Source organism: Triticum dicoccoides, chromosome 4B (genome assembly GCF_002162155.2).
Source record: "Triticum dicoccoides isolate Atlit2015 ecotype Zavitan chromosome 4B, WEW_v2.0, whole genome shotgun sequence".
Taxonomy (NCBI): Eukaryota; Viridiplantae; Streptophyta; class Magnoliopsida; order Poales; family Poaceae; genus Triticum; species Triticum dicoccoides.
In genome coordinates this window covers 605,534,021-605,606,109 of record NC_041387.1, presented here as the reverse complement: position 1 = coordinate 605,606,109, position 72,089 = coordinate 605,534,021, and positions in this window count along the sequence as shown.

Below are 72,089 nucleotides of genomic sequence, written 5' to 3'. Positions count from 1 at the left end.
TATGAAACTAGAAGTACTTTGTAGGTGTTGTTTGATCGGTTTGCAAGATAATAAAGAAAACGTAAATATAAACTAGGGGCTGTTTAGATAAAGATGCAATAAAGTAAGTATAGAGAGTGTGGAAAAGTGGTGGTAGGAGTTGTGGAATTGTCCCTAAGCAATTGACTATGTTACTAGACCGGTAATCACTATTGCAATTCTATTTGAGGGAGAGGCATAAGCTAACATACTTTCTCTTCTTGGATCATATGCACTTATGATTGGAACTCTAGCAAGCATCCGCAACTACTAATGATCATTAAGGTAAAACCCAGCCATAGCATTAAAGTATCAAGTCCCCTTTATCCCATACACAAACAACCTACTTACTCGGGTCCATGCTTCTGTCACTCACGCCACCCACCATAAGCAAATCATGAACATATTGCAAACCCTACATCGGGAATCCCTCACGCTTGCGCGACACGGAGAGCAACATAGGACAACACCAATAATAAAACATGCAACTCAAACCAATCATAGCAATTCATCAATCACCGATAGGACAACGAAAATCTACTCAGACATCATTGGATAATAATATGAAGCATAAAGCACCATGTTCAAGTAGAGGGTACAGCGGGATGCGAGAGAGTGGACTGCTGAATATAGATGGGGGAAGGTGATGGAGATGTTGGTGAAGACGATGGAGGTGTTGGTGTAGATCGCGATGATGATGATGGCCCTCGGCAGTGTTCCGGCGCCACCGGAAGCAAGGGGGAGAGAGCCCCCCTTCTTCTTCTTCTTCCTTGACCTCCTCCCTAGATGGGAGAAGGGTTTCCCCTCTGGACCTTGGCTCCCATGGCGTGGGAGGGGAGAGAGCCCCTCTGAGATTGGATCTGTCTCTCTATCTCTCTTTGTTTCTGCGTTCTGGGATTCTGCCCTGGCACCGTTTCCTTTATATCTGGAGATCCGTAACTCTGATTGGATTGAAACCTTCGCCCAGATCATTTTCCAAAAATTAGCTTTCTTGTGGCCAAAGATGGGCATCAACCGCCTTACGAGGGGCCCAGGAGGGTGGGGGGCGCGCCACCCTGGAGTGGGCGTGGGCCCCTGTCTCGTGGCCACCTCGGGCACCGTCTCGCGTTGATTCTTCCTCCCAAAAATCACAAATATTCCAAAATAATTCTCCGTCCGTTTTTATCCCGTTTGGACTCCATTTTATATGGGGTTTCTGCGAAACAGAAAACATGCAACGGATAGGAACTGGCACTGGGCACTGGATCAATATGTTAGTCCCAAAAAATAGTATAAAAAGTTGCCAAAAGTATATGAAAGTTGAATAATATTAGCATGGAACAATAAAAAATTATAGATACAACGGAGACGTATCAGATGGCGAGGCTGGATCTGCTGAGGCTAGAGCAGGAGGCTGGGTGGGCGGTGGTGGTGGGGTGGGCGATGATGGCGAGGTGGGCGGCGGAGGCGTGATGGGAGGTGGCTCTGCGGGCAATGGTGGAAGCGATGGGGTGGCAGGCATGATGAGACTGGTCAAAGACCCAACTGGGTGACCTAGGAGCGAAACCGAGGCATCGGGCGAGGATATCTCGGCTGACCGGCCCGAAGAAGCAGGATTGACTCGCGGGACCCACTTGTAAGTCGGAGAAGGCGCAGAGTTGGAGCATACCTTGACCCTGTGGCCTAGGCGAAAGCATCTACGACAACAGACTTGTTTGTTGCACGAGATATTATAATAGAGCATAGATAAACAGTTCTGGCATTTCCAAACATTGAACACAATATCATAAATGAGATCATTAACCCTAGCAGAATCCACAAAAGAATCTGGTAGTTGGCCATCCATAACAGCCTGAGCCGATTTCCCAAATGAGGAGTCAGAATAATCCAAAAGGGCTAGAGGTGGTTGGAGTGTAGATTGGGCCGTAACAACACCACCTGAGGCCGGGGAGCCATGCTGGGCCGGCAAGCCATGTTGGGCTAGATAGACCGGTGCAACACAATCACGTGCCACGATATCATGTGACACCTGCAAATCTTTACCTAAGTGGTTAGGTGTAGATCCGTATATGACGGAAGTGTTCCTGGCAGGGACGTTGATCGTTCTGAAAGAGATGGGTGGCGTCGCCACCGTCCACTGGAGGTTGGTCACCGGCGGTGGAGGCATGATCACTTTCTCACGTGGATTCACGTCGTAGCCGGCATCATAAATCGCATCAACACAAGGTTGTGTAGCTGGGTATCTATAACCCTTGCAAGCAGGGTACTGTTGGAACGTGGCAAAAGAAAGATTCTTCCTCAAAGATGAACCCGATCTAATTCAAGATATAGCTAGGGGTTTATGCATAGCAAGCAATACCAAAGTGGCACGCTTTTTGGAGGGACTAACAAGAATCTACTCAGTGTCACACTCCTTTTCCCAGATCTTAAACTCACGATTCCAATTAGGACCACCATTCCCCCAAAGGTGAAAATAACATTTGAATTGTGGGCACGCAAACGATCTCAACTGAAGAATGTAGAGGCCAACTTGCTTGCAGGAGACAATGAAAGAGAATACTTTGTCTTTGATGAGTTGAACCGACAATTCAATGGTCGAACCCCCAATCGCTGATTCCAAAGCAGCCGCCACAGAATCGTCATTAAGATGAAAAATATGTATGCTGAAAGACACAACCATAATGAGATGGCTCGTGTCATCCATGGGATGGATAGATTGTAACGCCCCGAGACCGACGCTTCAGTTGCCCTTCCATTTATTTTAGTTGTTGCTGTGTGGGTTTTGTGTTTGTTGAATTATCATAATTGTTTTGCATATTTCATTCCTATATGTTTATGCCATGATCATGTTGAGTGCCTTGTCATATTTGCTTCTTGCTTCATGAACACCAATGTTTACATTGCATTGTGCCTTTTGTCATTTTGCATTTCATCATAATCATCATGTGCATCGCATTATTCATGATGTTGTCTTGCTCTATGCATGTTGCACGTGACCACACCCCTGGCTATGTCTCTCAAATCAACCCATGCATCAACACCTCCTTCTTCCTTCTTATTCCTTTCATTTTTGCTAGTGCCTTTTTCTGTCCTCCCTAAATGTTCATTCTTTTCCTATAAATCCTGCTACTTGCCTTATACCTCTCTGACAAATTTGATCTCAATTGTACTTGTTCTGGTTGGGTTCAAAAATGGAGCAAGTTTGAATTTAATTCAAACATGATTTATTTTTCTGCCTCTAAAAATGCCCAACTCAATTTTATCAAATTCCACATAACACCAGGGTCCTGAGGATATTTTCATATCTCACACGCCACTCTCCTATCCCTGTGCATTTTGTTTTCTCTGTTTTCTGTTTGAAGAAAAGAAAGAAAGAGAAGAATGCATACAAGAGAGGGGCTTTACCTGGACTCCAGCCTTCTAGCACCGGTTCCATGAGCGTCATCGTCCAGCCCACTAGTGCGCGTCCCCGGCCCGCTCACCACCTCGCAACCTCCCTCTGGTAAAATTCCCACGCTGGCACTGTTTTCACTTCGCCGGGCCCGCTTGCCAGCCTCACCAGTCCGCTCCTTTCTTCCACCTCGATTGTTCTCTTTCTCTCTCTCAGTAACTCGCACAGCCGAGCGAGGCACATGGCCATGGTGGCTGAGCCAGCCGCACCCGCACCCCTATTTAACCCCTCTTGGCGTCCGAGCCCTCCTAGGTTTTCCCTCTTCCCCTCTCGCCGCCGCCACCTCTTTCCCTTCCCTCTGCTTCTTCTTTCACAAATCAGAGGACCGAGAGCAGAGAGATAAACCATCAACGTCCGTCGTTGTTCTCGTGGCTGGAGGGCCTCAAGCTCGTCTTTGACATGTCCTCCTGCACCCCGTCTTCGTCCCCGACCAATTCCGATGGGTGGCTGAACTGGATCGCCTCCACGCCGTCGTCCACATCCATGTCTTCGTCTTCTTCCTCTGCCTCCTCTACGTCATGAACACGGGCGACCAACGCATCCTTCGACCGTCATCGACATCGTACGACTCCAGCAGCACCCCCACGGTGAAGCCCCGTTCCTCCCCATCTCTCTGTCCGGTTCAATTCTGTCATCGTAGTCGTCTTCCCGAGTCGCCGATTCCATATCCGCCATGGACGAGTTTCGGAAACTCACCTCGCATGCTCCTGCACACTCCCGCACGCGCTCGACCCTCTCTGTTCGCGCTCGCACTACACAAGACCGAGGCACCACCCGCGCAGCAGCCGCGGAACACCACCCGTGCGGCTTCGGTCCTCATCTTCTCCATGTCCGAGACAGGCTCTTGCTCGTGCCCGGGCACCCGCACGCACGGTTGCACCCTCTCAGGGCACACACCCACGCACGTGAGTGCACGCGCAAGGGCCTCGCCTTGCCCCGATTGCATCTACCAACTGCATCTTGTACGCCATGGACGAGGTGCTCAAGCTCCTCACACCCATGCGCCTTCTGCACATACGCGCACAACACACGCGCGTCCCGGCACCGCTTCCCTCGCCAGTTTCCGCACGCCCGCCGCAGGTTCATAACCCCAACGGTTGTCGCTTGCGCTTGCCCTCGCCGTCGGTTGTCGCCGTGCAGCCATGGCGAAGCTCGACCTGTCGTTAGATAGCCCAAGAGAGCGTGGGAGCAGTTTGTATCACATACACACAGCTAGCCCAGTGGCTAGTGCGACCACTATTCATTCGAGTGGTTTGGGGTTCGAGTCCCAGCGGCCCCAATTTTTTGCTATGTTTTCCTGTAATTTTGCACACTCTCACAGCCACATGGGCCGAATCCTCATCTGGGCCGCTGCATTGTGATGCTTCGGGCCCGTGCATATTTTTCCCCACTCTGTGTATTTTACCATTTTCCAGTGCATGCATATTTACCGAATTGCCACTGTTTTAAAATGCCTATAACTAAATATGTATGCATCCAAATTAATCAAACTTTATATGTAAAATGCTTAGAATTTTATCTAGTTTCATAATATGCCACTTTCATCCATGTTTAAAATGTTTAACTTGCTGTTTGACTTAATTTGCCTAAATGACATGTTAAAATGATTTATTTCATAACTAATTAACCGTAACTCGGTTTTTAATAAACTTCATATGCAAATGGGGTAGAAAAATGCATAGATTAACTTGCTGTACTTTATTTTGCTGTCTAACAAACTTAAAATATGGTTTAGGACAGACCAGTACCGAATTCATTTTATGCACATGGGGATTTTCCGGAATTGTTGTTTGTTATTTCCGGCCTCATTTAAACTTGCCTAAATAGTTAGTTTCCATATGCTTCACCTCTTGCCATGTTTAGCAACATTTAATATTGTTTGGTAGCTTAACCGAGATCAACTAAATAATTGCTTGTGGTGTTTCGTCAATATGTAACTCGTTGCATATTGAGCTCCACTTAATTTGTAGTGTTGTTTGTTGCACTTTGCCATGCCATACCTCTTTAAACCGGTCATGCATCATATTTGTTTGTGCATCATGCCATGTTTATGCTTGTGTGTTTACCATGTTGTTTGCTTCTTTTCGGGGTTGCTTCTTAGTTCCGGTAATGTCGCGATTGTGAGGATTCGTTCGACTACTCCCGTTCGTCTTCTTCATGGACTCGTTCTTCTTCCTAGCGGGATTTCAGGCAAGATGACCGCTACCCTGGATCTCACTACTATCATTGCTATGCTAGTTGCTTCGTTCTATCGCTATGCTGCGTGACCTATCTTTTGTTCCTCAAGCCTCCCAAATTGCCATGAACCTCTAACCTTTGACACCCTTCCAAGCAAACCGTTGTTTGGCTATGTTACCGCTTTGCTCAACCCTCTTATAGCGTTGCTAGTTGCAGGTGAAGTTGAAGATTGCTCCATGGTGGACAGGATTATGTTTGGGATATCACATTATCTCCTATATTATTAATGTATCTATATACTTGGTAAAGGGTGGAAGGCTCGGCCTTATGCCTGGTGTTTTGTTCCACTCTTGCCGCCCTAGTTTCCGTCATACCGGTGTTATGTTCCCGGATTTTGCGTTCCTTACGCGGTCGGGTGATTTATGGGACCCCCTTGACAGTTCGCTTTGAATAAAACTCCTCCAGCAAGGCCCAACCTTGGTTTTACCATTTGCCTCACCACCACCTATACCCTTCCCTTGGGTCGGCCAACCCGAGGGTCATCTTTATTTTAGCCCCCCCCGGGCGAGTGCTTGTCTAAGTGTTGGTCCGAACCGAGCAACCTGTGGGCCACCTTGGGGCAACTCGAGGGCTAGTTTTACTCGTAGCTTGACTTATCCGGTGTTGCCCTGAGAACGAGATATGTGCAGCTCCTATCGGGATTGTCGGCGCATCGGGTGGCTTTGCTGGTCTTGTTTTACCATTGTCGAAATGTCTTGTAAACCGGGATTCCGAATCTGATCGGGTCTTCCTGGGAGAAGGTATATCCTTCGTTGATCGCGAGAGCTTATCATGGGCTAAGTTGGGACACCCCTGCAGGGTATAATCTTTCGAAAGGCGTGCCTGCGGTTATAGGCAGATGGGAATTTGTTAATGTCCGGTTGTAGATAACTTGACACCAGATCCTATTTAAAACGCATCAACCGTGTGTGTAGCCGCGATGGTCCCTTCTCGGCAGAGTCCGGGAAGTGAACACGGTTTCTGGGTTATGTTTGACGTAAGTAGGAGTTCAGGATCACTTCTTGATCATTACTAGTTGACGACCGTTCCTTTTGCTCTCTTCTCGCTCTTATTTGCGTATGTTAGCCACCATATATGCTTAGTCGCTGCTGCAGCCTCACCACTTTACCCCTTCCTTTCCTTTTAAGCTTTGCTAGTCTTGATACCCATGGTAATGGGATTGCTGAGTCCTCGTGGCTCACAGATTACTACAACAACAGTTGCAGGTACAGGTTTTGCGATGATCATGACGCAAGAGCGATGTTTGCTTACTTTGGAGTTCGTCTTCTGCTTCTTCTTCGATCAGGGATAGGTTCCAGGTCGGTAGCCTGGGCTAGCAGGGTGGATGTCGTTTGAGTTTCTGTTTGTGTTTCTTCCGTAGTCGGATGTTGATCTTATGTATGATGTGTTGTTGTATTCGTGTGGCATTGTATGCCTCGTGTATGTATCCCCATTTATTATGTAATGTTGATGTAATGATATCCACCTTGCAAAAGCGTTTCAATATGCGGTTCTATCCTTGGTGGGACCTTCGAGTTTCCTTTTGGATAGGGTCGCATATTGGGCGTGACAAGTTGGTATCAGAGCCTCGACCGACCATAGGAGCCCCCTTGATTGTTGGCCGTTGTTGAGTCTAGAAGAAAAATAATTTGAGTCTTAGGATTATATATATCAAAGAGTAGGATTCTTTTTACTCCTCAGTCCCTTCGTCGCTCTGGTGAGGACTCCTGACGTAGATGTTTTGACTTTCCTCTCCTCAAATTTCACTAATTTTTTTTAGGATCACGCGGGTATCTTGGAATCGTTCCGATGGTTTTGTGACGAGAACATTGTTCTTGGTGCCTCCTGTCTATTATGTGGCATTGACCCGGGGAGTTGAGCTCTGAGGTGTTGTCGTCACAATTTTATCATTGCAGTTCTGAAATACCTGAGTTTTGCCGACATCGAAAATCTCTTTTATGCAGTTGTTGGTGAGATAACCTCGACGCCACCCAGTACTGGGGAGTTCGGGAGTATTGCCATAGCTTGTATAATGGATGCTTTTCGAAGGTTGAGGTACACGATTTCCGGAGTTTTCTTGGTTATGTGTTGACGGATGGATACAGCTGGATGTAGGGATTGTTAGTTTGGGTGAGATATATTGCTTCCCCTGTATCCCCAACACCAGATTGCATAACCAAAAAGTTTCGGGAGTTTATAGGTGGGAATTCCAGTAGCTCCTAGAATATCTTTCCGACAGATGCATGATATGGGATTGGGTAAATCTCTATCATATGTATTTGTGCCGGCTTATTCTGCAAGCCAAATCCTTTGTTTTGTTTTATTTGTGGTATTCGAGTTGCTTCGAAGTCAAGTGTTGATTCCATACCTTTCAAGCGGTGTTCTCATATTTCTATGGGAGTACTAATCCTTTTGATCATCGAGATTGTCATGTCAATTCTTTCCAACCGGTGTGCTTCTCTTCCGGTGGATCCGATCATTTCAACATTCACGAGATCAATTCTAAGTTTTCTCAACGGTATCGATTTCATCTGTCCCCAAGTGCCTTTGTTTTCCCGCCCTCCCACCCTTTTCTTCAAGGACTCATATATTTTAATCAAGTATCCATTTATTCATGTGAAGTCTCTTCATTTTTTTCAATCATTGTTCTGATACGGTGATCCCTCGTGAGGATACTAACGGAGCTTTGAGTTCATCATTCTTCGTTATTTTCTTCTCCGGTGGATTTAATTCAAGCTTTCAGTGTGGATCATATCCTTTCCTCGTTTCAAATGTTTTTCCATGTCGGCGCACCTCTTAATGGTTCACCTCTCTCTATTCTTATCCGGAGTGCTCAATATATCTCAGAAGAATCATGTTTCCATTCTTAATCCGTTCGAGTTACTTCAAGGTTTTCTCTCATTCAAGATATTTAATTCTACTGGTGCAATCTCTATTTCAAGCAATCCTTCAACGGTGTTTTCTTTTGAGTGGGCCCTAACCCACATGTTTTTTCCCAGGATCTTACCTGACTCTTCTAAGTTTCCCGGAGTTATTCTCAAATCCTTTTCAAAGTTGACGTAAGTATGAATTTCATCAGTCAGATGTTTTCCAAGATCGATTTCAAATTATTTTTCATTGTTGGCTCAACCTCTTTGTTTTTCATTCTCCCGGAGTATCTCAACAATTCATGGTGGTTCTCATCATCATTCTCAACATTTGAAGACCGAAGAAGTGTTTCCTCTAAATCTTGCTCCATTCTCTTCAAGATGCGCAGTTCAAGCTTATGTCATCCTCTCATAATTGTTTTCGATTGTGAGAATTCTTTTCAACCATCCGGAGCATTTCATGAATTGTTTCCATTTCTTTCCTCCGAAAGCCATCATGTCATAATTCTTCATTCTCAGCATGTAGCTATCGTTCTCCAAATCTTACCGGTGAATCGTTCAAATATCCTCTAATCAGTTCATGTTCTCTTCGTTTTCATGTATCTAAATCCCTTCAAGTATCTTCATTCGTTTTCAAATTCTTCCCGGTGAATTGTGCCTTTGCTAATCTCATTTTCAATTCTTACGGTGGTTCGTTCAAGATTTCTCTTCCTTTGTCATCGTATCAATTCATCCATTCATTCGTTGTTTCCAAATCCCACCGGTGGTTCCATCAATACCTTCTCAAGTTTACGCTATATCCCTCTTAATCCTTTCTATGAGAATAAGTAGTATGCCAAATCCGTTGCTTGTCATCAATCTAAATTGGTGAAGGATGCGCATAACGTAATTCTTATTATTGTTTTATCCAAATGATCTAGTTTCTTCTTTCCAGAGTTGCTCATCATGTCACATTTCTTGGTTCGAGATGGTTCATCTTTTATTTTCCGGAGTTCCAAGTTTTCTCGGTTATATCACCGCGAAGCTCCATCTAAATCATTGCAAGGATTCACCTTGTGTTTTCAACTTCTCTTTCTTTCTATCATCCTTTTATTACCGGAGTTGTTCATGGAGGCTCTACATAGTGGTTCATCAAAGATTCTTTTCATTCTTCATTTGTTCTTCAAGATTTCTCTCGAAGTTATGACCCGTCAAGCCATACTTCAAAATAAACATGGTGCTCAACACATGTTTTGTTTTGGGGAGTTCTAGCATTCTTCATCTTGCATCCGGAGTGCAATTCTTTCTACCATATCTTTTGAGATGGCATTATATCATTCTTGACAAGTTTCATTCATGTTTCGCGATTCTCATGTTGTCAAGAATGAGGTATTTTAAACCCATCATTTTCTTCTTGGAGCTATCTTGGTAAAGATTTCACCTAAAAGCCGTCTCGAAGGAATGTTGCTAATTGTGGTGCTTACCAATGACCCAAGTTCTCCAGTTATCCTCTCGGTGAAGAAGTTTTTCATCTCCTTGGTGCTCTCAATCAAACCAATGGTTTCCATTAGTGGCCGGTTGTCACCTCATAGTCTTGAGATGTTTTCCATAAGCCCACTACAAGCTTATTCGTTTCGTTGTTGGTTTTCCAACAACTCCGTTATAACCTTCTTGGAAGGGTGCTTTCCAAGCTCATTTCTGACAGAAGTTGGCATTTTCTACTCCATTCTGTTATTCCAATGATCTATCTTCTATTCTTTCTTCTGGAGGAGATTGTGATGTTGCTCTTTTCACTCATTATCTCGAATTGTGAGGATCATGTTCTTTTCGTGCTTATCCATTTAACCGGAGTGTTGTGTCATCTCTTCAAGTTCTTTTCATCTTATCAAGTCTTGCATCTCTTTTCAACCGGAGTGCTGCCCGAATTCTTTATTCTTATTCCTTATCCAGCTAATTTTAACCGGAGTGGCTTCAAAGCCTACCTTGTCCCCTAAGCTCTTGGTCCTCATCACATTCCTTGTTCCTCTTGTCCATCGGACTGTTTGCAATCTTGGTCATCTCTGTTGTTTTGTTTCTTTCAATTTGTTCAACCTCTCAAGGTGCGCGGTTTCACTCATTGGTCAAAGAAGCAACTTAGTTTTACCTCTTATCTTCCTCTTTCTTTTCCCTCCGGTTCCATCTTAGATCTTGGGACGAGATCCTCTTGTAGTGGTGGAGTGTTGTAACGCCCCGAGACCGACGCTTCAGTTGCCCTTCCATTTATTTTAGTTGTTGCTGTGTGGGTTTTGTGTTTGTTGCATTACCATAATTGTTTTACATATTTCATTCCTATATGTTTATGCCATGATCATGTTGAGTGCCTTGTCATATTTGCTTCTTGCTTCATGAACACCAATGTTTACATTGCATTGTGCCTTTTGTCATTTGGCATTTCATCATAATCATCATGTGCATCGCATTCTTCATGATGTTGTCTTGCTCTATGCATGTTGCACGTGACCAAACCCCTGGCTATGTCTCTCAAATCGACCCATGCATCAACACCTCCTTCTTCCTTCTTATTCCTTTCATTTTTGCTAGTGCCTTTTTCTGTCCTCCCTAAATGTTCATTCTTTTCCTATAAATCCTGCTCATTGCCTTATACCTCTCTGACAAATTTGATCTCAATTGTACTTGTTTTGGTTGGGTTCAAAAATGGAGCAAGTTTGAATTTAATTCAAACATGATTTATTTTTCTGCCTCTAAAAATGCCCGACTCAATTTTATCAAATTCCACATAACACCAGGGTCCTGAGGATATTTTCATATCTCACACGCCACTCTCCTATCCCTGTGCATTTTGTTTTCTCTGTTTTCTGTTTGAAGAAAAGAAAGAAAGAGAAGAATGCATACAGGAGAGGGGCTTTACCTGGACTCCAGCCTTCTAGCACCGGTTCCATGAGCGTCATCGTCCATCCCACTAGTGCGCGTCCCCAACCCACTCACCACCTCGCAACCTCCCTCTGGTAAAATTCCCACGCTGGAACTGTTTTCACTTCGCCGGGCCCGCTTGCCAGCCTCACCAGTCCGCTCCTTTCTTCCACCTCGATTGTTCTCTTTCTCTCTCTCAGTAACTCGCACAGCCAAGCGAGGCACATGGCCATGGTGGCTGAGCCAGCCGCGCCCGCACCCCTATTTAACCCCTCTTGGCGTCCGAGCCCTCCTAGGTTTTCCCTCTTCCCCTCTCTCCGCCACCACCTCTTTCCCTTCCCTCTGCTTCTTCTTTCACAAATCAGAGGACCGAGAGCAGAGAGATAAACCATCGACGTCCGTCGTCGTTCTCGTGGCCGGAGGGCCTCAAGCTCGTCTTCGACATGTCCTCCTGCACCCCGTCTTCGTCCCCGACCGATTCCGATGGGTGGCTGGACTGGATTGCCCCCACGCCATCGTCCATGTCCACGTCTTCGTCTTCTTCCTCTGCCTCCTCTACGTCATGAACACGGGCGACCAGCACATCCTCCGACCGTCGTCGACATCGTATGACTCCAGCAGCACCCCCACGGTGAAGCCCCGTTCCTCCCCATCTCTCTCTCCGGTTCAATTCTGTCATCGTAGTCGTCTTCTCGAGTCGCCGATTCCATATCCGCCATGGACGAGTTTCGGAAACTCACCTCGCATGCTCCTGCACACTCCCGCACGCGCTCGACCCTCTCTGTTCGCGCTCGCACTACGCAAGACCGAAGCGCCACCCGCGCAGCAGCCGCGGAACACCACCCGCGCGGCTTCGGTCCTCATCTTCTCCATGTCCGAGGCGGGCTCTTGCTCGTGCCCGGACACCCGCACGCACGGCTGCACCCTCTCAGGGCACACACCCAAGCACGCGAGTGCACGTGCAAGGGCCTCGCCTTGCCCCGATTGCATCTACCAACTGCATCTTGTACGCCATGGACGAGGTGCTCGAGCTCCTCACACCCATGCGCCTTCTGCACATACGCGCACAGCACACGCGCGTCCCACCAACGCTTCCCTCGCCAGTTTCCGCACGCCCGCCGCAAGTTCATAACCCCAACGGTCGTCGCTTGCGCTTGCCCTCGCCGTCGGTTGTCACCGTGCAGCCATGGCCAAGCTCGACCTGTCGTTAGATAGCCCAAGAGATCGTGGGAGCAGTTTGTATCACAAATACACAGCTAGCCCAGTGGCTAGCGCGACCACTATTCATTCGAGTGGTCTCGGGTTCGAGTCCCAGCGGCCCCAATTTTTTGCTATGTTTTCCTGTAATTTTGCACACTCTCACAGCCACATGGGCCGAATCCTCATCTGGGCCGCTGCATTGTGATGCTTCGCGCCCATGCATATTTTTTCCCCACTCTGTGTATTTTACCATTTTCCAGTGCATGCATATTTACCGAATTGCCACTGTTTTAAAATGCCTATAACTAAATATGTATGCATCCAAATTAATCAAACGGTATATGTAAAATGCTTAGAATTTTATCTAGTTTCATAATATGCCACTTTCATCCATGTTTAAAATGTTTAACTTGCTGTTTGAATTAATTTGCTTAAATGACATGTTAAAATGATTTATTTCATAACTAATTAACCATAACTCGGTTTTTAATAAACTTCATATGCAAATGGGGTAGAAAAATGCATAGATTAACTTGCTGTACTTTATTTTGCTGTCTAACAAACTTAAAATATGGTTTAGGACAGAACCGTACCAAATTCATTTTATGCACATGGGGATTTTCGGGAATTGTTGTTTGTTATTTTCGGCCTCATTTAAACTTGCCTAAATAGTTAGTTTCCATATGCTTCACCTCTTGCCATGTTTAGCAACATTTAATATTGTTTGGTAGCTTAACCGAGATCAACTAAATAATTGCTTGTGGTGTTTCGTCTCGTTGCATATTGAGCTCCACTTAATTTGTAGTGTTGTTTGTTGCACTTTGCCATGCCATACCTCTTTAAACCGGTCATGCATCATATTTGTTTGTGCATCATGCCATGTTTATGCTTGTGTGTTTACCATGTTGTTTGCTTCTTTCCGGTGTTGCTTCTTAGTTCCAGTAATGTTGCGATTGTGAGGATTCATTCGACTACTCCCGTTCGTCTTCTTCATGGACTCGTTCTTCTTCCTAGCGGGATTTCAGGCAAGATGATCGCTACCCTGGATCTCACTACTATAATTGCTATGCTAGTTGCTTCGTTCTATCGCTATGCTGCGTGACCTATCTTTTGTTCCTCAAGCCTCCCAAATTGCCATGAACCTCTAACCTTTGACACCCTTCCTAGCAAACCATTGCTTGGCTATGTTACCGCTTTGCTCAGCCCTCTTATAGCGTTGCTAGTTGCAGGTGAAGTTGAAGATTGCTCCATGGTGGACAGGATTATGTTTGGGATATCACAATATCTCCTATATTATTAATGCATCTATATACTTGGTAAAGGGTGGAAGGCTCGGCCTTATGCCTGGTGTTTTGTTCCACTCTTGCCGCCCTAGTTTCCGTCATACCGGTGTTATGTTCCCGGATTTTGCGTTCCTTACGCGGTCGGGTGATTTATGGGACCCCCTTGACAGTTCGCTTTGAATAAAACTCCTCCAGCAAGGCCCAAACTTGGTTTGACCATTTGCCTCACCACCACCTATACCCTTCCCTTGGGTCGGCCAACCAGAGGGTCATCTTTATTTCAGCCCCCCCGGGCGAGTGCTTGTCTAAGTGTTGGTCCGAACCAAGCAACCTGTGGGGCCACCTCGGGGCAACTCGAGGGCTGGTTTTACTCGTAGCTTGACTTATCCGGTGTTGCCCTGAGAACGAGATATGTGCAGCTCCTATCGGGATTGTCGGCGCATCGGGCGGCTTTGCTGGTCTTGTTTTACCATTGTCGAAATGTCTTGTAAACCGGGATTCCGAGTCTGATCGGGTCTTCCTGGGAGAAGGTATATCCTTCGTTGATCGCGAGAGCTTATCATGGGCTAAGTTGGGACACCCCTGCAGGGTATAATCTTTTGAAAGCCGTGCCTACGGTTATAGGCAGATGGGAATTTGTTAATGTCCGGTTGTAGATAACTTGACACCAGATCCTATTTAAAACGCATCAACCGTGTGTCTAGCCGTGATGGTCCCTTCTCGGCGGAGTCCGGGAAGTGAACACGGTTTCTGGGTTATTTTTGACGTAAGTAGGAGTTCAGGATCACTTCTTGATCATTACTAGTTCACGATTGTTCCTTTTGCTCTCTTCTCACTCTTATTTGCGTATGTTAGCCACCATATATGCTTAGTCGCTGCTGCAGCCTCACCACTTTACCCCTTCCTTTACTTTTAAGCTTTGCTAGTCTTGATACCCATGGTAATGGGATTGCTGACTCCTCGTGGCTCACAGATTACTACAACAACAGTTGCAGGCATAGGTTTTGCGATGATCATGACGCGAGAGCGATGTTTGCTTACTTTGGAGTTCGTCTTCTGCTTCTTCTTCGAGCAGGGGATAGGTTCCAGGTCGGCAGCCTGGGCTAGCAGGGTGGATGTCGTTTGAGTTTCTGTTTGTGTTTCATCCGTAGTCGGATGTTGATCTTATGTATGATGTGTTGTTGTATTCGTGTGGCATTGTATGCCTCGTGTATGTATCCCCATTTATTATGTAATGTTGATGTAATGATATCCACCTTGCAAAAGCGTTTCAATATGCGGATCTATCCTTGATGGGACCTTCGAGTTTCCTTTTGGATAGGGTCGCATATTGGGCGTGACATAGATCTCCCACAAAAGTTCAAAACCTTGTCCACAAAGATGGAGCCCGCCGAGAAATCCAAATCCAACGTTGATCCACCAGAAGGACCCATATCAAATGGGTATCGGTGTGTAGATCAGAAGCCGCCAAAGGAGATGAGCGGAGGAGATCCACAATTCACCGGTTAGAAGAGTAGATCGCCGGAAAACCTAGGCCGGAGGTGGGAGGGGTGGGTGGGTGGGAGGAGAGCCATTCTAGACCACTAATGAGAGAATTCCTTATTTAACACTGCCTTAAAATTTTGTTCCCTATTTGACACCGTAATACTCTTTCTTCCTTATGTAACACCACATCTAAATTTTATTTCCTTCGTAACACTTTCATCCATTTTGACTACTAACGGTGTTAAATGACACATGAAAAGACAATTTTACCCCTCATGAAACTTGTTTGGAAGAGATTTTTCACTTCTATCTTCTCTGCACTTACCTGCCTACCTAGACACCCCATATTTGTACTCTTGTATTCAGTTTCTACCGGAGGAACCTTCATTTTTTCATGCAGTCTTTGGCTACCATGTAGAATCCATTCATGTCAGATAAGAATGTCATTCATCTCATACTCATAGAAATATACTAATCTGGTACCTAACATCCATTGAGGCCATGCATGCCAATAATTAACCATGCAACAGCAGCTCGGTACTTCTCATTCCAGAAAAAAACCTAGTACATTTATACTGCTTCTGAATTTCATTGCATCCTAATGTAGTTCACATGGTCACACCCTCCATAGCCAGACCATCGATCTGCACCACATCTACATCCCCTCCTTGGCCTCCATCTGCAGCCCCTCCATGGACGCCCTCCGCAGCAATCTTCCCTAGCAGCGTCATCGTCGAGTCTCTCGTGCAGTCCCCTCCCATCATCGCTCTAGGAGGGACAGGGAAGAAAGACAGGGACGAGTTGTGGTTTGGGCCATTTGACTGTTCGGCCTGGCCTTTTCCCTGTGCATTATAGTTGAGGGTAGTTTTGTCCACTTAAAAAAACTGACAAGCATCTAAATGGTATATGCTATTGTAAGTGACGGAAGTGCCACAAAAGGCATACATTTTAGAGTTAGTGTTATATAAGGAAGAAACTTTTTGGCAGTGTCAAATAGGGAAACAACATTTAAACTAGTGTTATATAAGGAATTTTCTCACCACTAATTACGGATCATCCTAGTAATTTTTTCTTGCTTGGGTTTACTTTTTCCGAGGAATTATTACTCCGGTTTGTTCCATCATCTGTACACAGGTCTGTCAAATGATGACCACATTAATTATGGTTGCGTGATGGTTCGGTCAGTTTCCCATCCGCAGTTCGGCGAACGCCTCATCAGGGACTCGGACCGCCCTGTGAATATTGGCTTTGTCACGCCAGCACCCTGCACCGACATTGGTTTAGACGCCAGGACACATCTCTTAAAAAAATTATTTTGCGTAAATTAATCATGCGAGGTTTTTTTCTATATTTATATTATTATTTTTTGGACTGCACTATTTTACATGTGTAGGTAATCGACTTCGACTGCGTCACGCGGTCACTTCGACAAGCCGACACTGTCGTCCCAATCGGCGTAAACCGGCTCGTGTGATCACCGTGTTGGTCAAATTGCCATACCGACATGTTCGGTTGCCTCGGAGACTTCGACATCACTGAGAGAGCTCTACCTCATAGAGTGTTCAGCACACGGGCCATATTTCTTTTAATACTCACTTTGCATAAATTATTTATTATGCTATGATTTTTTAAAAATTTATTATTATTACTATTATCTCTGGCTGGCACTATTTTCTATGCACAGGTAAATGATCCAGGTTGGGCAGCGCTGTCACCTCGGTGTACCGACGTACCATGTCTCCTTGGCTAGAGCGAGGGCTTTGTCATCACTTCACTAACCCACGCCAGGAACTTCAGTGTCATACTACCGGCCTGCTCCGTCGCCTCAGACGGACTTGAGGTTCCACCTCGCCACATTGGCCGTGCTATGTCGCCACTTCGGAGTGCCGAGCTCTTCGCTCTGCCACCTCGGGACCAAGAAGAGTTAGAATGGCAGTTCCCGCTCCTTGAGCGGGAATTTCCCATCTTTTTCAGCTCCGCTCCCGAAAAGAGAAATGAAGCTTTGGATCCATTTCACATCGATAACGCGCTCTCTTCCACCTATAGGTAATTTCAGAGAAGTTTCTTTTGAAGGGCTTGGGGGCTAGGACCTTGTCGAGGAATTGTCACAACAGATGCCCTAGCATGAGGACTTAAGTGTGGAGCCATCGCAACGTAATTATCTTAAAGGGGTTAAACAGGACAAGGGACACAGAGAGTTTTACCCAGGTTCGGCCCCTCGCAACGAGCTATAGGACTACTCCTGCTTTAGGTTGTATTGCTTTGGTTTCGACTACCAGGGAGTGAATACGCTTGACCTAGTTCTCGACTTGTTGTTTATTGCCCTAACCCGTCACCAGGTCACCCCTTTATATACACAGGATGATGCCCGGTAGCTTACCGAGTCTCGGTCGGCTCATACACAACGTGTCCGGCTCGGTGACAAAACTAAAATTTCCTTAACATAAAAGTTAAACATATGGCGGTTTATGCCCGTGGGCCTCAAGTCTACTTCGGGTCTTGGGACTTCAGTAATCTTGCTTCATGAACTGCCATCTTCAACATCTTATTGGGCCTTCTCATTATGAACCGCCAGTGGTATGACCTGGCCCCTCCTGGGCGGGTCATACCCAATAGTTATATCCCCAACATTAGGCCCCAGGTTGATGTGAACTTGTTCATATCAATCTTCAAAACTTGACTTACAAAAAAATCCTTCACCATCAGTCCTTATGAAATCTTATAACCCGCCATGACGCCAGCTCACAGAATTGTGCTAACCCACCATGACGTTTCGCACGAGGCCCAAATCTCAATATACCTTCACTTTTAATGAACCTCTGAAAATCAAGGCATCTGTGTTGTCACAAAATCATTTTTCAGCCTCCTCGATTCCCGCGCATGCCGTCTATCTACTACTTTATAAATAGGGACGGGGGCCCTGATTTCATTTTCACCCCCTGCCGCTGCCTCTTCTTCTTCCTTCCTCTTGATGCCAACGCGCCCGAGCTCCGCCACCATCGACCTCGGCACTGCATCAACCCTGGACGTTCCGTCAACCTGAATGCACCAGAAACACCGCGACGCGCCTTCGCTGTTCAACAACCTCGGTGAGCTCTCCTCTTTCCTCACCATAGATCTCCATTAGGGTTTGCTCGAGTTCTTCGGAGTTCATCTCCGTTCCTCTGTTTCTCCCTATCTCTTGTAGTTTTTGATCTGAGCATAGTCCGCACTTGTTTGGTATCAATTTAGCAAACATGTTTGATATTTGAACGCCTCCCCTCCGTAGGAGATCTCATCTGAGCACGTGAACTGTTCTGCTGTCGCCACTTAGTTTTAGAATTTTGTTCATTATCTGAACTACTGTAGATCCAAAATTATAGCACCAATCTGTGAAAACTGTTTGTCCAATACTTAGCAATCCTTCACTCGTAGATCTGAAAAACTTATAACTGTGTGGGCGGCTTAACGGATAAACCATAACCCGCCAGCTATCATTAGTCCCCTCTTAAGCCGCCAATAGATTGCTTTGCACAACTTCAACGCTATCCTCTGGCTTAACACACTGCATGTTTACAGTCCTTACCTTTGAACCAATGTTCGGCTTAACAACATAATCTTAAACAGGCAAAATTTTCCTTTCAGACCATCATCAACAATGACTAAAACCTTCACTACATGCAACTGGGTAGCATCCCGGGTTACCGAGGAAGATTTGAACAATTTTGTTCAGACTGGCGTCTTAGCTGAGAAAGACGACATCCATTGGAGGGTCCCAGGCACTGAAAATCCTCCTAAGCCCAGGGAAGAAGTAATTGTTTTTACTGATCATATGATCCGGGGTTTTACCCCACCCAGCTCAAAATTCTTCCGAGACGTGCTACATTTTTTCCAACTTCATCCTCAAGATATTGGGCCCAATTCTATCTCCAACATTTGCAACTTCCAAGTCTTTGTGAAGCTTATCTTCAAGAAGAGCCCACTGTCGAACTGTTCAGGGAATTCTATTACTTGAACCAGAAGACAGAATTCACCAATGGGCCCAGCTTGGAGCTAGGCGGCGTTTCAATACAGAAGCGGAAAGAAGCCACCTTCCCCTACGCCAAGCCGCCCACTCATCCTTAGGACTGGAACCAGACTTGGTTTTATTGTTAAGATACATCTCTAGAGGGTGAAAATCCCCTGCCGGGTTACCCTGAACACCAGCTCAACAACACACATCGACTCCCAGAGCAAATCAACACGAATGAACGGGCCAAGTATGCGCCCATTTTTTCAAAAATCAGAGCCTTTATGGCCAACGGCTTAACCGACATCGACCTTGTTTGGTGCTGGGTCGCCTGGAGGATTCTGCCCTTAAGCCGCCGCCCCGGCTTAATGTGCAAGTACACCGGCGATTTGAAAGATCCACAACGCCACTGTGAAATCCAATTATCTGACGCAGAAATCAATGATGCAACCAAGGCTTTATTGAATGAAAGCCTGGCAGAGTGTAGCAAAACCGGACTTAGTCCTTTCTGCACCTTCAACCAGCCGCCAGTTGTAAGTTTTGCACATAATTTTTTAGTTGAATCATGTTTTCATTAATATTTTCCTCTTATAATCATCTGACTTGCACATGCCGATTCTCCTTTTTGGAAGAAGAAGCTACAAGACAAGCCGGCCAAGAAGACCTGGACCAAGACCAAGGTTAACAAAAAGCCTGCCAAGAAGAAGACGGACCCCTCCGAGTTACTTGACTTGGACGATGATGGTGATGATGATGAGTCAGAGGTAGAACTTGATTTTCCTGGCTCATTTTTTGTACATCTCATTTACAATGACTATTATCAGAATGAAGCAGAGGCCAACCATGCGGGTGACGAAGAGGTAATTGTTTTTTCCTCCGGCTCAGAATCTCTGCCAAAACAGAAAACTCGACAAGCAAGCTGGAAAGTAAGGTTTTATCATCCTTTGGCTTATTTGGATCCCAACTTTATTTTGAAGAAGCAGCAACATGAAGCTCGCCGCACAACCCGGAATAGCGGAGGCGGGATCCTTTCCTCCGGCTTACCAAATACTCGAGCTCCCCGCAAGCGTCGTCCAGAGGTTTCAACAATTCCCGACTTAACTTATCCCAAGGCGGGTCTTTTCGACAACCTCTTAATCCTTCCGACTCAAATTACCAGGGAACATCTCAATCCTCCTCTAGCAACTCAACGGGGACTCGCGTCCTAGTCTTCAAGACTGTGCCTGGGTAAGAATATTAAATCTCTGCTTTCAATCCTGTACTCAATTGTTGTGTTAACCTCGTCTTGTGTTTCATTCATAGAGCTATGGCAAATCCCAGCAAGAAGATGAAGGTCACAAAAACGACTGAAAACCCTTCTGAGCCGGAGGAGCGGTCAATAGAGACCTCCCTCCATGCCACCGAATCCACAGCCGATGAGCCTCCACTAGAAGAACACAACATCATAGATCATATGGATGTTGACCCAGCCACCACCAAGCCGCCAAGTCCCATCAAGCCGCCAAGTCCCATCAAGCCTATTGAAGAAAAGGCTGATCATGTTACCATCACTGGGCTTGGTTATACAGCGCCAGGCAATCCCACTGTGTTGTCAAAGCACAGCGCCAAGGAAGAAATATCCATTGCTGACAAAGGCAAGTGGTTAGTGAATGTAGAGAGCTATGCTCGCTACAGCGCTCAAGAGATCCACTCCGGATATCTGAACCGCCTGCACACAAGCCGCGACTTTGAAGCCGACTTAGTTAACTTGCTGAAGGAGCGTTTTGAGGTAAACACTACAGCCCTCTTCATATGAATATACTTTATCAGCCACCAAATCTACAGGATATGATAGAAGTGAATGTTTTGTAGACTTTTAGATATTCTTGTAGATCAAATCCAGTAGCCCACAAGGGCCGGCTTATACTTTCAAGATAAGTCGGGACTTCAAATAGTGATGCTTCAACTTTGCACATGTAGCCCCCAAGGGCCGGCTTAATCTGTCAAGATAAGTCTGGGACTTCAAATAGTAATGATTTAATTTTGCACCTGTAGCCCCCAAGGGCCTGCTTAATCTGTCAAGATAAGCTGGGTCTCCTTACCATAATTTTCAATAAAATCCAAGTATATAGCCTCCATGAATCAGCTATAGTCACAATAATGTAGTCGGGTCATCATAAAATTGTCTTCAAAAAAGAGCAATGTTCATTAGCCCCCAAGTGCCAAGTGAAATACGTGTATTGTGCTTGGGACTTTTAAATAAGATGACTGTAAGCCCGCCTATTGTTTGCATCGTGTAGGCTGAACTCAATGTCAAAGAATCCCAAGTCGTCGGTCTTCAAGAGAATATCAAGTCTCAGCAATCTGAAACATCCAAGGCCAAAACAGAATTGACCACCGCCTTGGCAGAGATGGAGAAGCTGAAGAAGAACTTCAAGGCTGACCAGGCAGGCTGCGAGACGGAGAAAACGGCTCTGTTGAAGAGAGCAGAAGAAGCTCTTAAACCGGTGGATGAAGAGCTTGCCAGTTTAAAACATCAAATAAATACCATGACTGTTGCCATCTTCGGTAAGTAACTTTATCTCAATTTATTACTACCAATGCATTGTAACAATCCTTCATCTATCTTATAGATTTACTTGGTAATGCAGGCTCCATAATTGCCCATCTTTGCTCAGACATGCGCAAGAAGCTGAAAGCCGCCTATACTCTTATTCAACAACTGTACACTAGCGCGCAATGAGCTATCTCTGCTGCCTCGCACAAAAAACAACCGCCAACCCTCATCAAGGACATGAAGGAAGAGCTATTTGTGCTGACCCAATGGGTTGAGGATCTTAAAGGATCAGCTGAAAGAGCCGGTGCAATCACCACACTAACCCAGGCCAAGGTGTGGAAAGCAGATCTTGACCCGGAAGACTTGGCCAATGGCTGCCCCAGTGTAAAGGAGGACGAGTCTCCCTTTAGTGTCGAGAACTTTGCTGCAATGGTAAGAGAAATGCGTCCTTTAGCAAGCAAATTAGCTGAAGATACCGACTTGTCCCATTATCAGGCGGTTTATGATGCTGACAACAAGAAGGTTAAAGCGCCGATTCACGAATCCCAGGACCTTACTCCTCCAATTAGTAAGCACACTTTTGCCCCTGACATTGACCCTCAACACATATTTCTGATGAAGTTGTATTCAAAGCTTTGACTGGGATCAATTGGGCAACATCTGACTTCCAGCCAATGGGTGAAGAGGAAGACGATGAACCGGTGCAACATGACCCGGAACCCTCTACTCGCCAAGGCCAAGACCAGTAATTCGAAGGCCCGCTTAACATGTGCCAGTTGAAATACTTCATCAAAACACTTATTCTTTTGGGCCATCTGATGCCCTGTAATAGGCTAGTTGGAAAACAATGATCTGCCATGCCATCACGCGTGTTGATTTGCATAACACTTATAAGCTGCTTGATCTTTAGTTGACGATCCACTATTTATACTAATAATCATTATCAACTGTGTTGATCATGTTTTCATAAACCCTGCATAAAAACAGAGCACAAATGCCTTGGCGGTTTACCCCAAGGCGGGTCATAATTCCCCACAAAAAACCACTGGTGAGTGTATCGTCCATAACCATGACTGGTTTATCAAAACCTCATATAATTATAACAAAAATAAATATCATACATGTGATATTTATACGTGTTGCCGGCTTACCATGCCATATGCAGTAAGGGTAACAACGTAGACTCAGAGCGCAGTGCTCTGTGCAATTTATTCATACTGCCGGCTTACAACACCATAGACAACAAAGGGTAACATCCCAAATCTTTAGAGTACAGGACTCCAAACATATGATCATCATACACTGGAGAATTAATGTCCAAAGCCAGGACAGGTTAACAAACACTGGATATTATCAAATAAAGATCAAGGCATCATGGCCTGAATCAACTTTCAACCATATATCAATATGGTACAAACAGAAATCACCAAAAAAGATTCAAAGTCAATATAAACCAGAAAAAACAAGGCATTCAAAGGCTACCAAGCCTCAACATCAAGTGTTATTCAAGGGCTGCACATCCACTGAGTTACTCCTTAATTCAAACCTGTAAGCCGGGCCTCACATGGCCAATCACCGTTTTAACTTTGACAAGTTCAGGGTCTTTATAAGATTGACTGTCAAAAGTATGGCGAGTTATTCCAGGATTACCTGGTCAGATTGGCAAGCATACAAAGGTAGGATAACCCGGATTTTTGGTGAATACACCTAGCGTCCAAGACTATTATGAGGGATAACAAAGCTCTGTTCAGTTAACAAGGAGCCCCCAAGTAATATTTTGATCCAGGCGTACAAGCCGAACCAGTAGGGTAATCATAGCTATGCTAAATGAGCAGGAAGCCCCCAAGTATTTTGTAATCAAGGCATAGAAGCCGGATCAAAAGGGTAGCCATAGCTATGATCAATAAGCAGGAAGCCCCCAAGTGACCTTATGAAGTAACAATAAAGACTCATATTCTCAAAAATGAAACGCAGAGGCCCTGAATCATCAGGGATACTGGCTTTATTATACTAATCACAATATACACATTAGTAAAAGTATGTACATCACAAGAGCCGGTGGCTCAGGTGTAATAAGGTCGAAGATAAGCAATATTCCATGGCCGTGGGTCTCCTCCTCCGACGTGCGTGAGTCCTTGTGGTCTCGAACATCGATAAGGTATTATGACCCGTTGTTCAGATTTTTGCTGACCACAAAGGGCCCTTCCCAAGGTGGGGATAACTTGTGCATGTCAGTTTGATCCTGGATGAGCCAGAGCACCAAATCTCCTTCTTGAAAGGTCCTGGTTTTAACCCGGCGGCTGTGATAATGATGCAGATCTTGTTGGTAAATTTCCGAACGAGCCGCCACAAGGTCACACTCTTCATCCAAAAGGTCAACAGCATCCTGACGTGCTTTCTCATTATCAGCTTCAACATAAGCTGCCACACGGTGCGAGTCATGACGTATGTCACTAGGGAGAACCGCCTCTGCTCCGTAAACCATGAAGAAAGGCATGTAACACATAGATCTGTTGGGGGTGGTATTGATACTCCAAAGCACTGAGGGCAATTCTTCCACCCAACAACTCGGCGTCCTCTGCAACGGGACCATAAGCCGGGGCTTGATACCTCTCAAGATTTCTTGATTGGCTCTTTCAGCTTGTCCATTAGACTGGGGTGAGCCACCGATGATACATCAAGTCGGATATGCTCTTGTTGACAGAATTCTTTCATTGCACCCTTAGACAGATTAGTACCATTATCAGTGATGATACTATGAGGGTATCCAAAACGAAAGATGAACTTTCTGATGAATTGAACCGTCGTTGCTGCATCACATTTGCTGACTGGTTCAGCTTCAACCCACTTTGTAAACTTGTCAACAACTACCAGCAGATGAGTCTTTTTGTCCTTCGACCGTCTAAAAGGCCCCACCATATCCAGCACCCAGACTACAAACGGCCAAGTAATTGGAATCATCCTCAACTCTTGAGCCGGCACATGAGCTCGTCTTGATAATTTCTGACAGCCATCACATTTACTGACTAGAACTTCTGCATCAGCATGAGCCGTCAGCCAATAAAACCCATGACAGAAAGCCTTAGCAACTAGGGATTTAGAGCAGGCATGATGTCTGCAATATCCTTCATGAATCTCCCTTAGAATTTCATGGCCCTCCTCAGGAGAAATGCATTGTTGAAACACCCCTGTAACACTTCATCTGTGCAGCTCACCATTGACAATAGTCATTGACTTAGACCTCCGGGTTATTTTTCTGGCCAAGGTTTCATCCTGAGGTAACTCACCCCAGGTCATATAAGCCAAATATGGAACGGTCCAATCAGGAATAACATGGAGAGCCGCCACCAACTGTGCCTCTAGGTCAGGAATTGCAAGATCATCCTCTGTAGGCAACTTAACTGATGGATTATGCAAAACATTGAGGAAAACATTAGGGGGTACCGGCTTACATTGAGATCCCAGCCAGCTTAAAGCATCAGCAGCTTCATTTTTCCTGCGATCAACATGCTCCACTTGATACCCCTTGAAATGACCAGCAATAGTATCAACCTCCTAACGATAAGCCGCCATGAGTGGATCCTTTGAATCCCAAGTTCCTAACACTTGCTGAGCCACCAATTATGAGTCGCCAAAACACCTCACCCGGCTTAGATTCATCTCTTTAGCCATTCGAAGACCATGGAGTAAGGCTTCATACTCAGCTACATTGTTAGTACAAAGGAACATCAACCTTAAAACATAACAAAATTTATCACCTCATGGGGAATTCAATATAACTCCACCCCCAAGCCTTCCAATTGCCTGGATCCATCAAAATGAATAGTCCAATATGTGTTATCTGTCTTATCCTCAGACATCTGCAATTTTGTCCAATCATTGATGAAGTTCACAAGTGCTTGAGACTTTATAGCCGTCCGAGGCATGTACTTCAAGCCATGGGGTCCAAGCTCAATGGCCCACTTACCTACCTGACCTGTTGCTTCTCTACTTTGAATAATATCCCCCAAGGGAGCAGAACTAACCACAGTGATGGGATGACTAAGGAAATATTGCTTCAACTTGCGGCTAGCCATGAACACGCTATAAACAAATTTCTGCCAATGTGCGTATCTCTGCTTAGATTCAATGAGCACCTCACTGACATAATAAACTGGCCTTTGAACCGGATACTCCTTTCTTGACTCCTTCCTTTCAACCACAACTGCCACACTGACAGCTCTGTTATTTGCAGCCACAAATAAAAGCAAGGGCTCCCTCTCAATAGGAGCTGCAAGAACCGGAGGTTCAGCCAGCTATCTCTTAAGCACTTCAAACGCCTCATTAGTAGCATCACTCTAGACAAAGTCATCTGTCTTCTTCATCATTTGAAACAAAGGTATGGCCTTCTCTCCCAGGCGGCTTATAAACCGTCTGAAAGCGGCAATACGACCCGCCAAATGCTGGACGTCATTGATACACGCTGGCTTAGCCAAAGAAGTGATAGTCTTGATTTTATCCGGGTTAGCTTTAATGCCTCTCTCAGAAACCAGGAAACCCAATAGCTTGCTTGCTGGCACGCCAAAGACACACTTGGCCGGGTTAAGCATCATCTTATAAACCCGAAGATATTGCCAAAGGTCACTTTCAAATCATTTATCAAACTCTCTTTTTTTCTGGATTTCACAACAATATCATCCACATAGGCGTGAACATTGCATCGAATTTGGTCACGAAGGCAATTGTGAACACACCGTTGGTAAGTCACCTGGGCACTCTTGAGCCCAAAAGGCATGGACACATAGCTGAAGGCTCCAAAGGGGGTGATGAAAGTTGTCTTCTCCTGGTCCTTAACTGCCATTTTGATCTGATGATATCCAGAATAAGCATCCAAAAAGCTCAAACGTTCAGAACCCGTCATAGCATCAATAATCTGATCAATACGAGGGAGAGCAAAATAGCAAGCCGGACAGGCCTTATTAAGGTATGTATAATCCACACTCGTTTTTCTTAAGTACCAACATCGGGTTAGCTAACCACTCAGGATGAAAAACTTCAATGATGAACCCTGCCGCAAAGAGACGGGCCACTTCTTCACCAATTGCCTTGCGCCTTTCTTTGTTAAAATGACGAAGGAATTGCTTGACCGGTTTAAACTTTGGATCCACATTAAGAGTGTGCTCAGCGAGTTCCCTCGGTACACTTGGCATGTCAGAAGGTTTCCATGCAAAGATGTCCCGATTCTCACGGATGAACTCGATGAGCGTGCTTTCCTATTTCAAATCCATATTAGCACTGATGCTGAACTGCTTGGACGAATCACCAGGAACAAAATCAACCATCTTAGTGTCATCTGCCGACTTAAACTTCAACAGGGGGTCATTCTCTGTAGTTGGCTTCTTCATAGACGTCATATCCACCTGGTCAACATTATCTTTATAAAACTTTAACTCCTCAGTGGCACAGGACGACTCAGCATACACAACATCACCCTCTTCACAATCCAGAGCACTAATCCTATCACCATGCACCGTGATGGTTCCCTTATGGCCCAACATTTTAAGCTGCAAATAAACATAACAAGGCTGCACCATAAATTTGGCATAAGCCGCCCGCCCGAACAAAGCATGATACGGGCTCTTGATCTTGACCACCTCAAAGGTCAATTTCTCAGCCCTGGAATCACGGTCATCTCCAAAGACCACCTCCAGGGTTATCTTACCTACAGGATACGCCGACTTACCAGGCACCACCTGATGACCCACAAGTATAGGGGATCTATCGTAGTCCTTTCGATAAGTAAGAGTGTCGAACCCAATGAGGAGCAGAAGAAAATGACAAGCGGTTTTCAGTAAGGTATTCTCTGCCAGCACTGAAATTGTAGGTAACAGATAGTTTTGTGATAAGATAATTTGTAACGGGTAACAAGTAATGAAAGTAAATAAGGTGCAACAAGGTGGCCCAATCCTTTTTGTAGCAAAGGACAAGCCTGGACAATTTCTTATAATGTGAAAAGCGATCCCGAGGACACATGGGAATTATCGTCAAGCTAGTTTCATCACGCTCATATGATTTGTGTTCGGTACTTTGATAATTTGATATGTGGGTGGACCGGTGCTTGGGTACTGCCCTTTCTTGGACAAGCATCCATTTATGATTAACCCCTATTGCAAGCACTCGCAACTACAAAAGAAGTATTAAGGTAAACCTAACCATAACATGAAACTAGTGGATCCAAATCAACCCCTTACGAAGCAACGCATAAACTAGGGTTTAAGCTTCTGTCACTCTAGCAACCCATCATCTACTTATCACTTCCCAATGCCTTCCTCGAGGCCCAAATAATGGTGAGGTGTCATGTAGTCGACGTTCACATAACACCACTAGAGGAGAGACAACATACATCTCATCAAAATATCGAACGGATACCAAATTCACATGACTACTAATAGCAAGACTTAACCCATGTCCTCAGGAAGAAACGTAACTACTCACAAAGCATATTCATGTTCATGATCAGAGGAGTATTAATATGCATTAAGGATCTGAACATATGATCTTCCACCAAGTAAACCAATTAGCATCAACTACAAGGAGTAAACAACACTCCTAGCAACCCACAGGTACCAATTTATGGTTTTGATACAAGATTGGATACAAGAGATGAACTAGGGTTTTGAGAGGAGATGGTGCTGGTGAAGATGTTGATGGAGATTGACCCCCTCGCGATGATAGGATCATTGGTGATGGCGATGGTGATGATTTCCCCCTCCCGGAGGGAAGTTTCCCAGGCAGAACAGCTCCGCCGGAGCCCTAGATTGGTTCCGCCAAGGTTCCGCCTCGTGGCCGTGGAGTTTAGTCCCGTAAGCTTGCTTATTATTTTTTCCAGGGTAAGAGCCTTCATATAGTAGAAGATGGGCACCGGAGGACCACCAGGGGGCAGAAGACAGGGGGGCACCCAGTAGGGGGGGGGGCGCCCCCCACCCTCCTGTCCAGGGTGTGGGCCCTCCCTCTGGTACTTTCTTTGCTCAATAATTCTTATTAATTCCAAAAATGACTTTCGTGGAGTTTCCGGAATTTTGGAGCTATTGTGACCCCCGGATAATTAAGCTACATTAATCTCCTGCCAATGATGCCAGGTCATCATTCTTACTGTTACTAATCCTCGTTTGATCCAAAGCATAATTCAAATTCAATTCAAATTAAAGTCCTAAATTCAAGTTTGCCAAACATGCAAAATAAAATGTTGAAAGTGTGGCTCATATTCCATAACTAATTATGGTGGTGACCCAACACTTTTGTAAAGTGTTTAAATCCCCTTTTGTGAATATAACCGTGGCTTAAACAATCATTTAAATGCCTTTCCATTTATGAAAATTTCAAACAAACTCGATAGCCTCCCAAACTTTTTGTGGTAGTGGTAGTAAATGCAAGGTATTTATCTGGCCAAGTCCCAGTTTGTACAAAATACATTTTGCTTGCTAAAAGAAAATATAAAAGAAAATGCAAAAGGAAAAAGAGATAAGGCCCACTGTCCCCTGGGCCTTAGGCACCTGGGTGGCGCAACACAGAAGGCCCAACTGGTCCAGCCCATCTCCTCCAGTCGCCTCCCTCCTCTCCGTTCCCCCGACCCGAGCCACTATAGGGGCTCGTCCCCGCCGGACCAGCCTTGTCAGCGCCGCCCTGAGGGGATAAGGGCGACACCTCAGGCTCCCCTCATCTTGTCCCGCCCACTTTCCCCCTCTCGCTCGCCTCTGCGCCTCCCCTCTCCCAGATCCACCTCTCCCCTCTCCTCTCGCTCGATCCCGAGCGCGCCCGTCGCCATTGCCGCGCCACAGCCACGACCACCTTCGTCCCCACATCGCGCCTCCCTATCCATACTCTCCGCCGGCATCGTCTACATTGCCTACATCAAGCGCCTGGAGTTGGGGAGCACCGGAGCGCCCACATTACCGTCTTCTTCCTCCTCTACCTTGCCGGACTCCTCGACTACTCCGACTCCAGCATGCCTCCCCGAGCACGTTGTAGTCCCCCTACAGCCTCGCCGTGAGCTTCTCCTCCTCCTCCCCCTCTCTTTTCGCTCTTGTGCGCCTCCTAGCTAGCTCACCCGCCGTTGCCCGAACGCGTTGCTGCTGACGAGCGCAGCGCCGTGACCATAGTCGCCGTCACATCCGGTCGAGCACCGCATCGTGCTCCTGGGGGTCCCAGGGGCTCAACACATGCGTTCGCTGCTCTTGCCAAGCCCCGTAGCCCGATCCCCGCCAACGCCCGTTCTGGCCTTCCGCCCTGCTCGACGCCGTTATCGATGCAGCCCGCCCCAGCCCAAGCTAAGGCCGCAGTTGGATGCACTGCTCCTCCCGCGTCCGAACGAGCCCGGCCACGCTCGAAACGGCCCTCTGTGGCGCGTTTCCGGCGAGGTTCTGAGCGCCTCCACCGTGTTTTTGGTCGCTCGCGTTTAGCCGCCGGCCACCGCCGACGTGGCATACCTGGGGCGCGCCTCTGGGTCACTGCCTGTGGGCCCCCTGGCCCTAGTTGACCATGTTGACCGTGGTCAACTGTGCTGACTCGGCGGCCCCAGCCACTGACATGCAGGCCCCACAACAAAATTAGTTAATTAAAACGTTTTATTAATTAAAACCTATTTGGTTACTAACTTCAGACTGACATGTGGGCCCCCCGCAGCTTGAACCACAGTTTAGTTTAATATAAACTCTGTTTTTAACAAAGGCTGACATGTGGGCCTCGCTGGTCAGGTTTGACCTAGTCAGTGCGGCTGTTGACTGCTGACGTCACCCTCTAGTCATGCTGGCATCATAATTCCATTTCTGTTAATTTAGATAATCCCAAAAAATGTTTTAATCTTTGAAAATTCGTAGAACATAATCCGTAGCTCGGATGGAAAACTTTTCTACATGAAAGTTGCTTAGAACGGCGAGACGAATCTGAAGACGTTGTCCGTTCATTTGTCACACATCCCTAGCATAGCAACCGTTGAACTTTTCCCCTCCGGTTCATCTGTTTGACAAACGTCCAAAACCGAGAAAACATTCCTGGATGTTTTCCCCCTTCGCCAGTATCGCCAAGCACCACGTTAGAACACGTCTAGCTCTACCTGTTGTCCTGTTATGCTCTTGCTTGCTATGTATTTACTGTTTTCTCCCCCTCTTCTCTTCGGTAGACCCCGTGATGGCTGCTGATGCCGCTGTGATCGAATACGTCGACGACGACCCCTCCTTCTCGCCTGAGCAACCAGGCAAGCACCCCCTTTGTTCATCCCGATATCGCCTATTCCATTATCTCATGCTTGCATTAGATTTTGCTATTATATTTGATTGCTCCTATTCTGATGCATAGCCTGCTTTTGTACCTGATGTTGTACCTTACCTGCTTATCCTAAACTGCTTAGTATAGGTTGGTTAGTGATCCATCAGTGACCCCCACCTTGTCCTTGTTGCCCCTTCTTCATCATCGATGACTCAATCAACATGATCGAGGACCAGAGCCTGGCACCTCACATCACATCACGCCCCTTTTGTTGCTCGACTCTACAGAGCTACTATCGAGTGACGAGGGTGATCCCTCATAACGCACTCCTGATGATAATTTTGTAATGTAGCTATTCGGGCGTGGTCATCGAGGGTGATTTCCTCTTTCCCCATTCCCCATACGGCTCTGTCGTTCAACACCTCAAGTGTGAACCTCGAGGGTCGTCCCTCTTACGTTCACCTTGATGATTACATTGAGTGGAATCCTCCGTGGGTGATTCCTCGGGTTTTCCCCTTGATGTTTGGACACACGGTTACCTTAACTTCACTTGAGACCATTGATGAAGTCGGGTCGGCCCTGAGGGGTACCCGTGAGTTGATGTGAAAGTCGGGCGGGCCCGCTGAGCACCCGCAAGTTTTCCACGTGGCACGGCCGGGCAGTCTGGGCCCTTGCCGTAAGTCCATGAGACGGAGCGACGGGGTCACCTTATCGTGAGTCTCTGCTCGTTTCTGCGAGCCCCCAATGCACTAATAGGTTTGGGTATTTGTTCTGAGTTGGCCTCTGGCCTTTATGCACTAACCACCACGCGAGAATAGATATGGGCCTTGACGTTGCAGTATCAGCCAAAGCTTTGTCAGACGTCCAGTTCAGCAGTGCGGCACGGTCGGCTCGTGCTGACCATATGAGGCGGTGCTGGTATTCACCCTGCTCGCAACGACCCGGAGTGTTGCGGGCGATGGGCCCAAGACCCCGGAGTGCTTAGGATGTAGACCGGCGGGGACTTCTCTGCTGAGCCTAGGTAGGGCTGCGACGTGTTGATCTTCCGATGCCGGGCATTGACCCCAGAAAGGTGTGTCCGACCAGAGTGATCGAGTGTGTTGGGTAACGTGGTGCACCCCTGCAGGGAAGATATATATTCGAATACCGTGTCCATGGTAATGGACGTTCAGACTTGTATCCTGATCTTATACAACTAGAAATGGATACTTGATATGTGATGGATATGTGGCTCCGAGATTGCTTTCCCGCACGGAGTCGGAGAAGGATCTCTGGGCGTTGATGTTACAACATACTTGTTAAATATTAAACTGCTATTCTTTACTCTTCTACATGCTGCAAGATGCTTGGAGCTGCATGAAGATGCTAGTCTTCGATAGGCTAGGCCTTCCCCCTTCTATTCTGGCATTCTGCAGTTCAATCCATAGATACAACCCTTCCATTTGATAATACTTAGTATAGATCTGATGCTTGCGAGTACTTTGGATGAGTACTCATGGTTACTTTGCTACCCCCTTTCCCCCTTCTTTCTTCTTTCCGGTTGATGCAACCAGATGGTGGCTCCCTGGAGCTAGATGCCACCGCTGACGGATACTGCTACGTGGAGCCCACCGATGACCAGGAGTAGTTAGGAGGTCCTAGGCAGGAGGCCTTGCCTCTTCGATCGTTGATGCTTGTGCTAGCCTTCTTAAGGCAAAACTTGTTTAAATTATGTCTGTACTCAGATATTGTTGCTTCCGCTGACTCGCTTGTGTATCGAGCTTGTGTATTCGAGCCCTCGAGGCCCCTGGCTTGTAATATGAAGCTTGTATGTCTTTCTTTTGTGTTTAGAGTTGTGTTGTGATATCTTCCCGTGAGTCCCTGATCTTGATCGGACACATTTGCGTGTATGATTAGTGTACGATTGAATCAGGGGCGTCACAGCTGTGCAGAATAGGTCTCCAATATTTGCTCCATTTTCAGCCAGAATCCCAGCTGCCGACATTCTCCCTCTTCATGATAAACCTTGTAAAATAAGAGAGAATAGCCATAAGTATCGTGACATAATGTGTAATAACAGCCCATAATGCAATAAATATTGATATAAAAGAATGATGCAAAATGGACGTATTACCACCCCATGGAAAACGGTAGAAGACGTCTTAAGATCCTTGTTAGTCAAATTCATACGACGAAAAGTCTCATAGTAAAGGATATTGATAATACTGCCCCCATCCATGAGCACCTTTGTAAGCTTACACCACCCTACCTGAGGAGTAATCACCAATGCCAATTGATCAGGATTGTCAACCCGGGGGGTGGGTGATCCTCCCGGCTCCAAACAATAGGCTGCTTAGACCACCTCAAATAACGAGGTACTACCGGCTCAACGAAGTTCACCACCCGCTTATGGATTTTCTAATCCCGTTTGCACAGACTTGTGGTGAACACATGATATTGACCACTATTCAACTACTTTGGATTGCTCTGATAACCAGACTACTAATGATGATTCCCTTGCCCAGATTGCCGATTAAAACCACCTTGACTGCCTTGGCGCTGAATGCCAGAGCTTGAACCGCCCCCTCCAAAACTAGGACCGTGAGAGCCAGAACCTGAACCGCCATGCGGGCCATGATTGTTCTGAAAAAAATAGAGTTTCTATACTCCCTCATGATGAAGTAATCCTTCCATAGATGACTGGCCGGCTTATCCTGGGTTCCGTGCTTTGGGCAAGGCTGATTTATCATGGCCTCAAGGTTGAACTTCGGCCCTCCAAACCGGGGCGCCGGCGTTTTCCCCTTAAGACGCTAGTTATTACTCTATGTATTGGTGTTAGCCATGAATTCTAAACCGTCATTAGCCTTACGTTTACCATTGCCACCTTGACTCGTCGTGTTATGATGTCCCTTTGCATTTCCACTCTTCTTCCCTTTCCCAGTTTTCTCCTCATCAGACTCAGGGTCTTTAGTGCTATCAGAGTCGGCATACTTGACGAGAGCCTCCCTGAGCTCCCCCATATCATTGCAATTACGCTTAAGCCGCCCCAATTTCTGCTTAAGGGGAAGAAAACGGCAATTCTTCTATAACATCAGGACTGCTGAACCGGCATTGATACTGTCTGATGAGTGTATAACGGCTGAGATCCGACGCACCCAATTGGTTGTTGACTCGCCCTCACGCTGGACGCAAGAGTCCAAATCCAGAATTGGCATAGGTTGCTTGCATCTGTCTTTAAAATTTTGAATAAATCGCTTTTTCAACTCCACCCATGACCCAATGGAGTTAGCGGGCGGCCCTTTTAACTAAGTACGAGTCGGCCCATCCAACATCATGGTGAAATACTTAGCACATGCAACATCACTAACATCCAGCATCTCCATAGCCATCTCATAGCTCTCAATCCAAGCCTATGGGGGCTGACCGTGCCGTGTAGTTAGGCACCTTGCGGGGGCCCTTGAAATCCTTAGGAAAGTGCTCGTTGTCTAGAGTTGGCACTAAATATGGCACACCCAAGGTTCTAGAGGTCACTCCTCCCTCCACAGACATTGACGGACAAACCGGAGATTGTTGTTGAGCCGCCAACTGAGATGCTAACTCCGCCTCACGCCGTGCTCTGCCCAGGTCCACCAAAGTCTGAGCATCATTACCAGCGCGCGGTGGGTCAGGCCTATGAGGTTGATTGCGGTTCCGCTCACTGCTCGATACCACTAGCTCATCAATGTGTCTGCTATAACTCCGGTTTGGATGCGGGTTCGAGTGAATCTGTTCATGACTGTATGAATAAGCCGCCTGTTGAGCCACAGCCATCTGAAGAAGTTCTCCGGCTCGCTGATACGTCTGCAACGTATCTACAATTTTTGATTGCTCCATGTTAATCTTATCCATCTTGGATGTTTTATATGCATTTATATCCTATTTTATATGATTTCTGGGACTAACCCATTAACCTAGAGCCCAGTGCAGTTTTTGTTTTTTCCTTGTTTTTGAGTTTTATAGAAAAGGAATACCAAACGGAGTCCAATTGATGTGCCAATTTCTGATGATTTTTTATGGACCAAAAGAAGCCTCCAAACTAAAAGAGTTGGGCCAGAAGTGTCCCGAGCCATCCACGAGGTCGGAGGGCGCGCCCCTACCTCGTGGATAACTCGGAGACCCCCCCTGACGTGAGATCGACACCAAAAATTCCTATAAATACAAAAACCCCCGAAAAGAAACCTAGATTGGGAGTTCCGCCGCTGCAAGCCTCGGTAACCACCAAAAACCAATCGAGACCCTGTTATGGCACCCTGCCAGAGGGGCGAATCATCACTGGTGGCCATCTTCATCATCCCGGCGCTCTCCATGACGAGAAGGGAGTAGTTCACCCTTGGGGCTGAGGGTATGTACCAGTAGCTTTGTGTTTGCACTCTCTCTCTCTCTCTCTCGTGTTCTTGATATGGCATGATCTTGATGTATCGCGAGCTTTGCTATTATAGTTGGATCTTGTGATGTTTCTCCCCCTCTACCTTCTTGTAATGGATTGAGTTTTCCCTCTGAAGTTATATTATCAGATTGAGTCTGTAAGGATTTGAGAACACTTGACGTATGTCTTGCATGGGATACCTGTGGTGACAATGGGGTATTCTATTGATCCACTTGATGTATGTTTTGGTGATCAACTTGGCACACGTTTTCGTCTTGACTCTCCATTAGAAACTTTGGGGCACTCTTTGAAGTTCTTTGTGTTGGTTTGAATAGATGAATCTGAGATTGTGTGATGCATATCGTATAATCAAACCCGCGGATACTTGAGGTGACATTGGAGTATCTAGGTGGCATTAGGGTTTTGGTTGATTTGTGTCTTAAGGTGTTATTTTCCTATGAAATCTAGGGCTGTTTGTGACACTTATAGGAATAGCCCAATGGATTGATCGGAAAGAATAACTTTGAGGTGGTTTCGTACCCTACAATAATCTCTTCGTTTGTTCTCCGCTATTAGTGGCTTTGGAGTGACTCTTTGTTGCATGTTAAGGGATTGTTATATGATCTAATTATGTTATCATTGTTGAGAGAACTTGCAGTAGTGAAAGTATGAACCCTAGGCCTTGTTTCTAAGCATTGCAATACCATTTTTGCTCACTTTTGTTACTTGCTACCTTGCTGTTTTTATATTTCCAGATTAAAAAAAGCTATATCTACCATCCATATTGCACTTGTATCACCATCTCTTCGCCGAACTAGTGCACCTATACAATTTACCATTGTATTGGTTGTGTTGGGGACATAAGAGACCCTTTGTTATTTGGTTGCAGGGTTGTTTGAGAGAGACCATCTTCGTCCTACACCTCCCACAGATTGATAAATCTTAGGTCATCCACTTGAGGGAAATTTGCTACTGTCCTACAAACCTCTGTACTTGGAGGCCCAACAACGTCTACAAGAAGAAGGTTGCGTAGTAGACATCAAGGTCCTTTCTGGCGCTGTTGCCGGGGAGGTTAGTGCTTGAAGTTATATCTTTAGATCTTGCAATTGAATCTTTTTGTTTGTTGTTTTATCACTAGTTTAGTGATAAAAAAATGGAATTGAGGGTGCCTCATATGCTTCATCTTTTTAATGTCTTTCGTGAAGATGATGGAAAGGAAAATTGTGCCAAAGTGTTAGAAGAAGAATGCATTAAAATTTTTGGCACTAAATCTTTGAATGAAGAACATGGTTGCAATGTTTTTAGTATGAGCTCTTTGAATATCCATAGTACTAATGATGATTGCACTAGTCATGATGAAAATGTCTCTTATAAGCATGTCAACTTTTGTGGAGTGCATAGAGTTTGCAAGTACACACCAAATAGGGAAGATATATTTTGTAAGAGGCATAAGTATTTACAAACTAAATGGTTGCAAGAGAGGATAGATGTTTGTGCTAAAAAAATAAATTTCTTTGCCATCCTTGTGAACTTTGCAATGGGCATGATCATTTAAATCTCCAATGCAAATTGTTTCACGATCGAATTGTGTCCAAAAATTGTGATGACTTGATTTCCCGTGCGCATCATAATGAACTTAGTTTGATTGTGGGTTATGAAGAAATGAAACGTATAACTAAGGACATTCCATAATTTTTCCTTGATAAAGTTCTTGATTTTGATCTAGAGGAAATTTATATGTATTCTGCGGTGAATTGCATTGAAAATCCTTATATTTCCAATTACATAAAGACAAGAAAACAAATAGAAGATGAAGAGAATACTAATGAAATGGAAGATATTTCCCAATATCCTCTTGTTCTTTCTTATGATGAATCAGGTAATGAGGAGGAGCTTTCTATTCAACCAATCTCATTAATAAGGAGCTCTAAAAAGAGGACTAAACTCACACATAATGTGGATAAGAAAAAGAAAAGACGGAGAGGCAAAGGTAAAAAGGTATCCCTCCCAAATGATGTTGCTCCTACTACTCATTGTGATGATGATAATTGCTATACTATTGGTGTGATCCATACTATTAATGTTGAGAGTGATTATGCTTATGATATGAAAAGGCCCAAGCTTGGGGATGCTATGTTTGATGAGAATGATATGTTTGAGAATTTATTTTCTGCAATTAATGTTTGTCCCAAGATTGGGGATGCTATGTTTAATGAAGATGAGATTTTTAGTCTCCCAAGTTTTGATGAACAAATTTATTATGATGATAGCATGCCTCCTATTTATGATGATTATATTGATGAAAGTGGGTTTGGAAGAGTGTCAACTTTAGGAAGTAATGATCCCATTATTTTGGAGGGTGTTGAATCTTATCGTGATAATTATGAAAGTGGATCTGGAGAGGTCATGACTTTATTTAGTAATGAATCCACTATTTCGAAGAGGTTCCATTTGATTATGAGAACAAAGTTGCTATCTATGATGATTATTGTGATGACTTGTATGCTATAAAGAATAATAATAACCATGAAACTTGTCATCATGATTTTAATTTTCAATTGGATTATGCCTCACATGATAGTTACTTGTGGAGTTTGCTCCCACTACTATTCATGAGAAGAAATTTGCTTATGTGGATAGTAGTAAAATTTCTATGCTTGTGGGTCATGAAAAGAATTCTTTATGTGATAGTTATATTATTGAGTTTATTCATGATGCTACTGAAAATTATTATGAGGGAGGAATAGATGCTTGTAGGAACTGCAATAATATCAAGTTTCCTCTCTATGTGTTGAAAATCTTGAAGCTATGCTTGTTTTGCTTTCCTATGCTAGTTGATTCTTGTTCCCATAAGTTGTTTTCTCACAAAATCCCTATGCATAGGAAGTGGGTTAGAGTTAAATGTGTTAGTCACATTCTTCATGATGCTCCCATTATGTTTCGATTCTTATCTTTTATGAGAGCATCATTGAAATCATCATGCCTAGCTAAAAAGGCATTAAAGAAAAGCGCTTGTTGGGAGACAAACCAATATTTACCCTTACTGTTTTTGTGTGTTCACATGATTATTCTACTGTAGTAATCATGTTTTATAGCTTTTGTTTCAATAAAGTTCCAAGTAGAACATTTGGGAAGACTTGGGTGAAAGTTAATGCGATCTTGCTGTAAAAAACTGAAACTTTGCGCTCACAAGATTAGCTGTCATTTTTTATAGAAGAGTGATTTTAAGTTGATTCTTTTTGAAGAAGATTAACATACAAATTTCTCACGTCCACCAAGTTTTTTTCAGATTTTTTGGAGTTACAAAAGTATTCAAGAGTTACAGATTACTACAGACTGTTCTATTTTTGACAGATTCTGTTTTCATTATGTTGTTTGCTTATTTTGACGAATCTATGAGTAGTATCGGAGGGTATGAACCCTAGAGAAGTTGGAATACAATAGACATAACACCAATGTGAATTTAGAATGAGTTCACAACAGTACCTAAGTGGTGATTTATTTTATTATACTACCGGAGCTTACGAGTTTTCTGTCGAATTTTGTGTTGTGAAGTTTTCAAGTTTTGGGTAGATTTTCGATGGAGTGGAATAAGGACTGGCAAGAGCCTAAACTTGGGGATGCCCAAGGCACCTCAAGGTAATATTCAAGGACAACCAAGAGCCTAAGCTTGGGGTGCGCCGGAAGGCATCCCCTCTTTCGTCTTTGTTCATCGGTAACTTTACTTGGAGCTATATTTTTATTCACCACATGATATGAGTTTTGCTTGGAGCGTCATTTTGTTTTATTTTGTTTTTCATGCTGTTTGAATAATATCCCAAGATATGAAATTCTCAAATGTTATAGAGTCCTCACATAGTCACATAATTATTCAACTACTCATTGATCTCCACTTATATCTTTTGGAGCAGTTTGTCGGTTGCTCTAGTGCTTCACTTATATCTTTTTAGAGCACGACAGTGAATTTATTTTGAAGAAATTGGTGAACTCTCATGCTTAACTTATATTATTTTGAGAGTCTTAAACAGCATGGTAATTTTCTTTGGTTATGAATTTAGTCCTAATATGATAGGCATCAAGAGGGATATAATAAAAACTATCATATAAAGTGCATTGAATACTATGAGAAGTTTGATTCCTTATTATTGTTTTGAGATATGAAGATGGTGATATTAGAGTCATGATAGTGGAGTAGTTGTGAATTTGAGAGATACTTGTGTTAAAGTTTGTGATTCCCGTATCATGCACGTATGGTGAACTATTATGTGATGAAGTTGGAGCATGATTTAGTTATTGATTGTATTCCTTATGTGTGGAGGTCAAGATAGCGCGATGGTTAACTCCTACCAACCCTTCCCCTAGGAGCAAGCGTGTAGTACTTTGTTTTGATGACTTGTAGATTTTTGCAATAAGTATGTGAGTTCTTTATGACTAATGTTTAGTCCATGGATTATACGCACTCTCACCCTTCCACCATTGCTAGCCTCTCTTGTGCCGCACAACTTTCGCCGGTACCATACACCCACCATTACCTTCCTCAAAACAGGCACCATACCTACCTTGTCGGGGGGATAAACCCCGGGCAGGCAATGGAACCCGGATCCTTTTCAAAAACAGCAGGGCCCGCATTGCCCCTCGAACTGGCACCCGCCTGGCCGGGTCGCTCGACCCGGCAAGGCCCGCCGACCCGGCCAAGCTCTCCGACCCGGCAAGGTACGTCCACCCGGCCTCAGCAACTGGCGCAAGACAACCCAACCCGGCCACGGGTCAGCTCCCGTCCCATCCAGGCCGTACGATGGGACGCGACTTCAATCACCGATGACCAAGACAACAGTGCTTCCGCCCATGCCTATGGTCAGCCGGAGGGTGGAAACAGTGCCCCTCACCTACCCGCTGACCAGGGCTGGCATGGCAACAGTGCTCCCGCCCTCATCGCTGACAGCAGCAAGTGGCGACCTGACGGAGAGCCACTGTACACGACTCGACTCGGCCACGCCCTGACGATCGACAAGATGGCGCATAGTTCCCCTAGGTACGCGGGGCCCCACACCTAGGGAACCCGGCGAACCACAAGCCCTTAGCGGGACCCAGCCCGGTTCCCCGGACACCAACAATACGGACCCACCTTGTTGTAACATTACCGTTGTACCCCCGGGGGGTGGTCTATAAAACCCCCGGGAGCCCGCGATCACAGGGGGCAAGGAGGAAAAGAAACACACACGAGAGAAAAGCAAGTAAGCATAGGACTAGCCACCCGACGGCAACACCGGAGAGAAGGAGTAGCCCAAGTCTTGGCCAGCTTACTTCCTCCTCCATACAGCTCCAGGAGCAACATTGTACTATCGATCATCCAACTACACTCGGCAGGACTAGGGGTATTATCTCTCCGGAGAGCCCCGAACCTGGGTATGTCCGGCGTCCCGCGCCCTCTCATGCCAACCTTGCCTCTGGATCCCACCAGCGCCCTCGAGCCTCCTCCTCTCTTTAGCCATCCCTTGGCATCTGCCGTGCGCCCACCAAGACAGTTGGCACCCACCGTGGGCGGCTCGACGAGCTGGCCGGGAGCATGCTTCAGATGGGGCCCTTCTCCTACTCCGACGAGTCCGTCGCGCTGGCAAACGACATCGTCGGCGCGCTCGCCGCCTCCTTTGCCGCGTTGTGCATCTCCGATGTGTTCGCGGCCGACGAGTACCCCAGCGAGGTGCTCAGCTACTCCGACTCTCCCCTCTCCCTCGGCGGCGGCATTGCTGCCGGGGCGATGGACGTCCATGTGGAGGTTTTCGCCACCGGCAATGGCGCCTCCTCCTCGTCGAGCGAGGCGAGGAAGGCCGCAGAAGCCAGGGCCGCTGCAGAACAAACTGAGATGTCCGATCCGCTGCGCACCGTGATGCAGAGCCTCCGCATCCCCATCGCCACCGACATCGACGCCACCAACATTGCCGAGGCGCGAACCTAGCTCGAGGAAAGGCACCAGCAGATGCTGGACCTGTCCGAGACGCTTGCCGCCACCAAGCGTCGCCTGGAGGCTGCTCAGCTGCAGCATGACGCTGCCCATGGATTCGTGCCCGCCGCAGCCGAGCCAAGCCGGGTCGCTGATGTGCGTACCCGAGGAGGAGCGATCGGCCGGGCCCTCGGCATCGTATGAACCGTCTACGAGAACCCAGTGAAGAACATGCGGCGCTGCCCAAGCAGCCGCATTCGGCCTGGACCGGCTCACGGGTGAAGAGCTGCAGGAGCGCATCGGGTGGATGCATGAGCTCCTCAATGCGGCCAACACCCAGCAGGATCACCTTAACCTGCTCGCCAAGCCGGCGGGATCCGGCTCCGCCCGCCTTGGCGGGCCCGACGAACTCCTGCACACGGCTTCCTCGCTGCCCAACGAGGCGCACTCTGGCCAAGCCCGGAATCGGCGCAACCCGGCCACCGCGGCCGCCGACGTCCTGGGCGACGAGCCCGCCCCGGAGACCCAACACGGACCTGGCCAGCATGGCCGGCGTCCGGCTCCAACCGACTCGGCCCCTCGGGGCCTGGCGCCAGTTGACTCGTCCCGCGCGCCATCGACGACGCCGACGCTCGCCACCGCCTCGATCAACTCGCTCGCTCCCTGGAGGTGGAATAGAGTGGCGCTATCGGGCCGGCGTGCTTTGGCTCATGCATCCGGGAGGAGTCCTTCCCCAAAGGGTTCGTGCTCCCCCGCGACACCCCCAAGTACAACGGGGCGGTGAAGCCGGAAGACTGGCTCACCGACTACACCACGACCATTGGCATCACCGGTGCCAATCGTCGTCCCGCCGTGCGCTACGTACCGCTCATGCTCCAAGGGTCGGCCCGCACGTGGTTGAACAGCCTACTAATGGGCAGCATCAACATGTGGGTGGATTTCGAGGAAGCCTTCGTCCGCAACTTCACGGGGACCTACAAGCGACCCGGTCGCCCCAGCCAGCTCGCCATGTGCGTGCAAGAGGCGACGGAGATCGGTCGCGAGTACCTCGCACGCTGGACCGAGCTCCGGAACAGCTGCGAGGGCGTCCATGAAGTCCAGGCGATCCAGCACTTCGTCAGCGGGTGCCGAGACGGTACCCTCCTCAAGCACAAGCTCTTACGCTCCAAGTCGGCCACCATGGCCACGCTCAAGGTGACGGCGGACAAGTACGCCAACGCTGACTCTGCCATGAAGATCCAGGTGGCGTTGGATGAAGCCGGCAAGGCGAAGCCGGTTCCCCCTCCGAAGCAGGCCGGCGAAAGCAGCCGGCAGCAACATCACCAGAACAACAAGCGCAAGGCCGACCAGCTGGCGCAGCATCACGACAACCGGCTTATCGCGGCCGCCAAGCCCGCGGCGGACCCGGCGGCGAAGCGCCGGCAGACCGGCAAGGTGGCATGGCAACCTGCCATGAGTTTCGAGTAGATGCTCGACGCTCCCTGCAAGCACCACAGCGGCGCAAAACCCTCCACGCACACGCTTCGACGGTGCGCCATCACCAAGAGCATCATGAGGGGCGACGTCCTGCCTCCTCCGGCTCCGGCTCCAGGCGCGGGGCAGCCGCCTCCGCCTCCGCCGCTGCCTCCAGCTGGCGGCGCGATGCGCAACAATGCCTACTCGGACCAGAACGCGGCCTACATCGTCTTCACCAGCCTCGGCGACGACAAGCGCAGCGAGCGCCTCCTTCGGCAGGAGGTGAACACCGTCGTCCCGGCCAAACCGGAGTTCATGCATTGGTCAGATCGCCCGATCACCTAGACACGGGAGGTTCACCAGGCAGTCATGCCAAGCCCGGGTTGTTACGCCCTCGTCCTCAACCCCACCATCATCGCGTGACGCACATGCAACTTCTCCCGAGTCCTCATCAACAGCGGCAGCAGCATCAACATCCTCTACCGCGACACGATGAGCAAGCTCGGCCACAAGGCCGAGGACCTGGAGCCAACTCGGATGATCTTCCACGGCATCGTATCGGGCCTCTCCTGCTCTCCCATTGGCCGGGTCCGGCCTGATGTCCTGTTTGGCGACAGCAACCACTTCCGACGCGAACCAATCTGGTTCAAGGTGGTGGACCTGTCCAGCGCATATCACGCGTTACTGGGCCGGCCCACGCTCGCCAAGTTCATGGTGGTTCCCCACTACACGTATCTGAAGATGAAGATGTCGGGTCCCAAGGGTCTCAGCACCATCACCGGCGATTACCGCAAGTCCCTGGAGTGCGCCCGAGACGGTGCCAAGTTGGCCGAGTCGCTGGTCAATGCTGAGGAGCGGCGCCAGCTCAACCGGATCGTCGCCCTGGCTGGCGAGGCCTCCGCTGCGTCGATCCCAACCCAGGACCCGGCCAACGAGGCCGCCTTCAAGCCCTCCAAGGAGACCAAGAAAGTGAAGGTCAACCCGGAAGACTCCAGCTGCAGCATGTACATTGTCGTAGGCGCCCGCCTCGACAGGAAATAGGAAGGCGAGCTCATCGACTTCCTCCGTGAGAATCGGGATATCTTCGCATGGACCCCCAAGGACATGTCGGGTATCCCGAGGAAGTACGCCGAGCACAAACTTCACGTCCGCAAGGACGCCAAGCCTGTCCGTCAACCCCTCCGACGATTTTCCGAAGAGAAGAGAAGAACCATTGGCGAAGAAGTCGCCAAGCTTTTGGCGGCTGTCTTCATCATGGAAGTATTTCACCCCGAGTGGTTGGCCAACCCAGTCCTCGTCCTGAAGAAGAAAAAGACTTGGCGCATGTGTATCGACTACACCAGCCTCAACAAGGCCTGTCCCAAGGATCCATTCGCTCTCCCGCGCAAGTCATCGATTCGACCGTCGGGTGCGAGCTCCTGTCCTTTCTGGATGCTTACTCTGGCTACCACCAGATCAAGCTGGACCTGGCCGACGCCCTGAAGACGTCCTTCATCACGCCCTTTGGGGCGTATTGCTACATCACCATGTCGTTCGGCTTGAAGAACGTCGGCGCCACCTTCCAACGCTGCATGCGGAAATGCCTACTGCCGCAACTCGGCCGCAAAATCCACGTGTACGTGGACGACATCGTGGTGAAGACGAAGCAGCACCTAACGCCCCTCGACGATTTGAAGGAAACATTCGCCAACCTACGCGAAAACAAGGTCAAGCTTAACCCAGAAAAGTGCGTCTTCGGCGTCCCGGTCGGAAAGCTTGTCAGGACCCCGATCCTAAGTCACACCGATCTAGCATGTAACACATCATATCACTCTGTGGCCTCACGCACGTTATTCCCACAGCTGCCACCTTACCTGGCCCGGGACCGTTTGCGCATTTTGGCTCACATATATGATAGTGCCGCTAGCATCCATATGACAAAGAACCCGAGCTGACATGGCTAGTCGTGAACCCAAAGTGGCGCTAACTTACAGGGACAGGCATACATGACCCAACAACGAACGTGCCGGTCATCAGCGAGTGAATCCGGGCTGTAGCAACTGGGCTAGCAGGACTCCGGTAAACCGGGCTGTAGCAGGCTAACAGGACTCTGGTAGACACCGCGTGACATTTCCCTGAAGGGACAGACACGGGAACGAAGAAGGACACATGCCGGCCAGCCTAAGTGTTCCGGAGCAGTAGCACGCTACCGTGGCTCAGTGGAAGCACTAGGAGACATTTCCCGGTAAGAGAGGCTACCAAGGATAAACAACTAGGTTGTCAGATCCCACACATACCAAGCATTTCAATAACATACACACAATATGCTCGATATGTGCAAATACAACATGGCATCACAACATGACTCTACGACTCAAGTATTTTGTTCAATAGGCTCCAAGGAGCGAGATATTACAAACATGGGTCTCATGGCCCAACACTCAGAGCATACAAGTCAAAGCACAAGCGGAAGCTTAACATGTCTGAGTACAGACATCTACAAATGAAAAAGGCTGAGAAGCCTGACTATATACTAGATCCTGCCGAGGGCACAAGATCATAGCTGAGGTAACAAGCTAAACGTCGAAGTCCAAGCAGAACTACTAGCGAGACTGAAGTCTCTCTGCAAAAACATAAAATAGGCAAACGTGAGTACAAATGTACCCAGCAAGACTTACATCAGAACTAACTACATATGCATCATTATCAACAAAGGGGTGGTGGGGTTTAACTGCAGCAAGCCAGCTTTGACTCGGTGGCTATCCTGAACTACGACTGCAAGTAACTCTTTTGAGGTGGCGCACACGAGTCCACATATTCACCATATCAATACACCACTATGGATCCACTCCTGTCTCCCAACGAGAACACCATCCATAGCACTCACGCTTATCTTGTGTATTTTAGAGTATCCATTTTCACTTGTCTATGAACTGTACAGGCAACCCAGAAGTGCTTTATCGCGGACACGGCTATTCGAATAAATCATATTAACCCTGCAGGGGTGTACTTCTTCACACACGCTCTCACCACTTACCGCCGTTTACACGACATGTACTCGGCAACCTTCAAGCGGAAGCCCAGCGAGGGTGTCGGCCACGACCTGACTAACCACACAAGTCTCTCGTCCAGGTTTATCGCCTATTCAGGTTCCATCTGCAAGGAGATCCGGTCGGGGTGTCGCTCACGGCCCCAAACGATGTGTGCAGGGTTCCCAAGCCCACCATCTGGGTGCCACTTGGTACACCGGGCCACTGTGCCTAGTCTGTCCCAGCCCACCTGTACCGGGTGCCACTTGGTAGACTACTAACACTACCTACAAACACCAGAAACTAGTTGCAACTCCTGGACAGAGATCAGGTTGATTAATAAGTCGAGAGGGGCACTTAAGCATTCCAATGCATGGTAGTAGCTGTTCATGGATCACAAACACAGAACTCAGTACCTGAGGACGTCTGCAATTAGACAACCCACCATGTACTCCTACATGGCCTCTCACCGCTACATTTACCAAATCGTGTTCAACACCTAGACCACACAAAGTAGGACATGTTCACACACCTCTGATTCATTCCCGATGAATCAGACCTGACTCAACTCTAAGCAGTAGTAGGCATGACAAACAAGCATGAATGAGTAGGCACATCAGGGCTCAAACAACTCCTACTCATGCTAGTGGGTTTCATCTATTTGCTGTGGCAATGACAGGTCATGCAGAGGATAAAGGGGTTCAGCTACCGCAGCAAGTAACAGATGAATCGTTGTTGTCCTAATGCAGTAAAAGAGAGCAGGGGCGAGAGAGTGGGATTGTATCGGAATGAACAAGGGGGTTTTGCTTGCCTGGCACTTCTGAAGATAATATAGCTCTTCATCGGTGTCATCGATCTCATCGTCGGAACGTCATCTACTGAGAGGGGACAAATACCGGCAAACAAGGAAGAACACAATCAATGCAATGCACAATATGATGCATGATCATGACATGTCAATATGCTATGATTTGAGCTAATGCAACTAGCAACAGATTAAATGAAGTTGGTTTGAATCCTAGGTTCAAATTCAAACTTCATATGTGAAGCTTTAAATGCCATTTAGATGATTTGGCCTAAACAGAAGCCATAAGTTGTTCTAACATGCATGAAAACAATACAGATGGATAGATTGGGTTTTTCTGATCATTTTTCATATATAGATTATTTCATTCTGAGTTACGGTTGAATTTATATGAATTTTTGACGTTTATACTAATTTTTGGAATTTCTGAATTATTTTAAATACAGAAATTGTTTACTACGTCAGCATGACAACAACAGGATGTCAGCAGGTCAACGGGGCTAGTCCAGGTCAAACCTGACACATGGGGCCCACACGTCAGTGATTAACTAACTAATCTAACTTAATTAGTGTTAAACTACTACTAACTAAAAATGTCAGTGGAGTTAATTAATCTTAATTAAAAACTAAACTAAGATTAGCTGGGGCCTGGGCCCACTTTTCAGCGACCCATGGGAGGTCAAACCCCTGGTCAACAGGTCCTAACCAGCCGGCGGCTCGTCGCCGGTGGCAACAGGCGCGGCGGAGGGCTCGGGTTCGCTCTCCCGGCGCCCAAACGAGCGGCGGAGGGCACCCGCGGGGAGCTTGAGCTCTCCCGCATCCAGTGCAGCAAGAGGCAGCAGCTGGGGTGGATGGAGTTGAGCGCGGCGAGGTCATCCGCGGCGGCCGGAGTTCGGCCGGGTGCGGGGACGCGGCTGCGGTGCGCTGGGAAAGCAACTAGGAGTGGCGTTGGCTTCCTGCGAAGCTTCTGAGCATGGTGACACACGCGGATGCGGGCTGTGGTGGCTCAGACCACGGCGGTGCCATGGCCGGAGGCGGAGGGCTCTCGGGCTTGATGGGAACGACGACTATGCGGCACAATCGAGCAAGGGGAGAGAGGGGGGACGAAGGAGGAGCTCATGGCGGGTCAGATGAGCGGCTCGATGGCCTCGGGGGAGGCTTGGAGGCGACGGGCGACGATGGCGATATCCGGCGGCCATGTAGAGAAGAAGAGCTCGATGACGAGGCTTCAAGGCGTCCGGGGTCGTGTGGTTCGGCGTAGAGGTGCGCGGCAGTGAGGCGGAGCTCGTGGGCGGGATGGCTGGCCGTGGGGAGGTCGGTGGTAGCGGCTAATGGCGACGGTGGCGGCGGCTCCGTTCGGTGGTGAGAGAGAGGGGTCTAGGGGAGAGGATGAGGGTGAGGGAGAGAGCAGAGAGTGAGGGGAAAGTGAGAGGGGGGCCTCGGGCGTCTCTAGACGTGGATTAGGACGAAGGAGAGGCCTCCAGCGTGAAGCAGGAGGTGGCCGGCATCGACGCGCGTGCGTCCAGCACGTAGCTGCTTCTGGGCGAGAGGGAGGAAGACGACTGGCATATGGGCTGCACAGTAACGGGCCGCGCAGGTGGGCTGGTATCCCTGGTGGGCCTCAAGGTAAGTCCAGGTAAGGTTGCTCTGTTTTATTTTTCTGTTATGTTTTCTATTTTTCTGCAGCTTTGTGGCTTTATTAAAAATACTAAATCAATCCCGAAAGTCATGTAACTTCTCATGACCACTATTGGAAATATATCCTACAATAAACATTTCAGTTTGGGATTATTTGAGCATTTAAAATATTTAATAGCATTTAAATGCCCAAATGCAAATACTATATGATTTAATTCAGTGACCAAATATGTCATGGAAAAATGTGCAACACCTGTGGTTATGGGTCTAGCATTTTCCAGAAATGATGAACATTTTTGAAAGCCATTTGGACTCACTGAAAATATTTTAGTGGAACCTAGTGAATTCCTTTGATGCTAGGGTTTAGGCAATCCCCATTTCAAGTTTCAAAAGAATTTAAACATGATGCAACAGACAAGTGCTAGCCTAGTGCAAGGTAAGGCTAGGGATGTGACAACTCACCCCCACTAAACAAGAATCTCGTCTCGAGATTCAAGCGTAGGGTAAGATGACGGGGGATGCAAACTAACACAATCTTCACGATCCAAGGTGCACTTCATGAGAACGTTGATTCGATCACCATATTTGTCCCGTCGTCTTGCTCTGAGAACTCCAACTAGCATGACAGCAAGAGGAAAGGGAAAACCCTCGAAGGATCGATCTCCTCGAAGAACGAACAACTCAGGATCAACTCACGGAGTGATACATTGAAACATCTCACGAGTTGAGACGCGTAGCAAACATCCAAAGGAATGGAGTGAAAGAGATGATGAGGGTCCACTAGGTAGACAACAATTCCACACTTAAGAGGGTGGTGAACGGTTGTCAATGTAGCAAGAATTTGAGTTGCCATGATACCATAACGAGACACCTTAGAGGAGGTGACTCGTGGAATCATCCCTTAAGTGGCAAAAAGAATTACCTTTGATTCAAAGATCATTGAAACTCTTTATACCAGCCTAAGGCAATTCTCGAGCGATCGTTTGGAGGGGTTCGGTAGAATAGCATATCCGGTTTAGAATAGATGATGTGGATTACCTTGTTGAAAACAACACAAGGGATGATTTTAGTAACTGGGGAGAAGCTCAACAGTGGAGAGTGAGTCCACTATTTGAAAAGTTATAGCATAATTGAGGAAACTGAGAGCAATCCCAGTTAGTGTCGATGATAACACCTAGCGCTTGTGCATGCTCTCAAGAACTTGAGCATTTCCATATCCATCTAGGTTTTACCAATATCCGTGTCAAGGATCCTGGCAACACAACGTACTACCATGATGAATATCGGTGGAAGAGATGCAGATGCAAAGAAGATAACACCGTCTCAGATTTCACCTTGGCGGGGCCAAGGAAACAAAATCTGGATGATCGACCGAGAGACATTTAGCACTCCGCTTCTAATGTTCTCCTTTATATGCTAGCGTAATCCATCCATAGATATGGTTTGATATCTAGAACACAAGTAAAAGGTCGGACTTCGGAAACACCAAATCCATAAGGAACAACTTCTGGGGGAAATCCTATGAAATCCTTATGGGGAGGTGGCCAACTTTCTCAATCAAGATGCTACAATAGTAGGTCTTCCAGCCGGGTGTGTTGGCCATGACATCCACTTTACCGGTTATAGAGAGACCAATATTATAGTTCTTGGGAAATGTTCCAACCATCATATCTGCCTGAGATTCAGATCTGGTTGGTGCCAGAATATTCCAGACTCTTCAAGTCTAGAAGAAAAAAAAGAAAGCTTGCAACACAAATCGACGAGACGGCGTTGCGAGATTCTCAGGAAATGAACTATGATAGTAAGCTCCAAAACATGAGCTGGTTCTGCTACATACATGTGAACACGTTGTCTCAGACAAGCATGACCACATAGTAGTCTTATAATAAAGCACTACCGCATTCAGGTGGGGAACCACCATCGAGGACATCGAAGTCCTTGTGCACTTATCGAAGAACTTCTTATCCTTGAACAAATCAATCAGTGGCTTGGTGTGCTAGGGACACATATAGAATGAAGGTTGCAAGTCTCCAAACCACAGAGTACTTCGCACATATGCATGACTAATTTGGGGTGACTCCAGAGGAAGCAACATTGACTTTCTCGAATCCACGGCGGCAACTTGCTCCAAATGCACATGAATTAGAGGAAGTCACTTCTTTCATCCAAACATATGCTTCGTGAATGGATCACGAAGATAATGCTTACAAAAGTTTCCAACACTAGCTGGATGTTCAACACGAATCATGGAGAAGGTAGGAATGTTGTCGACGGGCTCAACAACAATCCATCCAGGCTTCCATATAAGTGGAATTCCAGAATTATGTGAACAAGGTGATAGCATTGGTTAGACCCGAAGGATATAATGGAGTATGCTCGAGGAAACAACCACGAGTAAGACAACATTACAAATATCGTTGGTTCTGATCTGATTTGACGATAGCCCATACTCAAATCAAAAATAGGATAAGATGATAGGTCCATTAACTGATCACAGGGACCAATCGATGAAGATATCATCTTTCTTCAACACACACAAATATAACCCTTGAAATGAGCTAAGTCGGACAAGCTTTTATCCTCCAACTCTCCAAGTTGTTGTTTAGCTTAACCAACCAGCTCAAGGGTATGCAACACAGATTCTTGGAGAAGGGGTGGTTAGAAGCCACCAACTTGCTAACGAACTCAACATAGCGGTCAGGTGATGACCTGGTGATACTTCCGAGAAGATATTCGGAAAATCACGAACCACCGATATGTAACTAAGCTCGAGAACAATCTTGCTTTTCAGGGCAAGATGATATGATCAAAAGAGCGAGGGATTAGCACAATACTAACTCACTGATCGAAGAGTGCACCGGAAATAAGAACTAGGTAGCACAATCGGTCTTAGAATGACGATTCGAGATCCAACACGCTAAGAATGAAATTATTGTCCATTAACTACCAAGCAACGGGGTTGCTTGCAGTATTTATTTCACACATCACAATTCACTTGTCGACATTCCGGTTACAATAACATGGAAACCTAGGAATTAACAATGATGGCAAGAAGTATTACTGCGTCAAGAATTCATAAGCGGTGGTGCAATTCCCATGACACTCTTGACAAAAAGATGGTAACACTCCAAGGTAGAGCAGAGCAGAAGCTGGATTGGCATTTTGATCTGCGGAATACAACTTCTTTGACCCAATCCTAGATATGGAGGAGGTATTAGAGTTTGTTTCTCCTAGTCATTCCGGAATAGAATGGCTTCACGGACCACCAGAGTAATGGGCATCGATAAACGAATGCACGCATACTCTTGACTATCAATCGATAGATGGGGGTTAGAGAATAAGTAAAGAGGGACAACTCAAAAGAACGTATGATTTTCTGAGTTGTGGATGCACAGATTAGTATGTCGAACCAAGTTCAACATTTCTTACGGATAACCCATGTGGAAAGGTAGGGCTGGTAGAGTCACGATAAAGAATGGAGAACTCATCGAGAGCACTCATGTTGTGATCTTTTGATCCAACAAACATCTTCCGTAAGTGGTTCATAGTATTTGGAAGAAGGAAATACCACGGACCTCGAGGACTAATGCAAAGGTTTCTAATATCCTAAAGGAACGAGCAAAGACTACCAACATGAGGTAAGTGGGGTGAATCTCGGGTTCAAGAACCCAGAAGTAGAATACCTACTACTAAGTGGCATCACGGGATGCTTTTAAGAATGATGGCCAGAATCATCACACTGGGAACACAAAGCATGGCTAGATTACTAGGTGATACTCTAGACACCTAGGGTCATAATACTAGCTCCAACATAAATGCCGAGGCAATGGAGTACCTCAACACACTGGTTAGTGTGGTTAATCTGGCCCAAAGGACATCGAAAACAGAGGGAAAGGATTTTGCAATTGCATCAGATTGTTTAGAAACCTGGGATGACTCAGATAGCATAACAGTTGTAAATGCTCGAACAGATTTCATACATGCTACAAAAATGGTGGCATAACCACACGATCATCATAATATCAAGGTTCTGAGATCAACTATGAACATACAAAAGATAGTAGGAGCTGAACTCAAGTTTAGAACCATCACTCCTATAGGTCTACGGATTAGTAACACGTGATCCTGATAGAAAGATGAGAAGCCTAGTTCTTAATCCCTGTAGAAGAGAAGAGGTTGACTCAGATCAGAAGGGCATAAGGTATAAGGAGTAAAAAGAGCCTTATGTTCCCATCCACAATCAATTCCCCTACATATAACTAAAGCATTTCTAGACTCAACTTCGACCAGTTTGGCTTGGTAATCCTACAGGCAGTCAAGCTCTGATACCAAAGCTGTTAGGACCCTGATCCTAAGTCACACCGATCTAGTATCTAACACATCATATCACTTTGCGGCCTCACGCACGGTAGTCCCATGGGTGCCACCTTACCTGGCCCGGGACCATTTTCGCATTTTGGCTCACGTATATGATAGTGCCGCTAGCATCCATATGACAAAGAACTCGGGCTGACATGGCTAGTCGTGAACCCAAAGTGGCGCTAACTTACAGGGACATGCATACATGACCCAACAACGAACGTGTCAGTCATCAGCGAGTGAATCCGGGCTATAGCAACTGGGCTAGCAGGACTCCGGTAAACCGGGCTGTAGTAGGCTAACAGGACTCTGGTAGACACCGCGTGACATTTCCCCGAAGGGACATACACGGGAATGAAGAAGGACACATGCCGGCCAGCCTAAGTGTTCTGGAGCAGTAGCAAGCTACCATGGCTCAGTGGAAGCACTAGGAGACATTTCCCGGTAAGAGAGGCTACCAAGGATAAACAACTAGGTTGTCAGATCCCAAACATACCAAGCATTTCAATAACATACACACAATATGCTCGATATGTGCAAATACAACATGGCATCACAACATGACTCTACGACTCAAGTATTTTATTCAACAGGCTCCGAGGAGCGACATATTACAAACATGGGTCTCATGACCCAACACTCAAAGCAAACAAGTCAAAGCACAAGCGGACGCTTAACATGTCTGAGTACAGACATCTACAAATGAAAAAGGCTGAGAAGCCTGACTATCTACTAGATCCTGCCGAGGGAACAAGATCGTAGCTGAGGTAACAAGCTAAACATCGAAGTCCAAGCGGAACTACTAGCGAGACTGAAGTCTCTCTGCAAAAACATAAAATAGGCAAACGTGAGTACAAATGTACCTAGCAAGACTTACATCAGAACTAACTACATATGCATCATTATCAACAAAGGGGTGGTGGGGTTTAACTGCAGCAAGCCAGCTTTGACTCGGTGGCTATCCTGAACTACAACTGCAAGTAACTCTTTTGAGGTGGTGCACACGAGTCCACATATTCACCATATCAATACACCATTATGGATCCGCTCCCGTCTCCCCACGAGAACACCATCCATAGCACTCACGCTTATCTTGCGTATTTTAGAGTATCCACTTTCACTTGTCTATTAACTATACAGGCAACCCAGAAGTCCTTTACCGCGGACACGGCTATTCGAATAGATCATATTAACCCTGCAGGGGTGTACTTCTTCACACACGCTCTCACCACTTACCGTCGTTTACACGACATGTACTCGGCAACCTTCAAGCAGAAGCCCAGCGAGGGTGTCGGCCATGACCTGGCTAACCACACAAGTCTCTCGTCCAGGTTTATCGCCTATTCGGGTTCCATCCGCAAGGAAATTTGGCCGGGGTGTCGCTCACGGCCCCAAACGATGTGTGCAGGGTTCCCAAGCCCACCATCTGGGTGCCACTTGGTACACCGGGCCACTGTGCCTAGTCTGTCCCAAGCCCACCTATACCAGGTGCCACTTGGTAGACTACTAACACTACCTACAAACACCAGAAACTAGTTGCAACTCCTGGACAGAGATCAGGTTGATTAATAAGTCGAGAGGGGCACTTAATCATTCCAATGCGTGGTAGTAGCTGTTCATGGATCACAAACGCAGAACTCAGTTCCTGAGGACCACTGCAATGAGACAACCCACCATGTACTCCTACATGGCCTCTCACCGCTACCTTTACCAAATCGTGTTCACACACTTAGACCACACAAACTAGGACATGTTCACACACCTCTGATTCATTCCCGATGAATCAGACCTGACTCAACTCTAAGCAGTAGCAGGCATGACAAACAAGCATGAATGAGCAGGCACATCAGGGCTCAAACAACTCCTACTTATGCTAGTGGGTTTCATCTATTTACCGTGGCAATGACAGGTCATGCAGAGGATAAAGGGGTTCAGCTACCGCAGCAAGTAACAGATGAATCGTTGTTGTCCTAATGCAGTAAAAGAGAGCAGGGGCGAGAGATTGGGATTGTATCGGAATGAACAAGGGGGTTTTGCTTGCCTGGCACTTCTGAAGATAATATAGCTCTTCATCGGTGTCATCGATCTCATCGTTGGAACGTCGTCTACTGAGAGGGGACAAATACCGGCAAACAAGGAAGAACACAATCAATGCAGTGCACAATATGATGCATGATCATGACATGTCAATATGCTGTGATTTGAGCTAATACAACTAGCAACAGATTAAATGAAGTTGGTTTGAATCCTAGGTTCAAATTCAAACTTCATATGTGAAGCTTTAAATGCCATTTAGATGATTTGGCCATAACAGCAGATATAAGTTGTTCTAACATGCATGAAAACAATACAGATGGATAGATTGGGTTTTTCTGATCATTTTTCATATATAGATTATTTCATTCTGAGTTACGGTTGAATTTATATGAATTTTTGAAGTTTATACTAATTTCTGGAATTTCTGAATTATTTTAAATACAGAAATTGTTTACTACGTCAGCATGACAACAACAGGATGTCAGCAGGTCAACGGGGCTAGTCCAAGTCAAACCTGACGCATGGGGTCCACACGTCAGTGATTAACTAACTAATCTAACTTAATTAGTGTTAAACTACTACTAACAAAAAATGTCAATGGAGTTAATTAATCTTAATTAAAAACTAAACTAAGATTAGCTGGGGCCTGGGCCCACTTGTCAGCGACCCATGGGAGGTCAAACCCTTGGTCAACAGGGCCTAACCAGCCGGCGGCTCGTCGCCGGTGGCAACAGGCGCGGCGGAGGGCTCGGGTTCTCTCCCGCATCCAGTGCAGCAGGAGGCAGCAGCTGGGGTGGACGGAGTTGAGCGTGGCGAGGTCATCCGCGGCGGCCGGAGTTCGGCCGGGTGCGGGGACGCGGCTGCGGTGCGCTGGGAAAGCAACTGGCGGTGGCGTTGGCTTCCTGCGGAGCTTCTGAGCATGGTGAAACGCGTGTATGCGGGCTGTGGTGGCTCAGACCACGGCGGCGCCATGGCCGGAGGCGGAGGGCTCTCGGGCTCGATGGGAACGATTACTATGCGGCGCAATCGAGCAAGGGGAGAGAGGGGGGACGAAGGAGGAGCTCACGGCGGGTCAAACGAGCGGCTCGGTGGCCTCGGGGGAGGCTTGGAGGCGACGGGCGACGATGGCGATCTCCCGCGGCCATGTAGATAAGAAGAGCTCGATGACGAGGCTTCAAGGCGTCAGGGGTCATGTGGTTCGGCGTAGATGTGCGCGGTAGTGAGGCGGAGCTCGTGGGTGGGATGGCTGGCCATGGGGAGGTCAGTGGTGGCGGCGAATGGCGACGGTGGTGGAGGCTCTGTTTGGTGGTGAGAGAGAGGGGTCCAGGGGAGAGGATGAGGGCGAGGGAGAGAGCAGAGAGTGAGGGGAAAGTGAGAGGGGGGCCTCGGGCGTCTCTAGATGCGGATTAGGACGGAGGGGCCTCCAGCGTGAAGCAGGAGGTGGCCGTCGTCGACGCGCGTGCGTCGAGCACGCAGCTGCTTCGGGGCGAGAGGGAAGAAGACGACTGGCAGCTGGGCTGCAAAGTAACAGGCCGCGCAGGTGGGCTGGTATCCCTGGTGGGCCTCAAGGTAAGTCCAGGTAAGGTTGCTCTGTTTTATTTTTCTGTTATGTTTTCTATTTTTCTGCAGCTTTGTGGCTTTATTAAAAAATACTAAATCAATCCCAAAAATCATGCAACTGCTCATGACCACTATTGGAAATATATCCTATAGTAAACATTTCAGTTTGGGATTATTTGAGCATTTAAAATATTTAATAGCATTTAAATGCCCAAATGCAAATACTATATGATTTAATTCAGTGACCAAATATGTCATGGAAAAATGTGCAACACCTGTGGTTATGGGTCTAGCATTTTCCAGAAATGATGAACATTTTTGAAAGCCATTTGGACTCACTGAAAATATTTTAGTTGAACCTAGTGAATTCCTTTGATGCTAGGGTTTAGGCAATCCCCATTTCAAGTTTCAAAAGAATTTAAACATGATGCAACAGACAAGTGCTAGCCTAGTGCAAGGTAAGGCTAGGGATGGGACAAAGCTACTCGGTTTCCTCGTCTCGGAATGCGGTATTGAGGCGAACCCGGAGAAGATCAAGGCCATCGAGCGCATGCGCAAGCCGACTCGGCTGCGCGATGTCCAGAAGTTCACCGGATGCTTGGCCTTGGTCAGCTGGTTTCTAAGCCGGCTGGGTGAGAGGGCGCTACCCCTGTACGAGCTGATGAAAAAGACAAGCCCGTTCGAATGGAACGGCAAGGCAGATGAGGCCTTCCAAGACCTCAAGAGCATGCTCTCCATCGCACCAGTCCTGGCTGCGCCAACCGACAAGGAGCCAATGTTGCTCTACATAGCCGCGACCTCGCGGGCAGTCATCACGGTGCTGGTGGTCGAGCGGCCAGAGAAGGGCAAGATCCAAGCCGTCCAGTGCCCGGTCTACTACCTGAGCAAGGTGCTCTCCATCTCCAAGAAGAACTACCCGCACTACCAGAAGATGAGTTACGGCGTGTACCTCACCGCCAAGAAGCTGAAGCAGTACTTCCAAGAGCACGTCGTCACCATCGTCAGCACGGCACCTATCGGAGAAATCATCGGGTGCCGGGACGCCTCTGGCCGGGTCGCCAAGTGGGCGATCCAGCTAGCCGGCCACACCATCCTCTACGAGCCCCGCACCATGATTAAGTCTCAAGCCCTGGCCGACTTCCTCGTCGACTGGACCGAGACCCAGTACTTGCCGCCGCCTCCCGACTCGACGCATTGGCGCATGCACTTCGGTGGGTCCAAGATGCAACTCGGCTTGGGGGCCAGCATCGTACTGTCATCCCCGAAGGGCGACCGGCTCCGCTACGCGCTGCAGATCCACTTCGCCGCCTCCAACAACATCGCTGAATATGAAGCTCTTGTGCACGGCCTCCGGCTTGCCAAGGAACTCGGCATCCGGCGCATCATGTCCTACGCCGACTTGGACCTGGTGGTGCAGCAGTGCTCCAGCGAATGGGATGCCCGCGACTCCAACATGGCAAGCTACCGCTTCCTCATCCAGAAGCTGTCCGGATCCTTCGAGGGCTGCGAGTTCCTCCATGTCTCGCGTGCGGAGAATGAAGCAGCTGACACGCTCACCAAGATCGCCTCGTCACGGCAAGACAACCCGTCCCGCGTCTCCCTCGAGGACCTGCACAAGCCGTCCGTCAAGCCATCGCCGAACTCCGAGTCCATCCATGTTCCAAACGACCCGGCTGCACCTCAAGCCGGCCCGGGGGCTGCTCAGCTCAACCCGGCCACCATCGCCCCGGACCCGGCCGTCGCCATCCCCAACCCGGGGGCTGCTCAACCCGGCCCAGGGGCCGCCGACTCGGAACCCACCCAGGTGGCCGTCTTCGTCGTGGTTACGGCTCCATCTTGGGACCTCCCAATATCAGAATTTCTGGAGAACAGGGGTCTCTCCATGGACGAGACTGAAGCTCGGCAAGTACAGCGCCGGGCACCCGCCTACAGCATCATCAACAATGAGCTTGTCAAGCGCAGCTCCACTGGCGTGTTCCAGCGCTGCGTCGAGCAGGAACAAGGCATCCACATCCTCCTCGACATTCACTAGGGCGAGTGCGGGCACCACGCCGCATCACGATCCCTGGTGGCCAAGGCATTCTGCCATGGTTTCTACTGGCCCAGGGCCCTCGAAGATGCCGAGTCACTCGTTCTCAAGTGCGAGGGGTGCCAGTGCTTCAGCAAACGCAGCCACCAGCCGACGTCAGCACTCCGCACCATACCGATTGATGACCCACAAGTGTAGGGGATCTATCGTAGTCCTTTCGATAAGTAAGAGTGTCGAACCCAACGAGGAGCAAAAGGAAATGATAAGCGGTTTCAGTAAGGTTTTCTGCAAGCACTGAAATTGTAAGTGATAGATAGTTTTGTGATAAGATAAATAGTAACGAGTAACAAGTAAACAAAGTAAATAAAGTGAAGCAAGGTGGCCCAATCCTTTATGTAGCAAAGGATAAGCCTGGACAATTTCTAATAATGAGAAAGGAGCTCCCGAGGACACATGGGAATTATGGTCAAGCTAGTTTTCATCACGTTCATATGATTCGCGTTCGGTACTTTGATAATTTGATATGTGGGTGGACCGGTGCTTGGGTACTGCCCTTACTTGGACAAGCATCCCACTTATGATTAACCCCTATTGCAAGCATCCGCAACTACAACAAAAGTATTAAGGTAAACCTAACCATAGCATGAAACATGTTGATCCAATTCAGCCCCTAACGAAGCAACGCATAAACTATGGTTTAAGCTTCTGTCACTCTAGCAACCCATCATCTACTTATTACTTCCCTATGCCTTCCTCTAGGCCCAAACAATGGTGAAGTGTCATGTAGTCGATGTTCACATGACACCACTAGAGGAGAAGACCACATACATCCCATCAAAATATCGAACGAATGTCCTCGGGAGGCATAGGGACTTCACCCATGACTACTAATAGCAAGACTTCACCCATGTCCTCGGGAACAAACGTAACTACTCACAAAGCATATTCATGTTCATAATCAGAGGTGTAATAATATGCATTAAGGATCTGAACATATGATCTTCCACCAAGTAAACCAATAAGTATCAACTACAAGGAGTAATCAACACTACTAGCAACCCACAGGTACCAATTTATGGTTTTGGATACAAGATTGGATACAAGAGATGAACTAGGGTTTGAGAGGAGATGGTGCTGGTGAAGATGTTGATGGTGCTGGTTTGAGAGGGAAGTGTCCCCGGCAGAACAGCTCTGCTAGAGCCCTAGATTGGTTCCGCCAAGGTTCCGCCTCGTGGCGGAGGAGTTTCGTCTCGTAAGCTTGCCCATGATTTTTCCAGGGTAAAAGCCTTCATATAGCGGAAGATGGACACCGGAGGGCCACCAGGGGGCCCAGGAGACTAGGGGCGTGCCCAGTAGGGGGGCGCACCCTGTAGGGGGCGCACCCCCCACCCTCCTTGCCAGGGTGTGGGCCCCCTAATGTATTTCTTTCGCTCAATAATTCTTAATAAATCCAAAAACATGTTTTGTGGTGTTTTAGGACTTTTGGAGCAGTGCGGAATAGGTTTCCAATTTTTTCTCCTTTTCCAGCCAGAATTCTAGCTGCCGACATTCCCCCTCTTCGTGGTAAACCTTGTAAAATAAGAGAGAATAGCCATAAGTATTGAAATATAATGTGTAATAACATCCCATAATGCAATAAATATTTACATAAAAGCATGATGCAAAATGGACGTATCACCAATCGCCTGGCCCTTCGTGGTCTGGGGACTCGACATGGTGGGACCCTTCAAAACCGTTCGAGGCGGCATGACGCACTTGCTGGTGGCAGTGGACAAATTCACCAAGTGGATCAAGGCAAGACCAATCAAGAAACTGGAGGGGCCAACAGCTGTCCGGTTCATCAAGGACATAGCAGTGCGCTACGGCATGCCGAACAGCATCATCATCGACAACGGCACCAACTTCGCCAAGGGCGCGCTCGAGCAATACGGCTTCGTCTCCGGCATCCGCCTCGACCTGGCCTCCGTGCCACATCCGCAGTCCAATGGGCAGGTCGAGCGGGCCAACTGATTCATCCTGTCTGGCATCAAGTTGTGACTCGTCGAGCCACTCATCCGCTCACCCGGTAGCTGGCTTGACGAGTTGTCGGCAGTTCTCTGGAGCCTACGCACCACGCCGAATTGGTCGACTGGGTTCACCCCGTTCTTCCTCATTTATGGAGCCGAAACGGTCATCCTGACCGACGTCGAGTTCGACTCGCTGCGCGTCGCGATGTACACGAAAGCCGAAGCCAGAGAGGCACGCGAAGATCGCGTCGATGTCACGCCCAATATGCGACCCTATCCAAAAGGAACTCGAAGGTCCCACCAAGGATTGACCCGCATATTGAAACGCTATTGCAAGGTGGATACCATTACATCAACATTACAAAATAGATGGGGATACATACATAAGGCATACAATGCCACATGAATACAACAATACATCATACATAAGATCAACATCCGACTACGGATGCGACACAAACAGAAGCTCAAACGACATTCACCCTGCTAGACCCAGGCTGCCGACCTGGAACCTATCCCCTGATCGAAGCAGAAGCGGAAGAAGAACTCAACGCAAGCAAGCATCGCTCTTGCATCATGATCATCGCATAACCTGTACCTGCAACTGTTGTTGTAGTAATCTGTGAGCCACGAGGACTCAGCAATCCCATTACCATGGGTATCAAGACTAGCAAAGCTTAATAGGAAAGGAAGGGGTAAAGTGGTGAGGTTGCAGCAGCGACTAAGCATATATGGTGGCTAACATACGCAAATAAGAGCGGGAAGAGAGCAAAAGGAACGGTCGTGAAGCTAGCAATGATCAAGAAGTGATCCTGAACTCCTACTTATGTCAAACATAACACAGAAACCGTCTTCACTTCCCGGACTCCGCCGAGAAGAGACCATCACGGCTACACACGCGGTTGATGCATTTTAATTCGGATCTGGTGTCAAGTTATCTACAACCGTACATTAACAAATTCCCATCTGCCAATAACCGCAGGCACGGATTTCGAAAGATTATACCCTGCAGGGGTGTCCCAACTTAGCCCATGACAAGCTCTCGCGATCAACGAAGGAATAGACCTTCTCCTAGGAAGACCCGATCAGACTCGGAATCTCGGTTCACAAGACATTTCGACAATGGTAAAACAAGACCAGCAAAGCCGCCCGATGCGCCGACAATCCCGATAGGAGCTGCACATATCTCGTTCTCAGGGCAACACCGGATGAGACATCCTACGAGTAAAACCAGCCCTCGAGTTGCCCCGAGGTGGCCCCGCAGTCTACTCGGTTCGGACCAACACTTAGACAAGCACTGGCCCGGGGGGGGCGAAAATAAAGATGACCCTTGGGTTAATTACTCCCAAGGGAAATATAGGTGGTAGTGAGGCAAATGGTAAACGTCAATGTTGGGCCTTGCTGGAGGAGTTTTATTCAAAGCGAACTGTCAAGGGGGTCCCATAAATCACCCGACCGCGTAAGGAACGCAAAATCCGGGAACATAACACCGGTATGACGGAAACTAGGGCGGCAAGAGTGGAACAAAACACCAGGCATAAGGCCGAGCCTTCCACCCTTTACCAAGTATATAGATGCATTAATAATATAAGAGATATTGTGATATCCCAACCAAAATCCTGTCCACCATGGAGAAATCTTCAACTTCACCTGCAACTAGCAACGCTATAAGAGGGCTGAGCAAAGCGGTAACATACCCAAGCAACGGTTTGCATAGGAAAGGTGTCAAAGGTTAGAGGTTCATGGCAACATGGGATGGCTCGACAAACAGATGATAGGTAGCGCAGCAAAGCGATAGAACGAAGCAACTAGCATAGAAATGATAGTAGTGAGATCCATGGTAGCGGTCATCTTGCCTGAAATCCCGCTAGGAAGAAGAAGGAGTCCATGAAGAAGACAAGCGGACGTAGTCGAACGAATCCTCACAATCGCAACATTACTGGAACTAAGAAGCGACACCGGAAAGAAACAAACAACATGGTAAATGCACGAGCATAAACATGGCATGATGCACAACCAAGTATGATGCATGTCCGAGCTACGGTTATTTAGTTATGAAATAAATCATTTTAGCATGGCATTTATGCAAATTAATGCAAACAGCAAATTAAACATTTTAGACATGGATGAAAATGGCATATTATTAATCTACACAATTTTCTGAGCATTTTACATATATAAATTATTTTAATCCGATGCACAGTTTGTGAGATATTAAATGCATGAACAATAGGGGGTTTTCTGCAAAACTGTAATTCACCGGAATAATAGACAAATCACAGAACGGAAAAAAAATCTATTCTGGGCAGAATCTGGCTGGGCAACAGTGGGGGGGCTGCTCACCGCGGCACTTGAGCCAGCTCGGTGGAGGAGGCCGGCTGGGCCTGGCGCGGCTTCGGCGGGGCCTGGGGCTGGCTGCAGCTGGGCCTGGGGAGGCCCACGCGGGGCGCGACGGGGAGGCGAGGGCGTCGTCCTCGCCCGATGAGGACGAGCGGAGGCGGCGCCGGCGGCGAGCGCCAGGAGGAGGCCGGGGCGCGAGGAGAGGACAGGGACGGGCGGATCCAGCCACGGGAGGAGGCGGGGCCCCGTTTCCGGCCGGATCTGACCCGAGGCCGAGCTCGGGGCGACGAGACCTCGACGGGGTCGGCGTCCATGGCGGCCTGCGAAGGGATAGAGAGAGAGAGAGGATGAGAGGGCGAGGAGGAAGAAGGACAGGAAGGAGAGGGAAGGAGGAGATGGGGCACGGGGCGCTGACCTGCTGGCTCCGGCGGGGCTGCCGGGTCGCCGGCGGGAGGCGAGAGGCGGCGGCGCTCGGGATCTCTCTCGATCCCATCGAGCAGAGCTGCAGGGCCGGGAGGCGAGCGAGCGCCCGGACGGCGGCGATTCGGGCCTGAGCGGGCCTCGGACAGGCTCTGCGGGCCGCGCGAGGTGGAGGAGGGAGGCAGGGGCGACGTGGCCAGCTCCGGTTGGAGGGGAGCGATGCTAGATGGCGGCGCGACCACTCAGGCAGCGCCACGTGGTGAGGATGAGGTGGAGGGCGCCAGAAAACAGGGAGGAGGTGGATGGATCTGGCTGGTGGCACGGTTTTCGAGGGGGATGCGGCGGCTGAGGGTAGGGGAAGGCTAGGGGCACTCAAAAATGGCAAGGGGGGCTTCTTAAATAGGCAGGGGTCTAGGGTTGGGGGTTTGGGGGGCTTTTCGGAGTGTTTCGGAGCCTCGGATCGCCATCGGACGGCTCCGGATCGGAGAGGGACTAGGCTGGGCCTAGGAGGTATTAGTGGGCTATGTGAGAGAGGTTTTGAGCTGAGGGGAGAGAAGAGAAATGCAGCCCGGCAATGGTTTCGGAGACCGAAACGTCCGACGAATATACCGACTATATCGCAGTTACATATTTAACGGTTGGGCAGTCAAACGGACTCCGAATGCGACAAAACTTGGCAGGCGGTCTACACTATAATAAGACCGCACGACAAGTTGCAACCCATTCCGAGAACATTTTTATGCCACTTATAAAATAATATTTCGGAGGTGCCGCGGGCGCGTGTGAGTGTGTCTGGACTCCGAACGGACAACGGAGAGAATCGGTGGAACCCGAACGGATGCAAGTTTTATGAAAATGATGCCGATGCAATGCGAATGATGACATGAGACGAGATGCATAACAAGAACAAAAGCAAAACAACAGACAAAACCCAACCACGGAGGAAATAACATATCGCATCTCCGGAAAAGGCAAGAGTTGGAGTTACGAATATGGAAAGTTGTATTCGGGGCGTTACAACACTCCACCACTACAAGAGGATCTCGTCCCGAGATCTAGGATGGCCCCGGAGGGAAAAGGAAGAGGAAGATAAGTGGTAAAACTAAGTTGCTTCTTCGACCAATGAGTGAAACCACGAACCTTGAGGTTGAGCAATATTAAAGAAAGAATACAACAGAGATGAACGAGATTGCAAACAATCCGTTAGAAAAGAGGAACAAGGAACATTACGAGAACTTGACGGTTGCAAAGACACAAATCAAGAGTTTAATGGACAAGATAGAATTCGAAACCACTCCGGTTAAAACAAGATGAGAGAGGAAGAATTCGGGCAGCACTTCGGTTGAACATGGAAGGAATATGATTTGAACTTGACAAGATGAGAGGATACTTGGTGAGATCAACAACACACTACTTCCGGAACTATTGAAAGAATGGCACAAGGGGTAAGAAAAATTTCAGACAGCTCTCCGGTTGAGGAAGGAGGCAAAACTTGATAAGATGAAAGAACTTGAATGAGAACACAACACTCCGGATAAATGGATAAGCATAAAAAGAACACGGTCCTCACAATTCAAGATGATGAGCGAAGAGAGCAACATCTCATTGCCTCCGAAAGAAGAAATAGAAGATAGATCATTGGAATAACAGAATGGATAAGAAAATGCCAACTTCTGCCACAATTGAGCTTGGAAAGCATCCTTGCAAAGAAGATTGAACGGAGTTGTTGGAAAATCAACAACGAAAAACACAAGTTTGTAGTGGGCTTATGGAAATCTTCTCAAAATTGAGGCGAAATTCTGCCACTAACGGAAACAATAGATTGGATTGAGGTCAACATGGAGATGACAACTCCTTTCGCCGAGAGGATAGGAGAAAAAACTTGGATCAATGATAAGCACCACAAATAGCAACATTCCTTAGGGTAAGGCTTTAGGTGAAATCTACACCAAGATAACTCTAACAAAGAGATTAATATGGGTTGAAACAATTCATGATCGAAGAGAAAATGATGGTTTCGCAATATCTCATTCTTGACAACTTGTGAATCATAAAACTTGAAGGGAAACTGTCAAGAACGATATAACACCATCTCAAAAGATAAGGTAGGAGAATTGCACCTAAAAATGCAAGATGAAGAATACTTGAGCTCCTCAAAACAAAACATGTGTTGAGCACCATGTATATTTTTGAGTATAGCTTGGCGGATCATCACCTCGAGAGAAATATTGAAGAACAATTGAAGAATGAAAAGAATCCTTGATGAACCATCATGTAGGGACTCCATGAAGAACTCCGGTAATGAAAGGATGATAGAAAGAAAGAGAAGTTGAAAACACAAGGTGAAACCTTGCGATGATTTAGATGGAGCTTTGCGACGATATAACCAAGAAAACTTGGAACTCCGGAAACGAAAAGATGAAACATCTCGAACCGGGAAATGTGACATGATAAACAACTCCGGAAAGAAGAAACTAGATTACTTGGATGAAACAATAATAAGAATTACGTTATGCGTATCCTTCACCAATTTAAATTGATGACAAGCAACGGATTTGGCATACTACTTATTCTCGTAGAAAGGATTAAGAGGGATATAGCGCAAGCTTGAGAAGGTATTGATGGAACCACCAATGGGATTTGGAAACAACGAATATTAGATATCATAATGGAGGAAGAGAAATCTTGAGCAAACCGCCGTAAGAATTGAAAATGAAAGAAGTAAAGGCACAATTCACCGGGAAGAATGAAGATACTTGGGGGGATTTAAATACAAGAGAACGAAGAGATCACGAGCTGATTAGAGACCACTTGAGCGATGCACTGGTAAGATATGGAGAAGGAGAGCTAAAAGCTGAGAATGAAGAATTATGACATGATGGCCTTCGTAGGAATAAAATGGAAAGACTCACGAAATACTCTGGATGGGTGAAAAGAATTCCCACACTCGAAAACAATTATGAGGATGGCATGAAGCTAGAACCATGAATCTCTGGAAGAACGGGTAAGGATTTAAGAGGAACTCTTCTTCGGTCTTCAAAATCCGAGAATGACGATGAAGAACACCACCATGAATTGTTGCGATACTCTGGGAGAATTAAAAGAGGAAAGGTTGAGCCAAAGATGAAAAGAATTTGAAAACGACCTTAGAGAAGGCATGTGACTGATGGAATCCATTCTTACGTCACACTTGAAAAGAATTGAGAATGGCTCCGTAATAATTAGAAGAGTCAGGTAAGATCCTGGAAAAAGACCTGTGGGTTAGGGCCCACTCGAAAGAAACATCATTGAAGGATTGCTTGAAATAGAGATTGCACCGGTAGAATTAGATAGCTTGAATGAGAGAAAAACCTCGAGATATTTTGAACGGATTGAGAATGGAAATAGAAGTCTTGTGAGATATCTTCAGCACTCCAGAACAAATGAATAGCGAGAAGTGAATGATTAAGAGGTGCACCAACATGGAAAAACATTAGGAACGACGAAAAGAATATGATCAACACTGAAAGCTTGGAATTAATCCACCGGAGAAGAAACAACAATGAAGGACGATGAACTTGAAGCTCGTGAGCATCTTCACGAGGGATCACCGGATCAGAACATTGATTGAAAAGAGTGAAGTGACTTCACATGAATAAATGGATACTTGATTAAGATATATGAGACCTTGAAGAAAAGGGTGGGAGGGCGGGAAAACAAAGGCAACTTGGGGAAGATGGAACAAACACCGTTGAGAAAACTTAGAGTTGATCTTGCGAATGTTGAAATGATCGGATCCACTTGAAAAGAAGCACACCGGTTGGAAAGAATTGACATGACAATCTCGATGATCAAAAGGATTAGCACTCCCATAGAAATATGAGAACACCATTTAAGAAAGGTATGGATTCAACATTTGACTCGAAGCAACTCGAATACCACAAATAAAACAAAACACAGATTGGCTTGCAGAATAAGCCGGAACAAACATAAGATAGAGATTTCGTTCGAAGTTTTTGTGGTGGGGCCCACACGGGCTCGAGTGTACAGCACCATCATGTACAAGGCAGTGCACATGACATACGAAGTGTCCTCGAACCAGCATAGCCAAGGGTTCTTTAAGACACAACGAGACCACTGTAAAAACGACCATGGAAAGGTGGACCACTAGACGTCGAACCCCAATCTCATATCATGCATCTGTCGAAAAGATATTCTAGGAGCTACTTGAATTCCCACCTATAAAACTCCCGAAACTTTCTGATTATGCAATCTGGTGTTGGGGATACATGGGAAGCAATATATCTCACCCAAACTAACAATACCTACATCCAGCTGTATCCATCCGTCAACACATAACCAAGAAACCTTCGTAAATCGTGTACCTAAACCTTCGAAAAGCATCCGTTATACGAGTTATGGCAATACTCCCGAGCTCGCCCCAGTACTGGGTTATCGGGGTTATCTCACCAACAACTGTACAAAAGAGATTTTCGATGTCCGCAAAACTCAGGTATTCCAGAATTGCAACGATAAAATTGTGACGACAACACCTCGAACCTCAACTCCCCGGGTCAAAGCCACATAAATAGACAGGAGGCACCAAGAACAATGTTCTCGTCACAAAACCATCGGAACGATTCCAAGATACCCACGTGATCCGAAAAAAAATTAGTGAAATTTGAGGAGAGGAATGACAAAACACCTACGTCAGGAGACCTCACCAGAGCGACGAAGGGGCTGAGGAGTAAAAAGAATCCTACTCTCCGATATATATAATCCTAAGACTCAAAATAGTTTTCTTCTAGACTCAACAACGACCAACAATCAAGGGGGCTCCTAGGGTCGGTCGAGGCTCTGATACCAACTTGTCACGCCCAATATGCGACCCTATCCAAAAGGAACTCGAAGGTCCCACCAAGGATTGACCCGCATATTGAAACGCTTTTGCAAGGTGGATACCATTACATCAACATTACAAAATAGATGGGGATACATACATAAGGCATACAATGCCACATGAATACAACAATACATCATACATAAGATCAACATCCGACTACGGATGCGACACAAACAGAAGCTCAAACGACATCCACCCTGCTAGACCCAGGCTGCCGACCTGGAACCTATCCCCTGATCGAAGCAGAAGTGGAAGAAGAACTCAACGCAAGCAAGCATCGCTCTTGCATCATGATCATCGCATAACCTGTACCTGCAACTGTTGTTGTAGTAATCTGTGAGCCACGAGGACTCAGCAATCCCATTACCATGGGTATCAAGACTAGCAAAGCTTAATAGGAAAGGAAGGGGTAAAGTGGTGAGGTTGCAGCAGCGACTAAGCATATATGGTGGCTAACATACGCAAATAAGAGTGGGAAGAGAGCAAAAGGAACGGTCGTGAAGCTAGCAATGATCAAGAAGTGATCCTGAACTCCTACTTACGTCAAACATAACACAGAAACCGTGTTCACTTCCCGGACTCTGCCGAGAAGAGACCATCACGGCTACACACGCGGTTGATGCATTTTAATTCGGATCTGGTGTCAAGTTATCTACAACCGGACATTAACAAATTCCCATCTGCCAATAACCGCAGGCACGGATTTCGAAAGATTATACCCTGCAGGGGTGTCCCAACTTAGCCCATCACAAGCTCTCGCGATTAACGAAGGAATAGACATTCTCCCAGGAAGACCCGATCAGACTCGGAATCCCGGTTTACAAGACATTTCGACAATGGTAAAACAAGACCAGCAAAGCTGCCCGATGCGCCGACAATCTCGATAGGAGCTGCACATATCTCGTTCTCAGGGTAACACCGGATGAGACATCCTACGAGTAAAACCAGCCCTCGAGTTGCCCCGAGGTGGCCCCGCAGTCTACTCGGTTCAGACCAACACTTAGACAAGCACTGGCCCGGGGGGGCTAAAATAAAGATGACCCTTGGGTTAATTACTCCCAAGGGAAATATAGGTGGTGGTGAGGCAAATGGTAAACGTCAATGTTGGGCCTTTCTGGAGGAGTTTTATTCAAAGCGAACTGTCAAGGGGGTCCCATAAATCAGCCGACCACGTAAGGAACGCAAAATCCAGGAACATAACACCGGTATGACGGAAACTAGGGCGGCAAGAGTGGAACAAAATACCAGGCATAAGGCCGAGCCTTCCACCCTTTACCAAGTATATAGATGCATTAATAATATAAGAGATATTGTGATATCCCAACCAAAATCCTGTCCACCATGGAGAAATCTTCAACTTCACCTGCAACTAGCAACGCTATAAGAGGGCTGAGCAAAGCGGTAACATAGCCAAGCAACGGTTTGCATAGGAAAGGTGTCAAAGGTTAGAGTTTCATGGCAACATGGGATGGATCGACAAACAAATGATAGGTACCGCAGCAAAGCGATAGAACGAAGCAACTAGCATAGCAATGATAGTAGTGAGATCCAGGGTAGCGGTCATCTTGCCTGAAATCCCGCTAGGAAGAAGAACGAGTCCATGAAGAAGACAAGCGGACGTAGTCGAACGAATCCTCACAATCGCAACATTACTGGAACTAAGAAGCAACACCGGAAAGAAACAAACAACATGGTAAATGCACGAGCATAAACATGACATGATGCACAACCAAGTATGATGCATGTCCGGTTTAATGAGGCATGGCATGGCAAAGTGCAACAAACAATTCTACAAGATAAGTGGAGATCAATATGCAACGAGTTGCATATTGACGAAATACCACATCAATTATTTAGTTCTCTCTCGGTTTTGTACCCAACAATATTAAATGTTGTTAAACATGGCAAGAGGTGAAACATAATGAAACTACCTATCTAGGCAAGTTTAAATGAGGCCGGAAACAACAAACAATAATTCCGGAAAAATCCCCATGTGCATATTTTAGATTCGGTACCGTTCTTCCCTAAACACAATTTTAATGTTGTTAAACAGCAAAACAAAGCGCACCATGTTAAACTAGGCATTTTTTCACCCCATTTACATATAAAGTTTATTACAATCTGAGCTACGGTTATTTAGTTATGAAATAAATCATTTTAGCATGGCATTTATGCAAATTAATGCAAACAGCAAATTAGACATTTTAAACATGGATGAAAATGGCATATTATTAATCTACACAATTTTCTGAGCATTTTACATATATAAATTATTTTAATCCGATGCACAGTTTGTGAGATATTAAATGCATGAACAATAGGGGGTTTTCTGCAAAACTGTAATTCACCGGAATAATAGACAAATCGCAGAACGGAAAAAAAATCTATTTTGGGCCGAATCTGGCTGGGCCAACAGTGGGGGGGGCTGCTCACCACGGCACTTGGGCCGGCTCGATGGAGGAGGTCGGCTGGGCCTGGCGCGGCTTCGGCGGGGCCTGGGGCTGGCTGCGGCTGGGCCTGGGGAGGCCCACACGGGGCGCGACGGGGAGGCGAGGGCGTTGTCCTTGCCCGACAAGGACGAGCGGAGGCGGCACCGGCGGCGAGCGCCAGGAGGAGGCTGGGGCGCGAGGAGAGGACAGGGACGGGCGGATCCAGCCACGGGAAGAGGCGGGGCCCTGTTTCCGGCCGGATCTGACCCGAGGCCGAGCTCGGGGGGACGAGACCTCGACGGGATCGGCGTCCATGGTGGCCTGCGAAGGGAGAGAGAGAGAGAGAGAGAGAGAGAGAGAGAGGATGAGAGGGCAAGGAGGAAGAAGGACAGGAAGGAGATGGAAGGAGGAGATGGGGCGCGGGGCGCTGACCTGCTGGCTCCGGCGGGGCTGCCGGGTCGCCGGCGGGAGGCGAGAGGCGGCGGCGCTCGGGATCTCTCTCGATCCCATCGAGCAGAGCTGCGGGGCCGGGAGGCGAGCGGGCGCCCGGACGGCGGCGATTCGGGCCTGAGCGGGCCTCGGACGGGCTCTACAGGCCGCGCGAGGTGGAGGAGGGAGGCAGGGGCGACGTGGCCAGCTCCGGTTGGAGGGGAGCAATGCTGGGTGGCGGCGCGACCACTCAGGTGGCGCCACGTGGCGAGCATGAGGTGGAGGGCGCCGGAAAACAGGGAGGAGGTGGATGGATCTGGTTGGTGGCGCGGTTTTCGAGGGGGATGCGGCGGCTGAGGGTAGGGGAAGGCTAGGGGCACTCAAAAATGGCAAGGGGGGCTTCTTAAATAGGCAGGGGTCTAGGGTTGGGGGCTTTCGGAGCTTTTCGGAGCGTTTCGGAGCCTCGGATCGCCATCGGATGGCTCCGGATCGGAGAGGGACTAGGCTGGGCCTAGGAGGGATTAGTGGGCTGTGTGAGAGAGGTTTTGAGCTGAGGGGAGAGAAGAGAAATGCAGCCCGGCAATGGTTTCGGAGACCGAAACGTCCGACGAATATACCGACTATATCGCGGTTACATATTTAACGGTTGGGCAGTCAAACGGACTCCGAATGCGACGAAACTTGGCAGGCGGTCTGTCTACACTATAATAAGACCGCACGACAAGTTGCAACCCATTCCGAGAACATTTTTATGCCACTTATAAAATAATATTTCGGAGGTGCCGCGGGCGCGTGCGAGTGTGTCTGGACTCCGAACGGACAACAGAGAGAATCGGCGGAACCCGAACGGATGCAAGTTTTATGAAAATGATGCCGATGCAATGCGAATGATGACATGAGACGAGATGCATAACAAGAACAAAAGCAAAACAACAGACAAAACCCAACCACAGAGGAAATAACATATCGCATCTCCGGAAAAGGCAAGAGTTGGAGTTACAAATATGGAAAGTTGTATCCGGGGCGTTACAGTCGACCTGCTGGAAGAAGTGCGCCTCCACAACAAGAAGATCAAGCCCCTCGCATTCCGCGAGGGCGACCTCGTCCTCCTACTCGTCCAAGAGCAGGCAGGACACCACAAGCTGTCCCCTCCATGGGAGGGCCCATTCATCATGAGCAGGGCCTTGCGCGATCCCAATGCCTACTGCCTC